Here is a 70631-nt window from a genome sequence, read left to right on the forward strand (position 1 = left end):
TGTTGCCTTTTTTTGCGGGGAACAATTGTAGTTATTTTTGCAAGGCGTGGCGAATAAATGAGGAAAATACAACAATGTGTGGTTTAATGGCATTCCAATGAAAATAAATATACATGGGACTTACTTGTTATGTTAAATGTTATGGGTAGTGATACTACACTTATTAGCTATAACTGATAATGTCCTAAGGTAGAAGAGCACTTGCACACTTTGAGGACACTATTTCAAGGGACATTGTAATGCATGTAAGCTCATTTTTAGGGGTCTTCGAATTTATCAGATCTGCATAATTGGGTTATTTAATGTAATTTCTTGACTGGTTGCCTAGATCCACTCCCTTTCAAATTCTTAACTTCAGAATGTTTTCTTCCTTTTCAGGTTTGTAGTTATTTCAAAATTTATGCATTTCTGATCTTCTGAGTTATGTAGTGCAACAACTCTTCTCAGGTGTGAATATTTCTTTCTATTCCCTTTGTTAGTGACAAAAAAACAATCCAATTTATCGTTGTCAATGCAACACAGGGCACTAAGTTATGTTGTATTGTTATGATTTTTGTGCTAACAGTAGATATTGAATTGTAGCCTTGATCAAGTCTCACTTAATCTTTTCTTTGTAAGAAGATCTCCTATATGAGTTGTGTTGCACAGTTGGCAAAACGGACTAGCAATTTGAGCAAATGAATGAGGGCTTAGCTTTTAGTCAGAGCACCTCAGCGACATCATGCATAAAGTCAGCAGACATGCAAAAGCAACATGTATAAGCTGGTGTTGTAGAAATGCCCGGCCCTCATCACTACCAGTGAATCTTGGTATCTTCCATTATATCGTGCGATGGTTGTTCGTTTGATTTCAATAAAAACTTTAATTTAAAATTTGAGCTCCTTTGGTTGATTTTTTGAAAGTTAGTATCGATTCTCTTTTTTTTCTGCAAACGGTGTGCTCTTATAGAAAGGAAATTCCCTATTCTCACCAAGAGGCATTTCATCTGTTTTGTTGATTGACGATGGTTGACTCACGGGCGCGGCAACGCGCGCATCCATGGTCTAGTATATGTTAAGAAGGCATTTTCCAGAAGGGATACAAGAGGAGCCGATCACGCGTGAGAGCGAGTAGAGAAGGCGAGTGGTTCAGCTAATAATTATAGGAGAGGAACATACCAGGGGACGTGAAGGAATAGTAGGGTATGTCTGTGACAAGGACCAATCCAACAAATGGAGGAACATATGACAAAGAAGATTGTGTATGTGTCCATCAGTTTAAGTATGTGTCCTTTTGCTGGAGCAATAGGAAGAGGAACGGTTGAGAAGAGAATCAGTCAAATCACTTAATTGGTACAGTGGAAGGGAAGTCTCGTGCAGAAGATGAGAGGATGCAAAAAAATTGAATGATATGCATAATCTTATTTTGCTGAGGTGGAAAACTTGGTTAGGTGGCTGGCTAGATCGGATGGTTAGGAATCAATAAGACAATTAGATCAGACGACTCTGAATATGTGATGATGTGGATAGCTTGCATGTGGAGATAGACAAATTAAATGACTCTCTAGTGAGGTTTTGCTTTATAGGAGATACATATTTGGTTTGTAACCAAAATTTTGGTTGCGAATAGATGTCCAGCCGTTCCACTCACAGATTCTTGCCAAATAACTGACCAAAAGTGGGCTAAGGATTTCTTGACCAAAAATTGGCAGCTAACTCTTGCTAAATATTTGGTAGGGCTAGTGTGGGCACTAACCAAACACACCCAAAGAACCGGTGCCACGACAGTAGGAACTATACCTGGGCATGGGCAGCCCGGCTCTGACCTGACCCGGCCTGGCCCGAAAACCCCGGGCCGAGCCAAAATTGCATGCCGGGCGAGGCTCGGGCCAAAATTTTGAGCCCGGCGGTTGATTTAAGTTGTAGCCGGCCGGGTCAGGCTTTTTCGGGCTTTGGGCTGGGCCTGAACCCGATTTTTATGCCCGATGGTCGGGCCAAGTTGGGCTCGGGCCTAGATTTTCTGCCTCGGGCTTTTTTGGCCTAGCCTAGCTCAACTTTTGCCCAGTTATAGTAGGAATGGCAGGAGGAGTGCTACGGGGACGATGTTGTCGGGGAGAACTGGTCGGGAAGAGGCGATGCGGTCAATGGGCGCAGAGCGGAGAATGCACTGGTTGGCAACAATGGAGGTGATGCGGAAATGACGGCGCATACGGTCAAGCTAAGTGGTGAAGTGGTCCCCAAGCTGATACAAAAATATCTTTACTAAATGGGTTAAGTGATAGCATCTATATATGATGCATCATAAGCTCTGGAAATAAATCATTGATCATAAATATAGAGTTAACAACCGAAACATTTTTTTCCCTCTCTATTGTTGGTATCTCCTCTTTTTGGAATGGGTTTCTATGGGTTGCTAAATCTGCTAGAAAGGGATAACAGTGGAAAGTGGGGAATGGTAAAAAGGTCAACTTTTGGAAGGATCATTGGTTTGGATCATGTAGTCTTGCAATCCAATACTGGGAATTTTATTATCTTGTGCCGATGTGTGGTGGGGAACAACTGAAAGTCGCCTTTAGAAGGTGTTTTGACACAAGCTTATGCTTCAAGCCTTCAATGGTATGAGATAACTCAAATAGCTCAGACTCTTGAGACTACTGAAGAGGACAATGCCCTTATTTGGAAGTGGAAATCTGATGGTACGTAAAATGTGAAATCCATGTATGTTAATATTAATTTTAAAGGGCTTCTTCTTGTATATGTTCATTCAATTTGGAGTTTGAAAGTACCACCAAAAACCCACTTCTTCCTCTGGCTTTTGTCTCATAATAGGGTCCTCACTGGAGATAACGTTGTTAAAAGACAATCAGTAGATGACTTGACATGCTTGTTATGCAATGAACCTGAAACTTCCAGTCACCACTTTTTAAGTGTGCTGTTGCCTGGTCAGAGATTTTTTTAAAAATAGAACTAGGTCTATTTCATCTACTGCCTCTTTTAGTATTTGTTGTTGATCTACAGAATAGTAATAAAACATATAAGCTGCATAATATTAGTGATGTTCGTGTTATATGGATTCTTTAGCTAATCAGAAATGACTTATGCTTCAATTGGTCTCCTTGGCCTTGTATGCAGGTGTTGTGGCGAAAAACTTTATGCACGCTCGCTCAATGGAGCATTCTTCTATAGGGAGGGAAAAAAATAAAAGCTGCTTCCAGTGGTGAAAACTCTGGATGTGAGGAAAAAGAAAAACTCATGCTCCATCACTTTTGTTATGGCCGGATCCAGGTGAACATCGAAGAAGTGGGCGAAGTCGCAGATGGAGGTGGTGTTGCAGAGTCATGTCTGAGCTCATGGTGATGACTGAAAGATCACAACACCTAAACTGGCAAAAACCTTGGAGGCAAATGATTTGGTGCTGATCTGAGATGGAGAGGGCTTTAGGGTGATGCCTAGGCCTTAGTCTGTTTTCAGTTTAGTTTCTTTGTGTGATGTTTGCCAGTGTTTTGTGGTGCTTGTTAAAATGGCAGTAGGCCAGGTGAAGGTGAGTTTATACGGAGGCTACATTCCGAGCTCTTCTGAGTACTTTGAAACTTGAATGTTTTAAGTTTGTGGTTTCAGAAATGGAACCGGGGCGAGGCCCTTTTCTTCTAAATAGCTGTTTTTCCTAGCAGGGTTAATAATTTTGTGATTCCACTGCTCTTCCCCGGAATACATGCTCCCGAACATTATCTATATCGAATTTGAATGTCACAAAGTTGTTTGTTTGCTCTCAGTTTGTAGTTGTACATCACTAAGGGCATCTCCAGCGGCACGCCGTGACCGGAAATGCGTCTGCTCCAGCGGGGCGACGCAAAGTGATCAGGCCGTCCGCGACGCAAATCTGGCCCAAATATGCATCAGGTTTGCGTCTCCGCGGACGCTCCGCGGTCGCGCCAAGTGTCCGCCGAAAAAGACGTAGGACCCACGCGTCAGTGGCAGGGAGGCCGATATTATTCCCGTCAGTGGCCATTCCCCACGCGAAATATCAAAGTAGACCGGCGCGAGCAGTCCAGAAGCGATGGACGTCCTCGCCGCCGCAGCCACCACCATGGATGCCGAGCAAACCGTCGCACCCGCCGCCCCACACTCCCCCGTAGCCACGACCATAGCCACAATGGAGGTTGCACCTCTGGCGGAAGCAAAGCGAGCCGCCCCCGGCGGCAGCCGGGAGGCAAAGCCAAAGGCGGCAAAGAAGGTGCTCTCCAAGGAGGAGAAAATCGTCGTGGCCGCGAAGCGTCGCAGCCGGCGCAGAACCTGAAGGACAAGACTGTCGCGGCCGCCAACCAGAAAGCGTGGCAGATGCAGATGAAAGCCGGCGTCGCGCAAGTAGCCCTCCATCCGAGCTTAGCGGAGGGCTACATGCTCGTCAAGAGAGAGGGGATCGCCAGCGTCGCTCCTCCAGCGTCGTCGGTGAGCTCGGTAAGTTCCCAGCTGCGTCCTGGAACTCCCGCTCCCTTGCAGGTCCACCCGGCGTCGCAGTTCGCCTCCGGCGTGCCGTCGGTGCAGTTGAACGGGGCGCCGCTGCAGTTCAACGGGGCGGCGGTTCCCGACCTCAACCGGACGCCTAGAAGCGGTGACTCGTGCCCGGGCGCGACACATAAGACGCGCCAGCTGCCGGAGGAAAGCATGCCGGTGCCCCGCATCATGTTCGACGAAATGGCACCGCCTGCCCCGACGATGGACGTCCGGTACGTGAGCTCTCTCAATGTGTGTGACTGCCGTGTATCATGCGTCCGACGTCCGGTCATCCGTAGGCCTATTGGAAGGACCGGAATAAGGCAGACATCGAGGCCATGATATTCGGCGGCGGCTTCGTTGGCGACGACCGGGCCGGGACATGCCCGCATGATGACTGGGCACCAACGCAAGATGCGGAGGACATTGCTCGCGCACGGCTGTTAACCATCCAGCCCACGCAGCCAACACCCGTGTGCGTCGATGACTTTGATGACGCGCCAACACAGCTTGTCCCCACGGATATTGCTACCAAGAAGAAGGGGGAGAGCCGTAGGACACAAGGATTCATGGACGACGAGGACAAGTGTTTGTGCGAAGCGTGGCTGGCAACGAGCCATGACTGTATTAATGGCGTCCAGCAAAAGGGCAAGGTCTATTGGGCCAAGGTCATGCAGTAGTACAACGAGACCAAGTTGCACCCTCCCTACCATATCCCAAGCCTTCGGACGGAAGAGTCCCTCAGAAAAAGATGGAACTGCATCAAACAAGAGACAAGCAAGTTATGTTCGGCCATCGAACATGCTAAGAGCCACCCCGTAAGCGGCGCTGGCGTCATTTCAGTGGTAAACACGATACAACCATCATCATTCTACTCTATTTACATAATTGGTGGCTTTGATTGCAGGTATCCCGGGCCTCGGAGAGGTTCAGTGCATAAGAAGGGCTTCCATATGGTCCATTGTTGGGACTTGCTCAAGGACGCGCAAAAGTGGAAGACAAGCTTTGCGGCCTACGATGAAGCTGTCAAGAATGGGACAACGGTTAACCTCGACGGCGAAGACGATGATCATGGCCATCAAGCCCTTCCACCTCGTCCCCGAGGCCATAAGGCTACCAAGGTCGATCTAGCCCGGGAGGCGCAGGCCATTGCGTTTACCTAGAGCATGGAGAAGATAATGGCCGAGAATCTTGCCGCCTTGGCTGCTAGGGACGAGAAGATGCGTCTGAAAAAAGAGGCCGCAACTGCCATCTACCACAACCTCGTGAAAGAGGTCATTGAGATCCAAAGGATGGACGTCGAGGCCAAAAAAGCAGACGCCGAAGCCAAATTGTGTGATGCCGAGGCGAGAAGGATGGACACCGAGGCCAAGACCCGTGCAGAAGCAAGGATCATGCTTGCCGACTTGAGCGGCGTCGACGACGACACCAAGGCCTAGTTCATGAAGAGGCGCGCCGAAATTCGCGCGCGAGACGCCTGATCGCCATCGCCATGCGTCCACCACCTTGGCCTCCTTTTAGACTTTTTTTTATTGTTATTCAGGCCTTATTGTGCCCCTTTTGGACTCCACTGGCCGTACCATGTGCAAAGTGTGATGAACTTAGGAATTTTGCGGCTGTAATTTCGTGGAAAGTTGAGGCTACAACCTCTTTTTAAAATTCTGCGCCTAAAATGCATCGCTCTGCTGGAGCCAGCTCCAAGCGCAAATGGACGTACGATCATTTTTGCGTTAACCAAACAAGATAGACGGACTCGTGGATAATTTAGACTTCCGAAATGCATTGCGCTGATGATGCCCTGAGCCAACTCGGGGAACCGATGGAACATGGAGCACGATCCGATGGAGAGAATTGTCACTATACCACTAGTTAAAACCGGGTGTTGACCATGGGCCTCTACAGAAGGCCCATAAAGCCCATGGCTTTGGCAATAACCCTTGCACATCCCCTCCAGCCGACAGCCACCACGACCCCACGAGACAACGACAGGAGGCGGCGATGTCGACAGCAACGGCGACGGCGGAGAACAAGAAGCCCCGGAGCAGCGGCGGGGCGGAGAAGAAGCAGCGTAGGAAGGAGGTACTCGTATTTCTGCCCTCCGCCCTCCCCCTTTCTCATCTTGATTCGATTCGCGGGTATCGCCCAGCCCCTTGCCACCGCCTACCGCCGATTTCATTTCTTGACTTTGTTGTATGATGTCAAGGTTTAATTGCGGCATACGAGGTTTGGAATGTGGTAGTACCAGCTTCAACACATGGCCATGAACCCATGACCCATGTGCGTTATCCTGCTGTAGCATGCTGACAGTAGTATTTGACACTACCGTATTATTTCGTAAACCAAAGTATTACAGCACCGTAGTATTATAACTTGTGGGCATGATATAGCACAGTATTTAGATAAAAATTACTATGCAGCATCTACGAAACCATGAGGTGTTTGGCCTGCAGTTTTTGGCATGGTATTGTGCTGCATTGTTTAGTGTCGTTGAGCCGCTTGCTGTGTATTCGAACTATATCAGTGACGATAGTTAGCTAGCCGTTGATTTGTATAAGGATCATCGAGTTGGATATATCATGGCCATGTGGCGTATTTGTCATGCGTGGAGATGAAATCGGCCACCAAGTACTTGAAGAGTCGTCAGGGAACGGCTGTGGACGGGTGACAGGGTGACGGCATTGTCTCAATATAAGGAGTAGCGACTAGCGAGCGAGGCAGATGGGGCGTTTTTCTTGCGTTTCTCAGTTTCAAAAAAGAGGTTGTGGGTCGTTTTTTTTAATACTGAGAAAAACTGCAGTTTTGGGAACACATCAGTATTAAAACTGCAATTTTTTGTTGCAACCAAACACCACAAAGTATTTAAAACCAGAGTATTTTTAGAAACTATGGTATTTGTGGAATACTTTAAAATAATTTGCTGTCAAACACAACCTAGATGTTTAATTTTAGTATACTGGCATACGGAGTGTTTTTTTTTGTGGGTCAGAAACACAGTTAGCACTTGGTTACTTTGGTTTCTAAGATAATAGAAATCACTCAGTAATTAAGTGGTTGAAGAGAACTGATGAGGTTTGTGGGTATATAAAGGGTGCTCATGTACATATCATGTTTTTTGACAGATACTGGAGAGGAAGAAGGCAATTGAAGAGCTTATAAGGGGAGCTGTAGCTGTGAAGGATCATCTGGCGCAGTTCCTGGCTTTTCATAAATACGAGAGAAACGGTAACCACATTCGTCTTTCTGGTCAAAATTTTCAGTACCGTGCGACTAGCTACTACTGTTGTGGTCCGATCCAGGACAACTCTATGTGTTCACTGGATTTAGCTTTAGAAATTCAACAAAAGGGAACTGAATGTACAATGGTTATTGCTTTGAGCCTAGCATTACCTTTTGTGGGAGAAGTGTATTTTTTATCACATAAGCTCAATTTCTTGATATTTAGGTATTTCGGTGTACTTGGAGTCTGCACATGGCAACCAGCTTCCATTGCCAACGAAGAATTACATCCAAAATCTTCTCAAGGTCACAAGCTTACCTGCGTCTAGTGCTCCAGGATGTTCTCATATGTATCTTTGACAACTTCCCCATGATTATTGAATGTAACACTGGTAAACAATAATTTAGGTTAATATGGAGGGACCTTATGGATCAGAATGGCCTTCGGAAGAGAAAATTAAGCGCCGGGAAATGGTTGCCCCAGAAGCACGATATATCCTTGTTCGGCAATTTGCAAATGACTGTAATGCGAAAAAATCCAGTGAGCAAGATGCAGGGGTGGAATGTACAGATGGAGCATGTACTGGAGATCACTTGCTTGGCTTTGTACACTACAGGTTTGTTGTTGAAGAGGATGTGCCCGTTGTTTATGTGTATGAGCTACAGTTGGAGTCTACTGCCCAAGGGAAGGGGTTGGGGAAGTTTCTAATGCAGTTGATTGAACTTATAGCTCGAAAGGTGATCTATTTTCTTAAGCACCTGTAATTTATCATTCTATTGTTCTGAATATTATGTTAAGATAGAGGCTGTCATGACAGTTCTTCTGGTTTATGCATGTTTCTTTTTGCCCGATTGCAATTCTTATGACATCTTGGCTTGAATTATCATAAAATTGATCCAGAATGCATATGTATATGCAGAGCCAAATGGGAGCGGTGATGCTAACAGTTCAAAAGTCCAATACGGAAGCCATGGCTTTCTACAATAAGTTGAGGTACAGTGGTAAACTTGAACTTGTGTGCCAATTACTTATTGTTTTAGTGCACAGAATGGGTGTACCTTCTGGTTATTGGTTAATTTTAGGTTTCTACTTCAGTTCTGTTGCAACATTTGAATTTAACTATTCTATCTCGCAGATATGTAATATCCAGTACCTCACCATCACGAGTTGATCTGCTGGTATTGCTTTACCCATAAACTAGCCTCGATAAGAAATTAAGAACAAGATATTTGTATGTTGACCCCTTCATTTTTTGCAGATCGGGATTGGTAAAAGCTATGAGATTTTTTGCAAGACATTTGAAGCTGAAGCTAAGCGCATATTGGAGGTGAGTAGCATGTTTGATATTGCATAGACTCACTGCTAACCTTCCAAGGCTACTGATTCTGATGGTCTGTTTGTCACTGTCTCACTGATGTTATCGGTACTCAATATGAATTGGCTATGCTGCTCCTCTTTTAACTTGCACTACAGGTTCAATTACTTAGTACTATCTAGTATATAAGCCTTTAACATATGAACGTGCAGTGTAATAGGACTCCATGATCTGCTACTAATCAAATTTGTGAGATATTCAGTAGGTGTTCTTCTACAGTTGTATGGCATATGGATCTTTTATCCCAGCTAATGAGTGTGCATCATGGCGGAATGTGCAGGAAGGCAACTAATGTCTGGTGGGAGTGCAATATTGCATGACAAGTTATGGTGGGATGTGGTGGCCCATGTAATTGTGACTTACTCGAACAGGATGTTTGGTTTCATTTCTTTGAGTGCCAAGATGTGTCAAGTTCCGTGCTCTCAGATCCACCAAAATTTGGAATATTTATTCCACTAAAACTCTGACCATATCTGTCTACCATTAGCAACGAGGGCAATGATTTGGTTAGATTTTATTTGCTGGCAAATATTTTCCGTGTTCGGTATTCTTTGCCTCAATGTTTAACTTGAGGAACCAAACTTGGCCAAGGTAGGGGGGGGGGATCAGTGTGCTCACCCTGATTTCCACGTGCTATTTGAGCAGAAACATGCTGTTTGTCTGAACCTACTGTATATGCGCACCTGTGCATGTTGCAGTCTCGGAGCTACACTAAAATTAGCACTTCAAGTGTGTGTATCGGACCCACTGGTTTTTTCAACATAGCTGAAAGAGATTATTCAGATTGACACTTCATACCAGTTCCGCGCTCACTTGACAGGCAGGTAATGCAGAGAGATAGGGGGGAGGGATGATAGTACATAGTCATCACATACAGTTCATGCGCGCTTTCTCCTCGGGGCTCTCTTCCCCTTGGTGACTGTCGCAGCTGGTGGGCTCCAGTTGATCTCCTCTTCCTCCGACTCCTCCAACTCCTCCTGCTCCTTGCCCTTCTCCGTGGCGGCAGCAAGGGCCTTCTGCTCCCGCTCGTACCTGAGCATGAGCCTCTTGCGCGGTGGCAGCTGCTCTTCCGTGATCCCCATGCCGTCATCTGCCTTGGCCCATGCCTTGCTCACGCCGTGCTCCTCGCGGAGTGCCCCGCATTCGGCGCACAAGTACTTTCTCCACTTGAAAGGGTACATGGCCTGCTTGAACTCCGCACAGACAACTTGGCCGCCCTCGCCTATGGTGGCGATCTTGCTACGACCATCCGTCGACATCCTCTCCCTATGTAACCTAGCTCCCCTCCACACTATTATTTCACCTATCTCTTGAACTCTTATCAACCCGATGATGATGATGATGATTGATCAAGGTACAAGAATTTATAGGATGCTTGAGTTATTTCTAGGATGCAAATAAATACTCTCAAACAGATAAGCATTGCCAAAGCAAGCAGAAAGTAATTTGAGAATGCATGGGGCGGCACGGCGCCACGAGAACCGTAACGCCTATGTGTGCGGGTGTCTTGCGCTAGTCTTTGGCGTCCACTCCCATTGCCAAAAGCAACACGCCCAAGGTTTCTTGCGGCGGTGGTGGTTGTTCATATATGAATCCAACAACCAAAGGCACCCGCTTCATGTAGCGCCTAACTGCTTCTGCTTTGGTAGCAGCTTTTGGCGCATTTCATGTCTTTGGCTTGCTAGAAACCTCTCTCGCCGATGTTGTTGGTTAGTCCCAGAAGTCTTAGAAAAGAAAATAATTTCACTTATGTTCCATCGATGTATCAAATGCACAACCCGGTCTTTTTTAGATGTTCGAAGCTCCCAACAAGAAAGCTTAATCAAATGAAAAAGAAGGAGCCGAATGTAAAAGCGATGGTCAATGACTAGTGGGTAAAAAAGGAAATAATCATGGACATGATTATTTAATATGTTGGAACTTGTAGCACTAGACTATAGTTGGCAGCATCATACGTGGCAACATATGAGAGTGTGAAGCATTTAGGCGTGTGCCAACCAAATACCCATGTTCGACTATGGAAAGATGTCCATGCTGTTTGGCACTGAAAACAACAACAAAGAGCTTGCTTATGGATCATGGTTTGACCTTCTCTAGGGTACTTGCAAGGATATGATGGATCAAGGGCCATGTCACTGGTCCAACCTCACTTATCTCTAGTTGTTTTTGCTAAGGAGAATTGTGACCATGTCTTGTTCTTTCATGACACACTTGTTGCAAACCATCTTTGGTTACATAGATTTCTTAATCAGTGCTTTGCAATAGGGAGATCAAGACATTGTCAATCCCCTTAAACTCATTGATTTGACAAAGATGCAATTGGTGTTACTCGGAAATGATGATGGGGAGAAATCTTTCCTTGAAAAGGTCACTCATAAAACGGAAGGTCCTTATAAGCTGGATGGAAGACCTCGAGATTGTACAAAAACCTCACAAATCTCCATCGCTTCCATGTTGATGTTTTTGAGTCTCATTGATAGGCAACTTCAAGAGTTCAGAGATAGGTTTGATGAGGTAAACCCTGAATTACGTCACTTCATGTGGTCTTCCAGTTCCGCTAATTTTTCTCCGCTTATCATATGCTCAACTTGGTTAAGCTTGCACAACTTTATCCCATGGATTTCTCATAGGGGGAGTTGATTCAACTTACTCTTTTCATTGCTGATATGATAGAGATGAGAGGTTCAAAACCCTCAAAAGTATCGCTCAACTCTCTATTATGCTTGTTGAAACAAACAAGAATATGACATATAACCATGTTTACAAGCTTATCAAATTGGTTTTGATCCTAAGTGTAGCAACTCAAGCGCAATCTAGGAACAAAATGGGAACCAACTTGAGCCGATGAGAGCTTCAACAATTGGTTCGCTACTATCGCAGATAATGGTAGCCCTGCAATGCAAAAAAAATGTTAAATCTCTAATTCTGATAATCATTTGGAGGCTCTGCAAAGCTAGGAATGATATGATCTTTATGAATATCAATCCCAATAGAGAAGACCTGGTCGTTTCTATTCTGAAAGAAGCAACGATGTGGATGCTTGCTGGGGCAAAAGCACTTCGTCGCCTACCTCTGCACTCCAGGCCACCTGATGGTGCAGCGGTCAGTGCCTTCCCATGCTAACAAACGTTAGCCTTGTATACTTCTTTCCAGCTTCTTCTCAATTTCTTGCTTTGGTTAGCCTTTAGTTTTCTTTTCTTTTTTCTGTCTTTAAAGTTAGTAGGTGAAAGTGCATGGAGCCCCCATGTGTGGTTTTGGTAATTAATGACAATCCCTACGGACTAATGTTTGCATTGAGTTATATTTGTAGGAGTTGTCCATAGGCAATTCTTGAACCATTTGTTGGCTTCAAGGTTGCAATAAGAAGAAATTGATGAAGGATATCAAGTGTCAAGTATGTCTTGAAGATGAAGATGAAGTGAGCCCTCAAGTTACTTCAAGACATCAATATGATGAAGAATGAAGAATGAAGTGTAAGTTCAAGATGAGCCAACTCGAAGAGTTCATAAGCTTGAAGCTTGCCATGGAGAAATGAAGTGCAAGTTCAACATGAGCCATCTCGAAGAGATCCTTTGCTTGAGTCTTGCCATCCATATGGTGATCATGGATATGTGAAGATGCGCCGAAGAAGAAGCTCTCCCATGGTGGATTATGGGGGAGCAATCCACATGGTGGTCATGGTTATGTGAAGATGCGCCGAAGAAGAAGCTCTCCCATGGTGGATTATGGGGGAGCAATCCACAAGACTTCGTCAAGCAAGCACAAGCAAGAAAGGCGTTCCATCTTGTTGAGGTCAAGATCGTCGTCATCGAGCTCAAGTGGAATGCACAAGTATAAGGTTTGCTCTTGATAGGGTTTCTTTCTCACCGGTCTCATAGTGTAGTTGGAGACCGGTTTATAGTTTAGTTGCCGTACTATCAAGAGGGCTCTCGAGTGAGTAACTCGATCGTATCGTTCGGAGAGAGCTCAAACCTTTGCATCCTTGCATCATCTTTCTTGGTTGTTATTTGGACCTTATCCATGTGATGTTTTAGATCTTGTGCTTATTCTCATGACAAGTTCTAGTTCATCGAAAACGGATTTTGCATAGATCACTTGTTGCGTTTTCGAGTTTGATTCATCATCTTTCTTGGTTGTTATTTGGATCTTATCCATGTGATGATTTAGAGCTTGTGCTTATTCTCATGACAAGCTCTAGTTCATCAAGAATGGTTTTTGCACGGGCAACTTGTTGCATTTTCGAGATTGGAGGTTTTACCGGTATGTCTTTTTTAGATAGGTCAAACCTTTCATCATTTGTTTCTATCCTCCCTTGTTGGACTATGATGGTTTCCTGCATGATCTTGTAGAGATTGTTCCTAGCTTCAAAACAATCCCAAGATCATCAAAATCGGAGTCCGGATGCTAAAGTTATGCCCGTTTTAGTTTTGGTGTTTCTGCAGTTTGCCAGGCCGGATTTTCCGGGCCGGATATTTCGGAAATATCCGGCCCCCTCGAAATCGGTTAAGGACCAGAAGAAAAACAGCTCTGGACAGGGGCCGGACTTTGGCCTGATTTTTACCAGGTTTTGTCCCTGAGGCCGGATTATCCGGGGGGGGGGGGGGGGGGGATTAACCAGCCCTTACTTAGGCCGGATTATCCGGCCCTGGTTTTGCCCAACGGCTCAATTTTCTTGGGGGGTATAAATACCCCCTTCTTCCTCCTTGGGCTGTGGCTTCTCTCACTCTCTCTCTCCTCCATTGTTGAACTAGAGAAGCTTGCACTATCTCTCAACCCCTCCATGATTCTTGCCCCCATTTGAGGAAAAAGAGAGAGGAGATCTAGATCTACATTTCTACCAATCAAATCCATCTCTTTGTGAGTGGAACTCTCTAGATCTTGATCTTGGTGTTCTTTGTGAATTCCTTTGTTCTTCCTCTCTTATTCCCCCAATAGCTTTTGTAGCTTTGTTGGAATTTGAGAGAGAAGGACTTGAGCATCTTTGTGGTGTTCTTGCCATTGCATTTGGTGCATCGGTTTGAGTTCTGCACGGTGATTCGTGGTGGTGAAAGCAAGAAGGTTGTTACTCTTGGGTTCTTGGAACCCTAGACGGATTCTACGCCTTTGTGGTGGTTTGTTGGGAGCCTCCAATTAAGTTGTGGATGTGTGCCCCAATCTTTGTGTAAGGCCTGGTTTCCGCCTCGAAGGAAATCCCTTAGTGGAACCGTGACCTAGGCCTTTGTGGCGAGGGTCACCGGAGATTTAGGTGAGGCGCCTTCGTGGCGTTCGGTGTGTGGTGTGAGTACCGCATCTTGGGGTGAGGCTTTTGTGGCGTTGGTGTGCATCGAGCAACCACACCTCAAGGTGAGCCTCTTGTGGCGTTCGGGAGCGCTAAGCAACCGCACCTCTCCACCGGAGATTAGCACTCGCAAGAGTGTGAACTCCGGGATAAATCATCGTCTCCTGCGTGCCTCGGTAATCTCTATACCCGAGCTCTTTACTTATGCACTTTACCTTGTGATAGCCATCGTGCTTGAAGTTATATATATCTTGCTATCACATACTTGCTTGTATTGCTTAGCATAAGTTGTTGGTGCACATAGGTGAACCATTGCTTAGAATAAGTTGTTGGTGCACATAGGTGAACAATAGTATATAGGCTTTGGGCTTGACAAAGTAAACGCTAGCTTTATTCCGCATTTGTTAAGCCCATCTCGTAAAAGTTTTAAATCGCCTATTCACCCCCCCCCCCCTCTAGGCGACATCCGTGTCCTTTCAATTGGTATCAGAGCAAGGTCTCTCATTCTTAGGCTTCACCGCCTTGAGAGTAAAGATGTCGGTTAGGGGATTAGCGCACAATAACTTGTTTATATTTGATGGCACAAATTATGATCTATGGAAAATTTATGTGCTTAATATTTTGCGGCGTATGTCCCCGGACATGGAGCGATTTCTTGACATGGGTTTCTCTTCTCCTAAGGATCCTCAAAATTTATCTCTTGAGGAGGAGAAAAACTCTTGTCTCGATGCTCTTGCTTCTCATGTGTTTTCCATTGTTGTGAGCAATGTAGTTACTTCTTCAATCATGCCTTTTGGGAGCGCTCATGAATTATGGACAAAGCTTCAAGATAAATATGATGTGTCCAATATTATTGAGGATGATTGTATTGCTTCCACTTCCGGCCGTGATGAGTTCTCATCTTCATCCACTTCACCAAAGTGTGGTAAGACACAAGGTAATGATATGGTGAGTGGTGATGAAAATTGCAATGTTGATATTGAGCTTACTATTGATGATTCTTCATCTCTATCTCATTGCAATGCTTCATCTTTGGACTTAAACACATCTAGCACTAGAAATGATTTACATGCTTGTGTTGATAGTCCTTGCATATCATGTGTAAGTTGCTTGAATAAATTTCATAATGATATGCTTGATTTGTCTTGTGGCCATGATAAAAATGATTCTATTTCCTCTAGTTGTTGTGTGTCTAACAATGTAGAGGAAACCAAAGATTCTATTGGTCAAGACAAGATCTTGAAAGGAGCCTCAAGTAACTCCTCATCTTTATCTCACGGTCCTCATATATGCCTTATGGCCAAGGGTTCCACGGTACCTCCTACCATGGAACCTAATATGTCTCGTGGTGATAAGGATGAGGATGAATATGAAGAAGAGGATTGGGTTGTCTCTCTACGCGATAAGGGTGAGAGCGTATTCAAGGTTATTTGCAAAGATAAAATTGCTAGCACTCACTTCTTTGAAATCTTGACTACCGCTATTGAGAGCCAAAAACTTATTTGGATGCATGAGAACACCATTGATAAAAAGGGTGCTCTTGAACGAGAGTATGCCAATGATGTAGCATCCTTAAAGAATGATCTTGAAGAAGAACAAGATACCGTAGCCTCTCTAGAGGAGCAACTTGAAACCCTTGAGGTGTCTCAAAATGAAATATTTGCTAAACTCACTAAAGAAAGAGACCATGCTAAAGCTAAATTAAAATTGCTTAAAAATGAAATGTCCAGAGTTGGTGTTGGTCATGATAAACTTGTTAAGGATCTAGATGATCTAGACAAGGCCCACAAGGCCTTGGAGAGCGAACACTCTATCCTCACCAAGTCATATGAGCAACTACAAGCTTCATATTTAAAAGAGCATGCTATGTTACCCTCTCTTCTTGATATGTCTTGTGATGATGCTTGTGCTACTAACTCTACTTCTTGTGAAGCATCTATCTTGAAGGAGAATATTGAGCTAAGGGCTCAACTTGATTTGCTAACTAGCAATTATGGGAAATTGGAAGAAAATCATGGAAAGCTTGCTAGCTCCCATGAGGATCTTCTAGCCTCTCATGATAGGCTAAAGTTAGCTCATGAGGCTATCATATCTAAGGCAACACCTTGTGAGCCTCATGTGGGTACTAGCACTACTACTCAAAATGTTATATTGCCATGTGATAGTCCTTGTAATTCATCCACTCATAGTATTGCTAAATCTTGTGATGAATGATGTCTACGCCCCCCTCCTTTTCCTGTAGACAGTGTTGGGCCTCCAAGAGCAGAGGTTTGTAGAACAGCAGCAAGTTTCCCTTAAGTGGATCACCCAAGGTTTATCGATCTCAGGGAGGAAGAGGTCAAAGATATCCCTCTCATGCAACCCTGCAACCACAAAGCAAGAAGTCTCTTGTGTCCCCAACACACCTAATAGGTGCACTAGTTCGGCGAAGAGATAGTGAAATACAGGTGGTGTAAATAAGTAGTAGCAACGGCACCAGAAAAGTGCTTTGCCCAGGACAGTAAATAAGCAGTAGTAACGCAGCAGTAGTAAAACAGTAAACAAGCAGCGATAGCAGTATCTAGGAACAAGGCCTAGGGATTACACTTTCACTAGTGGACACTCTCAACATTGATCACATAACAGAATAGATAAATGCATACTCTACACCCTTTTGTTGGATGATGAACACCATTGCGTAGGATTACACGAACCCTCAATGCCGGAGTTAACAAGCTCCACAATTCAATGTTCATATTTAAATAACCTTAGAGTGTAAGATAGATCAACACAACTAAACCAAGTACTAACGTAGCATGCACACTGTCACCTTCACGCTACGAAAGGAGGCATAGATCACATCAATACTATCATAGCAATAGTTAACTTCATAATCTACAAGAGATTACAATCATAGCCTACGCCAAGTACTAACACGGATGCACACACTGTCACCATTACACCGTGCAGGAGGAATAAAACTACTTTAATAACATCACTAGAGTAGCACATAGATGAATTGTGATACAAAACACATTGCAATCATAAAGAGATATAAATAAGCACTTCACTATGCCAACCATAACAGTGAATAAGTATTCTGTGAAATATAGCCTAAGAGACCCACACGGTGCACACACTGTCACCTTTACACACGTGGGACAAGGAGTCTCCGGAGATCACATAAGTAAAATTCACTTGACTAGCATAACGACATCTAGATTACAAGCATCATCATATGAATCTCAATCATGTAAAGCAGCTCATGAGATTATTGTATTGAAGTACATAGGAGAGAGATGAACCACATAGCTACCGGTACAGCCCCGAGCCTCGATGGAGAACTACTCCCTCCTCATGGGAGACAGCAGCGTTGATGGAGATGGCGGTGGTGTCGATGGAGGAGCCTTCCGGGGGCACTTCCCCGTCCCGGCGGCGTGCCGGAACAGAGACTCATGTCCCCCAGATCTTGGCTTCGCGATGGCGGCGGCTCTGGATGGTTTCTCGTACCGTGGTTTTTTCGTATCGAGGTTTTAGGTCGAGGGGGCTTAAATAGGCGAAGAGGCGGCGTCAGGAGGTCAACGAGGCGACGACACTATAGGGGGGCGCGGGCCACCCCTAGGCCGCGCCGGCCTATGGTTTGGTGGGCCTGTGCCCCCTCTCTGGCGGTTCTCGTGTGTTCTGGATGCTTCCGGGCAAAATAGGAACCTGGGCGTTGATTTCGTCCAATTCCGAGAATATCTCGTGACTAGGATTTCTGAAACCACAAACAGCACAAAACAGAATCGGCACTTCGGCATCTTGTTAATAGGTTAGTTCCAGAAAATGCACGAATATGACATAAAGTGTGCATAAAACATGTAGATATCATCAATAATGTGGCATGGAACATAAGAAATTATCGATACGTCGGAGACGTATCAATGAATTATCTTCCTTGCCTTGTTGCTCTAACAATGAAGGTTCTACTTCCTCTAGTACTTATGTTGTTACTAACCATGTAGAGGAAATCAAAGAGTTCAAGGCCCAAGTCACTTCTTTGAAGAACGACTTGGTAAAGAGTCATGAAGGGAAATGCAAAATTGACAAGATGTTGAGTGTGCAACAATCCCCCAATGACAAGAGTGGACTTGGATTCAACTCCAACAACAAGAACAAGTCCAAGAGCAACAAGATTAAGAAGGGCCAATTACAAGTCAAAGACCCGGCGAAGATTGTTTGCTTCAAGTGCAAAATTGAAGGGCATCATGTTAGATCTTGTCCTTTGAAGAAGAGGCAAAAAGGGAAGCGACCTCAAGCTCAAACTCATATTCAACCTCAAGTTGAAGAAATGCCACTTCCCAAGAAGATACAAGCCAATGCTCCCATTGTGGAGAAATCTAGTGAGAAGAAGGAGAAGAAAAGAACTTGCTACATATGCCGTGAGAAGGGCCACATCTCCTCTTTTTGCACTATTGGTACCTCATCCAACTCTATCACCGTTGATGATGTTTATTCTCTTCGTAAGGATGAGGGTGGCAATTTGTTTGCCAAATTTGTTGGTGCTCAAAGTGGTGTCAAGAAAAGAACCATTTGGGTTGCCAAGCCTATTGTGACTAACCTCTTAGGACCCAACTTAGTTGGGGACCAACAATCCAAAACTTGATCAATAGGTGCTTGTTGGAGGGCATTGGAGACTTGGCTACATCATGAAGAATTAAGGGATCTTCATCATTTATATTATATCAAACCAAGTCTTTTGATTATCTTGCTACTATCATATATCCAATGTTCCTCTTTGCGGTAACATGTTCTCAACTCATTTATATTGAAAGTTACTCGCCCCTTTGCATGTGTTAGTTTTGTTCCTAACATGTGTTTGTATATGTTGTGCTTCCTAATAGTTTTGCTTGAGAAATCAAGTCTATGCATGTTGGGTTGCACACCATGTATTTGTATTTGTGTTGGAGCCTCTTTGCATCTTGTTGTATCTTATATGGCTCTTATGAGCGATTAATGGACAATCCCATTTTGGGGGAGTGATATTCCTTTGGGAATTTCATGATCCTAAACAATGTGTGTACATGAGGAATATCACTTAGAATTGATATTGCGAGATTATCTAGTCGCTATGTGGTATGTCATCTTCATGAGAAATTCAAATTCTAATGTCCATTAATATCTCTACTTGGATCTTATTTGCTTGTGAAAAGAAATTCCTTATCACATTATGGTGGAGTAATAAGCTTTGTGCATATTACAAGCCTAGAAAATGTGAACATTTGAGGTTGTGTCACATAGAATTGATACTGTAAATTATCTCTCTCCTATGTGGCATGTTTGCTCAAACAAGCTCCAATTTGCTTAAATGGCTTCATTGCTAATATCTTTGTGGATCTTATTTGTGAAAGTTTTTCTTGGCATGGTTTTTCACAACGTGTCCCTCAATACATTTTTGGAAAACCAAGTGCTTCAAGTCATACTATTAATTGCTTTGCATGTTGGTATGAATACTATTAATTGATTTGCATGTTGGTAGGAATACTATTAATTGCCTTGCATGTTGGTATGACTAAATGAAGCTATCAAGAAACTATCTTTGCATGATGGTTAACTCTTATCTTTTACCATATGCTTTGTTCGTTGTAAATATGATCTTATGTATACTTACAAACTACCACCGGGAAATATTTCCTAATACCTCTTGTCCTAGGACAATTGGTAATCAATTATGAGGTAGATATTTATTGATCATATCTACATTGGCTCTTGTATTTATATTGCCTTATTTATTGCCATGAATTTGTTGTGCTTTGACTCCCATGTGTCTTCCTTGCATCTTATGGATCTAAGTTGTCTATTCAAACTTTCTTAGCATTGTTAGAAGATATAGGTAGCGTGATGATCCTAGTTTTGTGCATTTTTTATTCATATAAAAATTCCTAGATAATGCACCAAACTTGGGGGAGCTCTTCTATATTATTAGAATGCTTAACATCTCTTGATCTTTATCAAAAATTTGGTTTTGGGAGACATAAAATTTTCTTTTTGGTACTTTGTGCCATCATAAAAAGTTTCGAGGGTTTGGTTTATTTGTTGGAACCTTGCTCTCTTGGGAGTTGGTTATCTCATTCCTTTGTGTTTAGGTTTAATTAGCTTCTTATAATGAGATAAGTCTTTGAAGTCAATCTTGTGTTGATTTGATTCTTTGATATAATTTGGACAACCATTTTCTCTTGGTTTATTTGGTGTTTTGTCCAAATTGTATCTTCCTTTGGTTCTTGAAAGTATTGTGCATGCATATTTAATATATGTATATCTTATGGCATGTGTCACTTTCTTTGATCCAATATATAGGGTAAACTCCATCAAATCCTAATTTGGCTAAGATGTGCATGAAATTCAATTTCATATCTATATGCACATAGAATTGTGGAGTTTGTCCTATATGTTGTAGTGTGTCTAACTACTTCGGACCCAATCAGTTTGGGGACCATTTTGTACTTACCTTTGTGTTAGGTACAATAGATATGCATTGGATGCTTGTCTCACTCTTGGAAAGAAGTGGTGACTCAATGGTAACTTGAGGCAAGCTAGGATGGTCAACGAACACATATCTACTACATCCACACCAATGCTATCTTGGTAACAAGTATCTTCTCATGCATACTTTTCTTGTATCCAACCTTATGGTTGCATCTTGGCATGAATCTCTTGATTTGCAAATGTTGTGCTTCTTGCAAAAGTCTTAACGAAACATCTTTATTGCGAATGTGAGTAGTTTGAGATGAGCACATATGTTGGGAAGTATATAAAATCATGATCATGATTCACCCATCCCATCTATGCCTATTTAGCAATTTTATTGCATATCAATTCCTCAAGGCTCTCACATGTGCAATATAGATGAAAGTGCAAATTTAGTTACTTCTTTTGGTATCCCCGTTTGTGATACTTGTTGCCTTTCTCAAATGCATCCCAACTATCTTCTATCCCTTGTTGATATTTGTGATGTATTTTAGTTGTTTGTGGTTGAAGTTCATGAATTTACAATAAGATAAAATTGAGCCTTTGGCCATGCTATTAAGCAAAAATTCTTATTGGTATATTGCATGTCTTCGTCTTGGATATCATACTATTTTTCTTGCGTATCTATTTTATGTGTGCATGTTTCTTTGTGGATAAATATCTTTGTGATATTGCCTACTTAGAGAAAACTTATACACATAAGAGATGATACATCTCCTTTTTATATCTTATTTATTTATTGCGTGTTGATTGGTCATGCTAAGCAATATAATTCATTGAAGACTATGATGATGCTTTTTGCTCATCCTTGTAATAGTCTTATAATATGCTTTATCATGCCTTTCACATATCCTCTTGGTTGAGCCTTTTTATTATGGTGCCTCTTACTTGTTGCTCAACTATTTGTTTGTTGCAAGTGTTTAGCTTATTTTTCTATCTATGATCTATTACAAATGTTTGTGTTTTAAATGAGGGAGTGAGGATTCCATGTTATGCATATTTTATTCAAATGCAACATTTTATTTTATGCATGTACCTTGGGGAGCTTCCTCATTTGATTTAGAGCACTATTTTGTGGTGATCATTAGAGTTTGATTCACTTGGTATCTTTTGTTTTTGAATGATATTATGGGAGTGATGATTCCATGTTTGTGCACTTTATACTCCAATGCAAATTGTCTAGTTTTGTGCACAAATCTTGGGGAGCTTCCTCATATTATTTAGAGCAATCTTCTTGATCTTATCATAATATCTATCTTTCTTTTGGTATCCTCTTTGTGGTTCATTTGGTTGCTTGCTTCATTTGTTGAAGCTTCTTGACTTTGTTATCTTTTTGCAATCTTTGATCCTATCTATAGTGTGATTCCTTCCGAATATTCGTCATTGGATATGTGCATTTGATTCCACTCAAATTATGAGAAATGCACACACTATGGAGGAACTCTCACTATATTGGCCTTCTAAATTTTTCACCCATTTCGGCAATTGGTGCCAATGGGGGAGAAGTTTGGAGGGTTTAAGGGAATTTGGTTATGTCTTTGCTTTGTGCTTAAGCATGTGCCTTTATTGCATTGCATCTTGTTGCTTTGCATAGTTGAATATTTAGAGGAAACTCCAGTAGGCTTTGAATGCCAATATATGCAATGAAAGTCAAGATCATTCACACATGCATATATTATGGGGGAGTTTGCTCTATATATTCAACTTATCTGTTACTTAAATTCCTTATATAAACCCTCTCAAAGAGATTGTCATCAATTACCAAAATGGGGGAGATTGAAAGTGCATGGAGCCCCCATGTGTGGTTTTGGTAATTAATGACAATCCCTATGGACTAATGTTTGCATTGAGTTATATTTGTAGGAGTTGTCCATAGGCAATTCTTGAACCATTTGTTGGCTTCAAGGTTGCAATAAGAAGAAATTGATGAAGGATATCAAGTGTCAAGTATGTCTTGAAGATGAAGATGAAGTGAGCCCTCAAGTTACTTCAAGACATCAATATGATGAAGAATGAAGAATGAAGTGCAAATTCAAGATGAGCCAACTCGAAGAGTTCATAAGCTTGAAGCTTGCCATGGAGAAATGAAGTGCAAGTTCAAGATGAGCCATCTCGAAGAGATCCTTTGCTTGAGTCTTGCCATCCATATGGTGATCATGGATATGTGAAGATGCGCCGAAGAAGAAGCTCTCCCATGGTGGATTATGGGGGAGAAATCCACATGGTGGTCATGGTTATGTGAAGATGCGCCGAAGAAGAAGCTCTTCCATGGTGGATTATGGGGGAGCAATCCACAAGACTTCGTCAAGCAAGCACAAGCAAGAAAGGCGTTCCATCTTGTTGAGGTCAAGATCGTCGTCATCGAGCTCAAGTGGAATGCACAAGTATAAGGTTTGCTCTTGATAGGGTTTCTTTCTCACCGGTCTCATAGTGTAGTTGGAGACCGGTTTATAGTTTAGTTGCCGTACTATCAAGAGGGCTCTCGAGTGAGTAACTCGATCGTATCGTTCGGAGAGAGCTCAAACCTTTGCATCCTTGCATCATCTTTCTTGGTTGTTACTTGGACCTTATCCATGTGATGTTTTAGAGCTTGTGCTTATTCTCATGACAAGTTCTAGTTCATCGAAAACGGATTTCGCATAGATCACTTGTTGCGTTTTCGAGTTTGATTCATCATCTTTCTTGGTTGTTATTTGGATCTTATCCATGTGATGATTTAGAGCTTGTGCTTATTCTCATGACAAGCTCTAGTTCATCAAGAATGGTTTTTGCACGGGCAACTTGTTGCATTTTCGAGATTGGAGGTTTTACCGGTATGTCTTTTTTAGATAGGTCAAACCTTTCATAATTTGTTTCTATCCTCCCTTGTTGGACTATGATGGTTTCCTGCATGATCTTGTAGAGCTTGTTCCTAGCTTCAAAACAAGCCCAAGATCATCAAAATCGGAGTCCGGATGCTAAAGTTATGCCCGTTTTAGTTTTGGTGTTTCTGCAGTTTGCCAGGCCGGATTTTCCGGGCCGGATATTTCGGAAATATCCGGCCCCCTCGAAATCGGCTAAGGACCAGAAGAAAAGCAGCTCTGGACAGGGGCCGGACTTTGGCCGGATTTTTACCAGGTTTTGTCCCTGAGGCCGGATTATCCGGGGGGGGGGGGGGGCGGATTATCCGGCCCTTACTTAGGCCGGATTATCCGGCCCTGGTTTTGCCCAACGGCTCGATTTTCTTGGGGGGTATAAATACCCCCCTTCTTCCTCCTTGGGCTGTGGCTTCTCTCACTCTCTCTCTCCTCCATTGTTGAACTAGAGAAGCTTGCACTATCTCTCAACCCCTCCATGATTCTTGCCCCCATTTGAGGGAAAAGAGAGAGGAGATCTAGATCTACATTTCTACCAATCAAATCCATCTCTTTGTGAGTGGAACTCTCTAGATCTTGATCTTGGTGTTCTTTGTGAATTCCTTTGTTCTTCCTCTCTTATTCCCCCAATAGCTTTTGTAGCTTTGTTGGAATTTGAGAGAGAAGGACTTGAGCATCTTTGTGGTGTTCTTGCCATTGCATTTGGTGCATCGGTTTGAGTTCTCCACGGTGATTCGTGGTGGTGAAAGCAAGAAGGTTGTTACTCTTGGGTTCTTGGAACCCTAGACGGATTCTACGCCTTTGTGGTGGTTTGTTGTGAGCCTCCAATTAAGTTGTGGATGTGTGCCCCAATCTTTGTGTAAGGCCCGGTTTCCGCCTCGAAGGAAATCCGTTAGTGGAACCGTGACCTAGGCCTTTGTGGCGAGGGTCACCGGAGATTTAGGTGAGGCGCCTTCGTGGCGTTCGGTGTGTGGTGTGAGTACCGCATCTTGGGGTGAGGCCTTTGTGGCGTTGGTGTGCATCGAGCAACCACACCTCAAGGTGAGCCTCTTGTGGCGTTCGGGAGCGCTAAGCAACCGCACCTCTCCACCGGAGATTAGCACTCGCAAGAGTGTGAACTCCGGGATAAATCATCGTCTCCTGCGTGCCTCGGTTATCTCTATACCCGAGCTCTTTACTTATGCACTTTACCTTGTGATAGCCATCGTGCTTGAAGTTATATATATCTTGCTATCACATACTTGCTTGTATTGCTTAGCATAAGTTATTGGTGCACATAGGTGAACCATTGCTTAGAATAAGTTGTTGGTGCACATAGGTGAACAATAGTATATAGGCTTTGGGCTTGACAAAGTAAACGCTAGTTTTATTCCGCATTTGTTAAGCCCATCTCGTAAAAGTTTTAAATCGCCTATTCATCCCCCCCTCTAGGCGACATCCGTGTCCTTTCAGTAGGTTGGCTACGCTGGTGTACCACTCGCTTTGGCTGCGGTTTTCTTCTAATACACAAAGACACACGCTTCGGTGTGCGTTTGAGAGAAAAATGGGAACCAACTCCTGTATGGCGGATTCTTCTTACAAGTGAAGTGTGATGTTGGTATATATGTGCCTCCAAGCTACGGCATATCATATGGTCCTACTGTAATTTCCTTTATCATTTTGCTACAATGGCCAAGTTTTACTTTTATTGGCTTGAAGGCCCAGACCATCTTCAGTTTTTTACCTTTATGTTTTGTGTTTGATGAAATTTGAACACCTAAAGTTAAATTCCTGAATTCATTATGCATCAATAGGTGATAAGAATGCATGACCCAGATATGTACTGATAGAATTGGAGTAGTCACAATCAAGATCGCATGCTTTATTTGCTTCTAAATGATAAGGATTCAAGGCCAAGACTCGAGTAGGAGAAATAACCTCCTGTTGGCACTAAAAGTAGAGAAAAGTAGAAATAAAATTCATTCAAGTGGGGAGAAGGCATTCCAAGAGCCGAATGCGTCATGCAAATTAGTTGACAACCATGTCAATACCTAAGGAAAGACCCTATCTTCTTCATTCAAATGTTTTTATCTTCCAATTGACATATTGATATATTCCAAAATGGAAGTATGATAAACAATCCGAAGTTGTACACCACAGTGCTCTGCTTAGTTCGAAAAGGAAGTCTTTGTAAGAATACATAGCTCGACAACATGAAAATGCTAAGATCATGTTTTTTTTTCAATGCTACTTCTATGGACCTATATAATTTTTTGTTAAGGTTAGTCCGTAAAATAATTCTGTAAATGTAACATTGTCTTGCTTTTTTTAGGTAAATGCTAAGATCATTTTGGAAGTTGGAATGGTTGATGCCCATTTTCCCACACAATGACACAACACAAAGACCACCCTTCCAAATAGGCCCCAGTACAACTGATGTTTTCATTTCAGCAAAAACTCCTCCAGTCTCCACTCCAATCCAAGCAGAGACAGAAGGCCTGTTAATTGCAGCGAATATCGCCTTTTCTCTTCTCTTGCAGGAACCTTTTTTCCTCACAAATAATCTCAGCTTAGCAAAAGCGGTTCAGGCGAATGGAGGAGCAAATCCAACTGTCATGTGGGAGATTAGAAGACAAGCGGTCCAATTTCAGGAAAAACTACAACTACTTCATCCAAGGATCATGCACATCAACAGAACTCTCAATGTCATTGCCCATAACTGTGCTCAACAGGCAAAAACTCTACCTAGAGTCTCGCCTTTATGTTCTTGCAATAATCTTGCTCATAGATCATCTTCTTGTCCCGTTTCTGTAGCAATCAACAGATTGCCACCGTCACGAACAATGTTTGTATCGGTACAATACCTATGAGTAATGCAATTAGGATGCTCAGCACCCTACAATTGTTCAAAAAAAAAAAAAAAGGCCCTAGTACCAAGGCCAGGTTCCATATACCGTATATGTATACGCCCCCACATTTCCCAGCTGGCCCGTCCCTTCCCGACCTTTCCAGCATCAACCAGCCGCCGGATTTCCAGTAGTAGCCTCACTCTTCCCCGACTTCCACCCGCCGCCGCCAGCAGCCGCTGAAGCAACTCCGCGCGATGGCTGCGGCGGCGATTTCCGGCGGCCACCTCGTCCTCTCCGCCCCTCCCTCCACCCGGCGCCCACAGTCGCTCCCCTTCCACCCGCCCTCAGCGCGACCAATTGCCGCCCCCGGCGCCCGCCGCGGGGTCGCGGCCGCCGCAGTGTCCAGCCCTGCCGCGGTCTCCTCGCTGGGGAAAGAAGGTTAGGGTCTCTACGCCCGCATTGAACTGTCTTTCGGCTGTTTGTGGGCTGCCCAGTAACTAGGGTTCTGGTGGGGTTGTTTTCTTCTCGAAAAGATTTGAGAATCAGGGAGTAATCAGCGTGGCAGTGTACTGCGAAACTTGGTTAGTTTCTAGGGCTGCCTCCTCTGCCAATTCTGAGACTTCTGTACAGAACTCCTGGTTTGTTCATGAAATGGAGCCGGGGCCTCCCTTTTTGGGGCCCTATATTGATCTAAAAAGATAGTTACTGTAGTAGTTTCTGACACTGCCCAGGTGCCCATATATTTGCAGTGGCATTTGAAACATAATAATGGCTGAACAAAACATGGACCCAACTAGGTTGACCATCAGCTTCACCTTTTTCTGTGGCACTGGATGAAAAATGATGCTTCCTTGTAATCCTGAAAAGGCTTTCCCATGTCCTGTTTAGTTGCTTGTGAGACATCTGTACCAAACACATGGGTTTCGTTTATTAAATGGAACCAAGCCTCCTGTTATTTAGGCTCTATTGATCTAAATAGAGTTGTTAGTAGTTGCTGACAGACAGTGCCCAAATATTTGCGGCGGCTTTTGAAATATAATATTGGTTGAACAAAACTTGGACCCAACTAGGTTGACCATCAGCTTCTGGTGACCATTTTCCTTTTTCTGTGGCACTGGATGAAAAATCACCTGTAATGATAATCCATAGATCACACTAATCATATGGTGATCAAGCAAGAATTGTACTCCCTCCATCCCAAAGAGGATGTCACAGATTTGTCTAAATTTTGATGTATCTATACACTAAATCGCGTCTAGATACACCGAAGTTTTGAAAAATCTGCGACATCTTTTTTGGGACAGAAGGAGTGCTGAATTTTCTGGTTTGACATAAAGCAAAGCCTACCTTCTCCTTGCGTGTTCCCATCATCACTGTTATGTTGTGCTTACTTTAGTTTTATTCCACAGTCCTCACCAGTATCAACCACTGGGGGAGAAAGAGAGACATTTTGTTGTAAATATGTAGCTTTGTGATTCAATGTTGTTTCATCCTGCTATTTTTCCCAAAAAATATTTGAGTGATGGAAGCTAAGGTGTACATTCTAGAAGTTTTGGGCATCAAAAGAAAGTTCTATTAATGAAGATGCAAAAAAATATTTTGGTAACGTCATTAACAGTACTAATTTTCTTGCAGCCAAACAGATTCCTAAGGATTTTCTTCATATCAATGATTTTGACAAAGATACAATCATGAAGATCCTTAACCGAGCGATTGAGGTTAAGGCAAAGATAAAGTCAGGAGACAGGAGCTTCCAACCATTCAAAGGAAAGTCAATGGCAATGATATTTGCCAAGCCATCGATGAGGACCCGTGTTTCATTTGAAACAGGATTCTTCTTGCTTGGTGGGCATGCCATTTATTTGGGCCCTGATGATATCCAGATGGGCAAGCGTGAGGAGACTCGTGATGTTGCCCGGGTGCTTTCTGGATATAATGACATCATTATGGCTAGGGTTTTTGCTCACCAGGTATGATTATTAGTTGCATGATCATGGTTTATGAAATGTATACTCTACCAGTTTACTGGAAACTCTGCATATACTAAATCAAATTCCTTAATATTCAAACTGTTCGTTTCATGGTGCCTAATGATTGCAATCAAGACATAAATGTTATTTCTTGTTATTTCTTTGGTGCTGAAGCAAAGTTAGATATCTACTCTGACCATTAGCGGCGGATAAAAGAAAGATATTTCCCAAGCTGAAACCTATTAGTATGAAGCATCAACCTTGGTAACGGTAGTTGTAACTGAAATAGTAAGTTGTTTATTCTCAAAAAAAAGAAAAAAAAAGAAATAGTAAGTTGTTTCATTCTACTCCCTCTGTTCCATAATTCTTGTTGTAGTTTTAATTCACCGTGACAAGAATTATGGAGCGGAGGGAGTAATTGTCTAACAGCCAACCTGGAAATATTTGGTTGCGTGAATTTGATGATCAAACAATGTTACTGTGGCATTTACTTTCTGCCATGCTTCTTCGTTTGCTTGTTTTATATATTTCTTCAGTAGACTTGACATCTAATTGATGTTTGGGATCAGTCACTGAACTCACTTCCTCACTCTCCTGCTTTGTTGGCTTGCTTATTGCTGAGATGTTTTATCTTCCTAAGCTATTCCCATTCTGCCTTCATGCAATTGCATTTAACAATTCAACCCAACCTAGTTCCTGTATAGTTATCCGAGCATTACCTTCCTAACATCTCATATGATTTTGGCAGGATATCTTGGACTTGGCCAAATATGCATCTGTACCTGTCATAAATGGTCTCACGGACTATAACCATCCATGTCAGATAATGGCTGATGCACTTACTATGCTTGAACACATTGGTCGTATTGAAAACACCAAGGTAGATCACCCTTGAAATAAAAGTATGTGGCAATTCTGTTATACGATGACTAATTCTATCTCTGTTCCCCTAATTTACTATGTAGGTTGTCTATGTTGGAGATGGGAACAATATTGTGCACTCATGGCTTCTATTGGCTGCTGTGATTCCTTTCCACTTTGTATGTGCTTGTCCTAAGGGCTTTGAGCCAGATGCGAAAACCGTGGAGATTGCTAGGAAAGCTGGAAGTAAGATTGAAATAACTAATGATCCCAAGGAAGCAGTTAAGGGAGCAGATGTTGTGTATACAGATGTTTGGGCCAGCATGGGCCAAAAGGAGGAAGCTGAGGAAAGGAAAGAACTATTCCAAGGATTCATGGTCAGTCTACCTCTTTTTTTAAATAATTTACACCAGTTTTGATTGGTGGACTTGTCATTTCCACTGGATTATTGGTACCTGTTTATTTGTAGTCTATTTTTTTGTGCTACTAGAAACCACAGACTTGTTTCTTATGTTTGTTGTTTAGAAATTTTAAAGAATAATACTAGGAGTTGGCTCATAAAATTTCATGATGGTTTAACCATTTAGTCATTAGTCTCTGCTCATGGGATGGCCCTCAGGCTAATACGTTTGTGTCCATGCAGGTGGATGAAGCCCTGATGGAGATGGCTGGTCCGAAAGCGTTCCTTATGCATTGTTTACCTGCGGAGAGAGGGGTGGAGGTATCAGATGGTGCAATTGAGGCCCCTAACTCGATCGTATTCCCCCAGGCAGAGAACAGAATGCATGCTCAAAACGCAATCATGCTTCATGTGCTTGGTGCTTAGTTGCCCTAGTGTGTGCTAGCTTGTTAGTGTTAAATCAGCACCGAAACTGAAGATTATCACCAGACATTAGGTTCCCTTAAGAGGCGTGAAGGTAGAGATTTTGGAACATGTCACTGTATTCATACTTTGGGTTGTCCAATAACTGAAGTATGTACGTACTTCGGAGGTGGCAGTATGTGGTACTGTCTCAGGTCGGGTAATACTGAATAAATGGAGCACCCTCAAGATTCATTTCCATGCTCTTTACTTTTGTTCAGATATGCGTCTTTTATCTTTCTAAGAAGGTGTTTTTTATAGAATATAAATCAGATATGGTCATTGGTTGAGAGTACTAATCACCATTTTTGTGTACACCATGTTTGCGTACACACACACACACACGAGGAGTCAGAGTACCGATCTGCTGCACAACTTCAGCAACACAAATCTCAGTTTGCCTCGCCGAAAAGCTTCCTTCGCCTGTTGTTCCATATATTGCATATGCACAGGCTGCAGTTACAGTTGCAGCCCGTATGCAGCTTAGATGCTGTAGCTCAGGCAGTTGGTCTCCTTTCACTGCATTCCAGATCGCACGACAAATAAGATAGTGCACATGTCCATAGACTCGTAATTCTAACTTTCTTTGAACTAACATCGCTCTGGTTGCTAGGAGATTGGAGTAGCCCATGATATTGACAACGGAGGGAGCTCACAGAAAACTTATCTAGAAACCAAACCACACACTGCGACAACCAATAGCGTCAGGTGATTGCTTAGCTACTTGCAGCGTAGCAACAACAATAACATCAGGTGATTGCTTGGCTGTAAGCAACCAACTACATCAGGCTGCTTGCAGCGAGCTGATTGATGAGGTCACAGCGCACGAATTGGCAGAAGCTAATGACGGTATCTAGATTAACTCTTTTTTATTTGCTTCGAAGTTGGATTGTAGTCTTGCCAGTGTTATGGCGCAGGATATTAAATCTTTGACTGCAAACTTCACCTCAACTTGAATGAGCATATATTCTAGCCCATTCTGCAGAGCTCTTTGTTTCTTCTATTTTTAGAAACTCATGAATCGGCAAATATTCTAGCTCGTTCTGCAGAGCTCTTTGTTTCTTCTATTTTGGAAACTCTGCTCCAGACTGCATCTGGAAGACTCTATGTAATGATTTCTTATAATCAATAAAGTGCCATATATTCTCTCAGAAAAAACTCATAACATCAAATATTCCCCAGAACAAATGAAAGAAGCAGATACCAGGCACCTCCAGGCAACCACACGTACCAACAACACATGACATAAGGTATTGACATGAGTATGAGCCTTGATGTAACAGCTGATTTTCTATTAAGCAACCGTTCTGCAAAGTGACGGTTCGACAGCAAAGGTTCCAGCAAGAGGTCAAATACTTGGACCTTACATGGCATATACGGAAACAAAATGCACTGACACTTGTTCTCAGCATGAACCGAAGGTAATATATCCCTGAGCCATGGTTTTCGATCATGATGTTAACATAAATGTCTGTTTTACTATTAGTAGTCGAGTGAATGGCGTAGCATCTTCAGTTGAGCTGCTGGAGATCACTTCCTCAAGCCCTCGATGATGTATGAACCGTACAGGTCCCTGCAGTATGACATTTGAAATGGTTCAGGGAAAGAATTGGTTCTCGCAACAGTAAATCAAAAACAGCAGCAACAAAATGATTTGCAGAAGTATGAAGCAGTAAAACTCACATTGAGTACTTGATTGCATTGATGGCATCTTCTGCTGGGAGGAAATCATTCACTGCAACCTCTTTGTTTTCATTCTTCTTGTCTACCAACACAGCACATGTTCAATTGTCAGAATCCAGTTACTGCAGTTCATGGTCTGGCACACACAATTTTGTAATGGAAAGTGATACATCATAGTTTAGGAACATACAATCCTCAAAGAAGCGACGAATCTCCTGAAGGCGATGCTTGGGAAGTTCACTGATGTCTCTGAAGTGACGGTATTCAGGGTCATCAGCACAGACAGCTATGATCTTATCATCTTTCTCACCCTAGTGACACCAAATGATTAGCTAGATGTAAGAACTCAGCAGTCAGTTACAACCCACTTTTGTTATGGCAGTCTAATTCTTCCCTTTTTAGTCCGTTTGTGCAATCTCATGCATCAAAGGATCTTAATTGTTGGTAGAATAGAAGCAAATGAAGCATGAATTCGTCTGTTACTACCATGAAACAAAGCAACTTAAAAGTAATCAAGGCATGGAGAAAATTTAACCTGGTCAATCATAGGCATAAGCCCAATAGCACGTGCACGCAGGAAGCAGCCAGGAACAACTTGCTCCTATCCAAGAGAAAGAGAAGTGATGTTAGATCAGAGCAATACAATGTGCAAACATTCAAACTCTGCATCCACCACATACCTGCATCAGGACAAGGACGTCCATGGGGTCATTATCCTCGCACAGTGTGCGTGGAATGAAACCATAGTTGTGTGGGTAAACAACTGAGGAGTAAAGAACACGATCAACCTGAAACACAATTGAAAGTTGAAGCTCTCTTTTGTCAAAGCGGAAAACAAGTAGTTGTAGCATACAAGTCCTCCACATTCCTGTATGTTACTACTTACTAAGCAACCTACAGTGAGTGGAAGATTATTAAGGCATGCCCTTTACAAAATTACTAGTAATATTTTTTTAACAAAACTCCTCTATTTATACCTAGCAGTGTTAATTGATAGTGTTTAAATCTCTCTGTGTACATTCTGAGTCCAACAATTAGATTTCAGTGACACCCTTTGGATTTGACGGATAGTATAAACATGCACATAAAGCCCAAATGATTCAGTGCTAGCTGACCTTGATAAGACCAGTTCCTTTGTCTAACTCATACTTAACCTTGCTGCCTCTAGGAATCTCAATAACCTGCCAATTGAAAAAACAAGTCTGTTAACTTCAGTGTTTCACTGTACAGAACTTAATAACAGCAGCAGATAAAGACAAGCAAAATTTTCCAGAAAAGAAAATCTTGCCTTATCTAGTTAAAACAATCTTTCAATAGCATTTGGTTGGCACATTAGAATGTTAATAGGACAACTTGAGACATGCCTGAACTAGTATATCGTGTGAAAACCAAAACTGGTAGAAGGAATTTCAAACTCTACATTGTCCCAGAAAGTTTCAGTGGACCTGACCCTATCTTCTTTTATGGAATTAATACACGCATGGAAGCTTCAAAAGGAAGATTTTGAGACTTTGTAACCAGGAAGATGAATTTCAGTCCATATGCACAGTATGAGACTTAATACAACATGAAGGTAAAGCTCCAATCTGGTATCGATCAATTTGATTTGAACATAAAATATAATTTAGAACTTAACTACTGTATTAGAAAATAAACTTACACAGTTGAAAACCTCAGGAGCTCCTGGACCTGCATTTAAAAGAAAATATAATTACCGCTAAGATAAATTTAAACCAAAGCATTTTGTGAATGTTAAAATTTATAGAACATAACAGACCAATAAAGCATATAAAATCATATGTTAGCAGAACATAAAAATGTGATACTATCGTAGAACTGAGAGTGCACAATACCTATCTCCAGGTCATGCCATGGGTGGGCAGCAACGTGCTTCTGGGACATGGAAGAAAGGATACGCTCATTGAGAGCAGCAGGGGGCATCCTTGTTACCTGTCGGGTCTTTCCCTCAGCTTCTTCAGCCATAGCTATATGATTAAATAATCATCAGTGAGTTAATAGATTATCTGTACCAAGGACACTGACAAGCAAAACATGAACACTTGAACAAAGACATGTTAAGAAAAGGCTCCAACTGTAGGGCAAAAAAACATGACAGAAGTAAAAAAAAAACTCATGCAACAAACAAAGTACTCCATCCGGTTCATATGAATTGACTCAACTTTGTCTAGATACAAATGTATCTAATCAACAAACGCGTCTAGACACATCCGTATTTAGACAAAGTTGAGTCAATTAATTTGGATCGGAGGGAGAACTGAACATCAACACTATGAAAGCTGACAACGTTATCCTCCACATATTAATCTGAATACTGCTCTACTGCATGTTGGATGGTGCAAGCTATGAAATGAGCAGATAAATTTCAACCTGATGTTTGACCATCAAGAAGTAATCTCTAATGCGTGAACAATGCAAAATGAAAATGGAATAAATAAATTGATGAAAAAAAGTAGTGCAGATGCTTCTGCTTGCAACTGAATACTTTTATTGCTGCTAAATCGTAAACAATGTGACAGGCCTTCAGTACTTTGCTCCTCAGTAAACATACATGCTTTGTTCATACCAATACTATTTAGTGTATTACAGGGTGGGTCCGAGATCTTCGTCGGGGTGGCCGGCCCGTGTGGGGCGTCGCCGGCTGGGAGGAAGGAAGCCAGGGCGGCGGCCCTGGGTCCCCGTCTGCTGCGGCGGCGGGTGGTGCGGCTGGGCGCTGCGGGCCGCGGCGGCGTGGCCGTGGCGCGGCAGCAGGTGGCGGCGGGCGGGCCGACCCGGGCCCGATCTGGGCCTTGGTTGGTTGTCCGGCGAGCGGGGAGCCAGGAGGTGGTGCGGCGGGCGGTGGGCGCGGCGGCAGTTGCTGTTGCCGGCGGGGGCGGCCCTGGAGGCGCGCTGCTGCTCGGGTGGTCCGGGCGGGCGCTGTGTGGCGCGGTGGTGCTGGGGAGGGCGCGGTCTGGGCGTCGTGACGCTGCTGCGGCAGTTCGTCGCGGGCGAGGTGCTGCTGGCTGCTGCGGCAGGGTTCTGGTGGGGTGCCGGGGCGGCTGCCCCGGGCAGCGACGGAGTATTGGTGGGCGAGGTGGTCGACGGCAATGGTTTGCGGGCTGGCATATGGCTGTCCTGCCGGTGTAGGAGGCCTCGACAGGAGGGGGCTTGCTCCGGGTGAAAGCTCTGCCCGACTAGATCGGTGCCGGCGATGGCGACGCCTCGAGGCGCCGTTCACCTTCTTGAAGGCATCGTTGTGGAGCTCCTACCTCTCCTAGCTTCAAGGCTTCGTGCTCTCCGGGTGAAAACCCAAGCTCTTGCCTCGGCCGGAGCGGGCGACGGCGGCGATCTCGTCGCTTCCCTTCTTGGAGGCCTCGTCTTTGGAGCGCATGACCTTCACTCGGCGAGGGTGGCTTGTTTGTCGGGCTGTGTTGCCTTGCCGTCTGCGTTGGAGGATGCCGAGGCGGCGGCCTCGGGTAGGTGGCTGTGAGTCGGGGCGGCGGCCCCGGAAGGCGGTGCGGCAACATCTCTATGGTGCGGGGATGTGGCTTGCCACAGCTTGGGTGGCGACCCTGGCCGTGTGGGCGGCAGGGCAGTCGGCTCGGTCTGATGCGTCCTGGTGGGGACGGTCGGACGTTATGTCGGGGCGGCGGCCCCGGATGAGTTGGTGTGATGCCCGTGGTCTGCGGCCGTTTGCCCTGTGCAGCTTGGGTTGCGGGTGGACGAATCGTGCGGCGTTGCAGCTCGAGAGCGAGCGGTGGTACGTCGGGGCGGCGGCCCCGGAAGGTGGTGGCCTTGGTGGACGTGCAGGGCGCGACGGACCAGCGGTATGTCGGAGCGGCGGCTCCGAATGTTCGTCATCTTGACGGTGTTGAGGACATCGACTTTGTGTCGCGAGGGCGACAAGGTCGTTTTGGCGCAACTGAGAGGTTTGTCTTCTTCAGCTATGCTGGAGTGTCCCGTATCTGCTCCTCCCATAGTAGAGTGTCCCGTATCTGCTCCTCCCATAGTAGGCACGGCGTCTTCGCTCCGGTTTGGTTGGATGGCAAGCTAGTCTTGGCGAGTGTGTCGTCGTCCGCTTGTATCAGCTCTGTGTTCGAGTGGGTTTGCTCTTGTGGAGTGGCGAGTGTGGCCTTGGCCCCGTGGTGTCTTTGTATGGTTTTCGCATGGTTTTCTCCTAAAAACTATGCACTTTCTTCTTAATTAATGGATGAGGCAAAGCTTTTGCCTCCGTTTCAAAAAAAAAATTATCATGTTAAAGGAAAGAGGCAGGAGCTCTGGCATTCAATCAAACAGATAGTGCATCCTTTCATATCTACATACACATATGCAACACAGAAAACATGCCCCTGCATTCTCATGGTTTAGCATGAGTTGCCTAATCCTGAGCATTAGCTCTTTCCACAGTGTCAACAGTGATAACATAAACTTACATAAGCATGAAACACAACAGTACATTCAAATTTTCCCATCTGAAAAACCCTGGTATCGGTAACTATCACTAAACTCAGCATTAGTAATATCCAAGAATACAGGAATTTCTACGTTTCCTGAACATGGGTAACGTTGGGCTCCATTGCCGGTTTACCATCATATACTAGAAAACAAACTGCCCACTTCCAATACAACTAAATAATCATCAGTGAGTTAATAGATTATCTGTATCAAGGACACTGACAAGCAAAACATAAACACTTGAACAAAGACATGTTAAGAAAAGGCTCCAACCGTAGGGCGAAAAAACATGACAGAAGTAAAAAAAAAATGATGCAACAAACAAAGTACTAAACATCAACACTATGAAAGCTGACAATGTTATCCTCCACATATTAATCTGAATACTGCTCTACTGCATGTTTGATGGTGCAAGCTATGAAATGGGCAGATAAATTTCAACCTGATGTTTGACCGTCAAGAACTAATCTCTAATGCATGAACAATGCAAAATGAAAATGGAATAAATAAATTGATGAGAACAGTAGTGCAGATGCTTCTGCTTGCCACTGAATACTTTCATTGCTGCCAAATTGTAAACAATGTGACAGGCCTTCAGTACTTTGCTCTTCAGTAAACATACATGATTTGTTCATACCAATACTATTTAGTGTATTGCAGTAAATAAACCAGTGCACCTATTGATTATATACATCATTATCATGTCAAAGGAAAGAGGCAGGAGCTCTGGCATTCAATCAAACAGATAGCGCATCCTTTCATATCTACACACACATATGCAACGCAGAAAACATGCCCCTGTATTCTCATGGTTTAGCATGAGTTGCCTAATCCTGAACATTAGCTCTTTCCAGTGTCAACAATGACAATATAAACCTAACACAACAGTAGATTCAAAACTTCCTATGCGAAGAACCCTGGTATTGGTAACTATCACTAAACTCGGCATTAGTTATATCCAAGAATACGGGAAGTTTTACGTTTCCTGAACATGGGGCACGTTGGGCTCGGTTGCCTGTTTACCATCATATACTAGAAAACAAACTGTCCACTTATCCAATACAAACCATCCACCCGTCAAAAAAAAAAAATACAAACTATCCATGGCCTGAAGGACCAACTGAATGCCTACGTTTGCACCCTTTTTTCAGGTAAAACAATTCGCATATGAATTGAAATGGTCGCAAAGAGTGACAGATCTAACTCATCTAAGCAACTTCGCTGGCATTCAACACGCTGAAAAGGCAGAGAAAGTCCACTATTCAGGAGTAACTGCAAAGCCACATAAAAAGGCTACTAGTATAAAGTGCACCACCTCCCTTGTAAGTAACTTGAGAAGAACCCTAGCAAGATATGAGCAAACAATACTAGCAGCTATAGCAAGTAGCACTAATTTAACCGATAGAGTAAGAACCTACTCGGGCTAAGGCCCTTGGACTAAGAATCTAGTCAAAGCGAGCATAACCTCAGGCCATATATAAAATAAAATGGGGAGATGACGTCACGCCCTAAACAACTCGACATGAGCCGACGGAGACGAAGAACCTTCCCTCGCCTGAACAAGTATCGCAATCACAGTAATCGTGCTCTCTTCCAGAAATAGCAAACGAATCATCCGCAGGTACTAGAGGTGGAGCAGAGAGCAAATGCGGGTACCGAATAATAATAACTTTGAACCGATAGGGGAAACAATCATCTCCAGGAACAGATTCGGGGGAGTGGTGGAAACGACGGGTGCTGCTACACGTCTGGCAAACTAATCGCGTGAAATAGTTGCCCAAAAAGGAGGAGAAGAACCCATGCCTCTGCAACTGCCGAAGAAAAATCGAACTAAATCGGGAGACCCGGGCCAAAAATCGCCAAACGAAAAAGGCAACGCCTAGTTCGAGGCTGGATTCGTTCAGTAGGAGTGCTTGAATCGCGGGCGGAAGAACATTCGAGAAGACCGAAATGTTCAGGCCGGTAAAGGGGGGAAATCCCCGGTGGAGCAAAAATAAGAAGAAAAAAATGGGGTAACACAAGCCAGAAAGTAAGGACGAACTATGCCGGAATCATCTGACCGCAAAACGCACCACCATCAGCATCGGAGGAAGCACGGCGCAAAAGGATCTCGCCAAAACTACCAAACCGGAGGAACTCGTAACCGAAAAAAAAGCAGCGGAGGAAGGAACCGCAGGCGACAAAGAGCCCGGAAATGCGCTCACTCGTACAGCCCCCACCCCTGACCATCAGAACCGAGCGCGAGCAGCGAACCGCACGCCACAGCCACCGATCCGACCGACCACCCCGACGAGAGGATCAGACGAGGGAGAGGGAGGGAGAGAGATCCCTCACCGGAGGAGTTGATCTCGCGCGGCGGAGGCGAGGGAGCAGCGGCAGCGCAGCGCAGGGCCCGAGGCTGGACTGCGACGATATTCACTCTTCCTTTCTGGCGTGGCGGAGCGAGGCCAGGATATATGGGCAAAAAGCGTCGCGGGCGGGCGGACGGGCGGGGCCAGTTGCTTGGGCATCGCGGGCCGTCGGATGGGCGCGTGGACGGCCGGGATGGGGGCACGCGGGGGATAACGCTTTAGTGGAAGCAGGCAGGCGTGGGGTGGAAGCAGCGGTGGCACCGGATTCCCACCACCCACGAGAGAGCCACGAGACGAGACGAGAGAGCATATACTCGGATTCTCGGAATCTGGACCCCGGTCGACGTAGACCAAGTCCACCGTGGGCCGTGGAAGGGACACGAGCATCGGCACGGTGTCGCGGATTCTAAATTTCTAAGCCACTGTTTGGTTGCACAGAATTCAACTCTGAATTCAATTGGCAATGAAAAACAAAATGAACGATTTCAATGGAATACCATTTTTTTCGCTGAAACGTAAAAGCATTGCGTTTCGATGCATTGATAGAAAAGAAGGTTATATGTACAAGTCCCCGAGAGGACAACCACCCCACCTTACAACTCGACCCAAGAAAAGAAGGCTAATCTAGGGGAGTAGCTGGCGGACACCCCGGGCTCCCGCGTCCGACCATTGCTGTGCCTCGGCCCTAATGTCGTTGAACAGGGACGCCACCGGAGGTTGCGCGTTGTCGAAGACCGCAGCATTCCGGTGTTTCCAAATCCACCACGATGTAAGCATGATTATCGACGAAGTACCTTTGCGCAGCTGGCGAGGGGCGGTCCGCACCACCAGCGACCACCACTCCGCGAAGTCACCCTCAACCGTGGGAGGACCTGAAGTGGATCGGATGCACGAGAGGACCTCATACCAGATCGTCCTGGAGAAAGAGCACCTAGTGAGTAAGTGCGTCATGGTCTCCACCGACTGGTCGCAGAGCAGGCATCTAGGCGCATGCGGCAAGCCACGCCGTGCCAGCCTCTCGCCCGTCCAACACCTATCAAGGCAGGCCAGCCAGATAAAGAACTTCACCCTTGGCGGCGCTCAGGATTTCCAATTCAGTCTCCAAGATCCTAAGATGATGGCCCCCTGGAAGAGGGTGTCATAACAAGAACGGGATGTGTATTGGCGGTCCCTTGTCCAGCGCCAAACCATCCTATCCTGGTCCGTTGACAGCCGCATGTCCCTGAGTCTACACCATAGCTGCACGTACTGCCAGAGTGCGAGAGCGCTCGGTGCGCCAGCAATGTCAGGGACCCAAGCGCGTTCTATCAGCGCTTCGCGTACCGTACGCGCCTTCCTGCGTCGTTCAGGTACCAGCGCGTAGACCTCAGGCGCCATCTCTTTGACGGACCTGCCATCCAACCATTTGTCCTCCCAGAAGAGGGCAGACTCCCCATTGCCGACCTCCATCGAGGTGGAGGCTGCAAAGACATCCAACTCCACCTTCGAGAACTGCATATCGAGCCCGCGCCAAGGTCGCATGGGGTCTGTACGCATCCTCCAAATCCAGCGCACCCTCAAACTGACCGCGGTGCAAATCGGGGATTCCCAGGTCCCCGAGCCGCAGCGGGCGGCACAACCTGGACCAGTTGACATGGCAGCTGCCACCATTGGCGTTTGTCCAGCCAGCCCAGAGAAACCCGCGCAGGATCTTGTTAACCTGCTTCAGCGTCTTCTTATCAAGACCAAGAACCATCAGCTGGTGCAGCGGGATTGCAGCGAGTACCGCGCGGATCAGCGCCAAACGCCCCTGCCCTAGGCATCAAGGATGCCCGCCAGGTGGGGAGTTTGTCAGCTAGGCGGTCCACCAGGGGCTGGAAAGACGCAGCCGATAGCCTCCTAATGGAAAGCGGAATGCCAAGGTACTTCACCGGTAACTGCGCCAGCTGGCATTCCATGAGCTCAGCGGCGGCAGTGGCCTCCTCATCCGAACAAGCGATGGGGGACACCGTGCATTCGGCAAAGTTGGTGCGTAATCCTGATGCATGCCCAAAGAGCTCCAGAATGTCGCGGACAGCGCGCAACTCCGTCTCATCTGGGTGGCAGAAGATCACCACGTCGTCCGCATATAGCGACACCGACGTCACCAAGTCTTGTCGAGCCAAGCGTCTCAGAATACCCAACTCAATGGCCTTAGCCAGCAACCTGTTGAGCGAGTTCATCATCAAGACGAACAACGATGGCGACAAGGGGTCACCCTGTCTCAAGCCCCTCCGATGCCAGATGGGGGGTCTGGCTCGCCGTTGAGCAACACCCTGGCACTCGCTGTGGATAGCAGGATAGACACAAGCTCGCGGAACCTTGGACCAAACCCGATCTTGCGGAGGACCTCCATGAGGAACCCCCAAGATACGGAGTCAAACGCTCGAGCTATGTCTAGCTTGAGCATCACCCGCGGATCCTTCCTCCGGTGTAGGAATCTAGCAGTCTGCTGGACCAACATAAAGTTGTCATGGATGCACCGCTTGCGAATGAACGCGCATTGGTTACGATCCACCAGCGACTCCATCCTGGGGGGCAGCCGGGATGCCAATGTCTTAGCCACCAGCTTGGCAAAGATGTGAATAAGACTGATCGGCCGATAATCACCCAGCGCCGCCGCATCCGGGCGCTTAGGTAGCAGGATCATCAACGCCTGATTCAGGCCTTGAAATCCGCGCCCACACATCGTGAACAACTTGTCGAAGGCTGCCATGAAATCACCCTTGACCACCCCCCAGCACTTTTGCAGGAACTCGGCCGTGAAGCCGTCGGGCCCTGGCGCTTTGCCCGGCGGCAAGTGATACGTCTCCGACGTATCGATAATTTCTTATGTTCCATGCCACATTATTGATGTTATCTACATGTTTTATGCACACTTTATGTCATATTCGTGCATTTTCTGGAACTAACCTATTAACAAGATGCCGAAGTGCCGATTCTTGTTTTCTTGCTTTTGGTTTCGTAAATCCTAGTAACGAAATATTCTCGGAATTGGACGAAATTAACGCCCAGGGTCCTATTTTGCCACGAAGCTTCCGTAAGTCCGAAGAGGAGACGAAGAGGGGCCACGAGGGCCACACCCTAGGCGGCGCGGCCCCTTGGCCGCGCGGCCCTGTGGTGTGGGGCCCCCGTGCCGCCTCTTGACCTGCCCTTCCGCCTACAAATAGCCTCCGTCGCGAAACCCCCAGTACCGAGAGCCACGATACGGAAAACCTTCCAGAGACGCTGATACGTCCAATTTGCATCACTATTTTATATCATAATTTGCTGTTATTCATTGATATATTTCATATTGGGACACATTACTTATGTTATTTCATCTATTTTGCATGTTTCATCGTTATTGGAGGATCGAACACCGGAGCCAGGATTCTGCTGGAAAAAGCACCGTCAGAACGCAATATTTCGGAAGATCAACTCTGGAAGGAAATTATACCAAAAATCCTATTTTTCAAGATGACGAAGGAAGCCAAGGAGGAGCCGGGGAGCAGCCAGGGTGGGCCCACACCCTAGGGCGGCGCGGCCCAGGCCCTGGCCGCGCCGGCCTGTGGTGTGGAGGGCCCACGACCCCTTTCGCCTCCTTTTCTTCGCCAAACCCTTCGTCCCGAAGACCTAAGCCACAGAGGGTACCTCGCGAAGAGTTACAGCCGCCTCTGCGGGGCGGAGAACACCAGAGAGAAAAGAGCTCTCCGGCGGGCAGGAATCCGCCGGGGAAATTCCCTCCGGGAGGGGGAAATCGACGCCATCGTCACCGTCATCGAGCTGGACATCATCGCCATCACCATCATCATCATCTCCACCATCATCACCGCCGTCATCACCGCTGGACACCGTCACCGCCATAGCAATTTGGGTTTGATCTTGATTGTTTGATAGGGGAAACTCTCCCGGTATCGATTTCTACTTGTTGTTGATGCTATTGAGTGAAACCATTGAACCAAGTTTATGTTCAGATTGTTATTCATCATCATATCACCTCTGATCATGTTCCGTATGATGTCTCGTGAGTAGTTCGTTTAGTTCTTGAGGACATGGGTGAAGTCTAAATGTTAGTAGTGAACTATGGTTGAGTAATATTCAATGGTGTGATATTTAAGTTGTGGTGTTATTCTTCTAGTGGTGTCATGTGAACGTCGACTACATGACACTTCACCATTTATGGGCCTAGGGGAATGCATCTTGTATTCGTTTGCCAATTGCGGGGTTGCCGGAGTGACAGAAACCTAAACCCACGTTGGTATATCGATGCAGGAGGGATCGCAGATCTCGTAGTTTCAGGCTGTGGTTAGATTTATTTCTTAATTACTTTCTTGTAGTTGCGGATGCTTGCAAGGGGTATAATCACAAGTATGTATTAGTCCTAGGAAGGGCGGTACATTAGCATAGGTTCACCCACACAACACTTATCACAACAATGAAGATTATTTAGCCGTATGTAGCGAAAGCACTAGACTAAAATCCCGTGTGTCCTCAAGAACGTTTGGTCATTATAAGTAAACAAACCGGCTTGTCCTTTGTGCTAAAAAGGATTGGGTCACTCGCTGCAATTATTACTCTCGCACTTTACATACTCGTACATTATTCAACTGTTACATCAAACCCCCCTGAATACCTGTCTGTGAGCATTTACAGTGAATCCTTCATCGAAACTGCTTGTCAACACCTTCTGCTCCTCGTTGGGATCGACATTCTTACTTATCGAAGATACTACGATACACCCCCTATACTTGTGGGTCATCAAGACTATTTTCTGGCGCCGTTGCCGGGGAGTGAAGCGCTATTGGTAAGTGGAATTGGTAAGGAAAACCTTTATTGTTGTGCTGATTTTATTTCTGCCTGCTGCTATAAGTCATTATGGAGAGATCTTCTCTTCAATTTCTATTTGAGAAATCTACTACTACTGCAACGGTAGTGGATGAAGCGCCAGGTGAGGAAGTAATACCATATAAAATACCTATGAAAATTATTGAACGTGTTATGGATAACCGCTATGAAGGGGATGGAACTGTCCACCCCGGTGATCATTTACTGTTTTTGCATGAATTATGCGGGTTATTCAAATGTGCAGGTATTGCTATGGATGAAGTGAGGAAGAAACTATTCTCTTTGTCGCTGTCCGGTAAAGCGGCGCATTGGTATAAATTATTGGATAATGGGGATTCTCTTGAATGGAATGATATTGTGCCCCGGTTTTATTCTAAGTTCTATCCTCCAAGTGAAATTCATAAGGATCGGAATCGCATATATAATTTTTGGCCTCATGATGGAGAGAGCATCGCCCAAGCTTGGGGGAGATTGAAGTCTTTAATGCTCAAATGCCCCATTCATGAGCTTCCTGGTAATGTTATTATTGATAATTTCTATGCAAGACTTTCTTTTCAAGACAAGACCTTGCTGGATACTTCTTGTTCTGGATCATTTACACGCAACAAAGAAGAGTTTAAAAGGGACCTTCTTGATCGAATCCAAGAAAATACTGAAGGATGGGAGAACGACAAAGATCGAGAATCAGGTATAATTTATGATTATAAATGCATTGAAGCTTTTATGGATACTGATAAATTTCGTAATATGAGTGCTACATATGGTCTTGATTCTCAAGTTGCTGTAAATCTTTTTAAAGCTTTTGCCTCTCATTATGAATTGCCAAAGAAGAACTTTGATAAGTATCATGAACCATATAAAGATAAAATTGATTCATCTATTAATAAATGTGTTGTAGTTGAAAGCTGATCATGTTATTCCTGAGGTTTATATTGAAAAACTCCTTTCCCTGCTAAAATGAAGGAGTACTCTGTTATAAATAGTGCGGTTCATAAAAGTGAAAAGAAACCTGTAGAACCCGAAGAACAAATAAAAGTTGAACCTCAAGTTGCAATAGTTAAAGATCTTGTGACCGAAAATGTGGAGGATGGTCATATTATTTTCTGTGAAGATGCTTCTAATATTGTTTCACATCCTAATAAACCCAAACAAGCTAGTGTTCCTATGCTATCTGTTAGAATTGGTGATCATTGTTATTATGGATTATGTGATATTGGTGCAAGTGTTAGTGCTATTCCGTATGAGCTTTACACGGAGATTATGCACGAAATTGATTCTTGTGAACTTGAAGATATTGATGTGGTTATTCAGCTGGCTAATAGAGAAACTATTTCTCCAATTGGTATTGTTCGAGATGTGGAAGTTTTATGCGGTAAGATTAAATATCCTGCTGACTTTTTGGTACTTGGTTCTGCTGCTAGTGATTATTGTCCTATTATTTTTGGTAGACCTTTTCTAAATACTTGTGGAGCTATTATAGATTGCAAGAAAGAGAAAATTTTGACTAAATTACTGGTGAATCTTATGAGTTTAACTTCTCTAAATTTACTAAAACTCCTTATAAAGCTGATTTGCCTAGTAATGATTTTAAAATGGAGCAATGTGCATCTATTGTTCTTGTTCCTAATAATCCTTTGCAGCAACATTTGGAGGATAGCGAGAGCGAAATTTTTAGGAAAGAAAGAGATGAGCTTGAGGAAATTTTTCTTCGCCAACCTATTCTCAAGCATGATTTACCGGTGGAAGATTTGGGTACAACACCGCCACCAAAGGAAGATCCTGTTTTTGATTTAAAGCCTTTACACGATAATCTTAAATATGCTCATATTGATGATAAGAAAATATATCCTGTTATTATTAGTTCTAAGCTTTCAGAGATTGAGGAAGAAAGGTTATTGAAAATATTGAAGAAGCATCGAGGCGCTATTGGCTACACTCTTGATGATTTGAAGGGGATTTCTCCGTCTATATGCCAACATGCTATTAATATGGAAGATGATGCAAAGCTTGTTGTTGAACCTCGGCGTCGTCTAATTCCGAAGATGAAGGAAGTGGTAAGGAATGAGGTATTACGACTTCTTGAAGCTGGTATTATATATCCTATTGCTGATAGTAGATGGGTTAGTCCTGTGCATTGCGTTCCCAAGAAAGGAGGTATGATCACAGTTGTGCCTAATGATAATGATGAGCTCATTCCTCAAAGAGTAGTTGTAGGGTATAGAATGTGCATTGATTTTCGAAAAGTTAATAAAGTTACTAAAAAAGATCATTACCCTTTACCCTTTATTGATCAAATGCTAGAAAGATTATCTAAAAATACTCATTTTTGCTTTCTTGATGGTTATTCTGGGTTTTCACAAATTGTCGTTAAAGCTAAAGATCAAGAGAAAACCACTTTTACCTGTCCCTATGGAACTTATGCTTATAGACGCATGCCTTTTGGTTTATGTAATGCTCCTGCTACTTTTCAAAGATGCATGTCTGCTATTTTTCATGGTTTTTGTGAAAGTATTGTAGAGGTATTCATGGATGATTTTTCCGTCTATGGGAATTCTTTTGATAGTTGCTTGCGAAACCTTGATAAAGTTTTGCGGAGATGTGAAGAAACTAACCTTGTTCTTAATTGGGAGAAATGCCACTTTATGGTTAATGAAGGAATTGTATTGGGACATAAAATTTACGAGAGAGGTATTGAAGTTGATAGAGCTAAAGTTGAAGCAATTGAGAAGATGCCCTATCCGAGGGATGTTAAAGGTATTCGTAGTGTTCTTGGTCATGTCGGGTTTTATAGGAGATTTATTAAAGATTTCTCTAAGATTTCAAAGCCTCTTACTAATCTTCTTCAAAAAGATGTACCATTTGTTTTTGATGATGATTGTAAGGAAGCGTTTGAAACTCTTAAGAAAGCCTTAACAACTGCTCCTATAGTTGAACCCCCTGATTGGAATTTACCCTTTGAAATTATGTGTGATGCTAGTGATTTTGCTGTAGGCGCTGTCCTTGGACAGTGAGTAGATAAAAAACTGAATGTTATTCATTATGCTAGTAAAACTCTTGATGCTGCTCAAAGAAATTATGCTACAACTGAAAAGGAATTATTAGCTGTAGTCTTTGCTTGCGATAAATTTAGATCTTATATTGTTGATTCAAAAGTTACTATTCATACTGATCATGCTGCAATTAGATACCTTATGACAAAGAAAGATGCTAAGCCGAGGCTTATTAGATGGGTACTTCGTTGCAAGAATTTGACTTACATATTGTAGATAGGAAAGGTGCTTGATAATCCTGTCGATAATTTGTCTAGATTGGAAAATATTGCTTATGATCCTGTTCTGTTAATGATAGTTTTCCAAATGAACAATTGGCTGTAATAAAGGTGAGCTCGCGAGACAGTCCTTGGTATGCTGATTATGCTAACTTTATTGTTTCCAAGTACTTGCCTCCAACCTTTTCAGCTCAAAGAAAGGAGGAAATTCTTTTATGACTTGAGGTATTATTTCGGGATGACCCACACTTATATAAAGAAGGAGTGGATGGTATTATGCGAAGATGTGTCCCTGAATATGAACAACAGGAGATATTGAGTAAATGTCATGGTAGTGCTTATGGAGGACATCACGCCGGAGAAAGAACCGCGCAAAAGGTCCTACAATCAGGCTTTTATTGGCCAACTCTCTTCAAGGATGCGAGAAAGTTTATTTTATCTTGTGATGAATGCCAAAGGGTTGGTAATATCTCCGGAACGCAATGAAATTCCTATGAATTATACTCTTGTTATTGAACCGTTTGATTGTTGGGGATTTGACTTCATGGGACCTTTTCCGTCTTCGAAGGTAACACTCATATACTCGTTCTTTGTTGATTATGTTACTAAATGGGTGGAAGCTATACCTACAAAAAGTGCTGATGGTGAGACCTCTTTAAGAATGCTTTTAGATATTATTTTTCCTAGATTCGGAGTACCTAGATATATTATGACCGATGGAGGTTCTCATTTTATTCATGGAGGTTTTAGAAAAACTCTTGCTAGGTATGGTATTAATCATAGAATTGCTTCTGCTTATCATCCTCAAACTAGTGGTCAAGTAGAGTTATCAAATAGAGAGATTAAATCTATTTTGGGAAAGACCGTTAATAAAACTAGAAAGAATTGGGCTAGTAAATTGAAGGATGCACTTTGGGCTTATAGAACTGCTTATAAAAATCCCATGGGAATGTCACCTTATAAAATGGTTTATGGGAAAGCTTGTCATTTACCTCTAGAACTAGAGCACAAAGCTTATTGGTGTTAGAGAATTAAATAAAGATCCTAAACTTGCCGGTGATAAGAGGTTGTTGCAATTGAGTTCTCTAGATGAATGGAGGAATGAAGCTTATGAAAATGCTAAGCTCTTTAAAGAGAAAGTTAAAAAATGGCATGATAGGAGGATTATCAAAAGAGAATTTAATATTGGGGATAAAGTCCTATTGTATCGGTCTCGTCTCGGATTCTTTGCGTGGAAATTACTCTCGAAATGGGAAGGACCATATGTTGTCGAGGAGGTGTATCGTTCAGAGCAATCAAAATTAGCTCTCTCCAAGGCAATGCTACGCAAGTGGTGAATGGACAAAGACTCAAGCATTATATCTCGGGTGATTCTTATAATGTTGATGTTGATATTATTCAAGTGGAAACACCGGAGGCCTACATCAAAGGGCAAATTGACAGTCCGCGAACTCGATTTTGAATAGGTAACGATCGGTAATGAAAAGTACGCAATTTACTTTCCGAACAATATTTTCGCTGTTTTTGGAAAATAAGAGAAATTACGAGTTCGAAACGGAGTGGAAAGGACGCACGAGGGTGCCACCATAGGGCGGCGCGGCTGACTGGGCCGCGCCGGCCAATGGTTTGGCCGCCTCGTCGCCCCTTTCCGACTACGGTTCGATCTGGTGCTTTCCTTTTGTCGAGAAAATTTTTGCTATATAATCCCCCGGACCCTGGAGGTCCGTATATCGTTTTCTCGACGTGTTTTGTTTCGAGCTGTTTCTCGCCGGGATCTGTTTTCGGTTTAGAAGCACCATGGTCTCCAAGAACAAGGACGTCAAGGAAGAAGATGAAGAAGAGGTGGAGGAAGACTCGCGCGCACGCCCGCGTGCTACCATCGCAAGCATCAAGGTGGTGGACAACCCTTTTAGTGCAAACAAGAGCGCAAGAATTCGCCGGAGGAGCGGTCCCACGTCATTACCTAGCTCCGAAAACATCTCCATCGTGCACTCATCACCCCTTCCACAATCTAATTTTCAATAATCAAATTGAAGGGACTCCCAAGGCAGCATTGCCTAGCCGGTGGGATATAGATCGTTCTAACACTGCAGAGAGAAGGAGCCTGAGGTCAAGAGTGGGGAAATAACTCCAAGAGCTGGGACTCGCCATCAGCAGACTCTTTAACCGCGTCGAGCACAACTCGAGAGATGATTCGCAACCTCATATACAGGATTGACGAGCTTCAGGAGCTTATTGAGAAGCTTGTCAGAATTCATCACCATCATCGCCGCGGGAGTAATTCATCATCGGTATTGGCATCCCCTTGGTTTGTTCCAAGCTTGGGGAGTGCCGCGGTATCACATTATCACTACCTTTTACTTTTATTGTCAAGTAGTGTCATATCATGAGTAGGGAAGTTATCATATAAGATGGGTTGCGTTTGGAAGTATTTCTCCTTTGGTTGGTTGTCTATGTATCCCTTGGTGTGAGTTATCGTTATGGAATATTAATGAGAAGTCTTATCATTTACATATTGCACATCTTATTTTAGTTTGCAATCTCTACTATATGATTCACCTTGTTGTTAGTATTGGTATCACTTTGGGAGCATTGAATAAATCTATTTGGTTTTGGCAAACTTAGCATTGGTCAATAGCAACAACACTTTGAAGTTTAAATAGAAAAGAGAAATACATGTAGTTGTTTCATTGTCTTTCTTGTTAGCTCATAGCTTATTATTCTGAAGTTAAAATTGTTTGTGTTTGCAAGGAAGATGCATGATTGTTTCTATCATATGTATATTTGTTTGTTTCCTTCGACTCTTATGCTTGCTAATTAACCTTGCTAGCCAAAGACCTGTACTGAGAGGGAATACTTCTCGTGCATCCAAACCTTAACCCAAACCTATGTCATTTGTGTCCACCATACCTACCTACTACATGGTATTTTCTGCCATTCCAAGTAAATACTTCATGTGCTACCTTTAAACAATTCAAAACTTAGTATCTCTTATTTGTGTCAATGTTTCATAGCTCATGAGGAAGTATGTGGTGTTTTATCTTTCAATCTTGTTGGGCAACTTCCACCAATGGACTAGTGGCTTCATCCGCTTATCCAATAATTGTGCACAAAGAGCGGGCACTGGGATTCCCAGTCCCAAATTGATTAAACTAAATAGACACTCCTCCATGGTATGTGATTGATGGACGGCACCCGAAGGATTCGGTTAGCCATGGCTTGTGTAAGCAAAGGTTGGGGGGAGTGTCATCATCATAATAAAACTAAAGTAAAAAGGCACTCCTTCATGGTATGAGATTGTTGGCAGGCACCCGAGGATTCGGTTAGCCATGGTTTGTGAAAGAAAGGTTGGAAGGAGTGCCACACAAAATGAAAATAATATGGGAGCCGCTCTTAGGAGGTTGTCTGGCAAGGGGTTAGAGTACCCGCTACCGGTCGTTGACAACAACAAACACCTCTCAAAATGTTACTTTTATTACCTCTATATGATTGCAAAACTGAAGAAGCTCTAGCACATGATTTAATCCCTGCTTCCCTCTGCGAAGGGCCTGTCTTTTACTTTATGTTGAGTCAGTAAACCTATTTCCCTCCATCTCAAGCAAGCATTTGAGTAGTTGTGATCAAACCATTATATTGTGATTTGCTACATCATGTCTTTTATTCTTCCTTGTTTAGTACAAGTTTTATCTGAATGAATATAGCTTTGCAAGTTATCAATGATTATGAGAAGACCATTACGATTGAGTATGCAAGTTGTGCCTTATAAACTTTAACATGAGAGCGCTGCTCAGTGAGATAAATATAATCTGTTAATTGTTCTCTGACCAAGAACGAAGTTTGCCATCACCAATCATGATTTCTCATGCACCTTTACTTGTGATTACCTTATACTTGTTTCAATATGAGTTATAAGAGGTTGTTTACTATAATGTCCTGTGTGAATGAATATGATGCTTCTTGTCCGTATTTTATTTATCGACTCTTCACTCCATAAACATGTGGTCATGTCTATCGAGTTCGTTTCGCTTTTGGGGACAAGCGAAGTCTAAGCTTGGGGGAGTTGATACGTCCAATTTGCATCACTATTTTATATCATAATTTGTCGTTATTCATTGATATATTTCATATTGGGACACATTACTTATGTTATTTCATCTATTTTGCATGTTTCATCGTTATTGGAGGATCGAACACGGAGCCGGATTCTCATTGGAAAAAGCACCGTCGAACGCAATATTTCGGAAGATCAACTCTGGAAGGAAATTATACCAAAAATCCTATTTTTCAAGATGACGAAGGAAGCCAGAAGGAGGAGCCAGGAGCAGCCAGGGTGGGCCCACACCCTAGGGCGGCGCGGCGCGGCCCCGCCGGCCTGTGGTGTGGAGGGCCCACGACCCCTTTCGCCTCCTTTTCTTCGCCAAACCCTTCGTCCCGAAGACCTAAGCCACAGAGGGTACCTCGCGAAGAGTTACTGACCGCCTCTGCGGGCGGAGAACACCAGAGAGAAAAGAGCTCTCCGGCGGGCAGGAATCCGCCGGGGAAATTCCCTCCGGGAGGGGGAAATCGACGCCATCGTCACCGTCATCGAGCTGGACATCATCGCCATCACCATCATCATCATCTCCACCATCATCACCGCCGTCATCACCGCTGGACACCGTCACCGCCATAGCAATTTGGGTTTGATCTTGATTGTTTGATAGGGGAAACTCTCCCGGTATCGATTTCTACTTGTTGTTGATGCTATTGAGTGAAACCATTGAACCAAGTTTATGTTCAGATTGTTATTCATCATCATATCACCTCTGATCATGTTCCATATGATGTCTCGTGAGTAGTTCGTTTAGTTCTTGAGGACATGGGTGAAGTCTAAATGTTAGTAGTGAACTATGGTTGAGTAATATTCAATGGTGTGATATTTAAGTTGTGGTGTTATTCTTCTAGTGGTGTCATGTGAACGTCGACTACATGACACTTCACCATTTATGGGCCTAGGGGAATGCATCTTGTATTCGTTTGCCAATTGCGGGGTTGCCGGAGTGACAGAAACCTAAACCCCCGTTGGTATATCGATGCAGGAGGGATCGCAGGATCTCAGAGTTTAAGGCTGTGGTTAGATTTATTTCTTAATTACTTTCTTGTAGTTGCGGATGCTTGCAAGGGGTATAATCACAAGTATGTATTAGTCCTAGGAAGGGCGGTACATTAGCATAGGTTCACCCACACAACACTTATCACAACAATGAAGATTATTTAGCCGTATGTAGCGAAAGCACTAGACTAAAATCCCGTGTGTCCTCAAGAACGTTTGGTCATTATAAGTAAACAAACCGGCTTGTCCTTTGTGCTAAAAAGGATTGGGCCACTCGCTGCAATTATTACTCTCGCACTTTACATACTCGTACATTATTCAACTGTTACATCAAACCCCCCTGAATACCTGTCTGTGAGCATTTACAGTGAATCCTTCATCGAAACTGCTTGTCAACACCTTCTACTCCTCGTTGGGATCGACATTCTTACTTATCGAAGATACTACGATACACCCCCTATACTTGTGGGTCATCAGACGCCGCCGCCGCCGATCCCATCTCGGGGGATCCAGGAGATCGCCTCCGGCACCCTGCCGGAGAGGGGATTCATCTCCCGGAGGACTCTACGCCGCCATGGTCGCCTCCGGTGTGATGTGTGAGTAGTCTACCCCTGGACTATGGGTCCATAGCAGTAGCTAGATGGTTGTCTTCTCCCCATTGTGCTATCATTGTCGGATCTTGTGAGCTGCCTAACATGATCAAGATCATCTATCTGTAATTCTATATGTTGCGTTTGTTGGGATCCGATGAATAGAGAATACTTGTTATGTTGATTATCAAAGTTATATCTATGTGTTGTTTATGATCTTGCATGCTCTCCGTTACTAGTAGATGCTCTGGCCAAGTAGATGCTTGTAACTCCAAGAGGGAGTATTTATGCTCGATAGTGGGTTCATGCCTGCATTGACACAGGACGTGATGAAAGTTCTAAGGTTGTGTTGTGTTGTTGCCACTAGGGATAAAACATTGATGCTATGTCTAAGGATGTAGTTGTTGATTACATTACGCACCATACTTAATGCAATTGTCTGTTGCTTTGCAACTTAATACTGGAGGGGGTTCGGATGATAACCTGAAGGTGGACTTTTTAGGCATAGATGCAGTTGGATGGCGGTCTATGTACTTTGTCGTAATGCCCAATTAAATCTCACTATACTCATCATGATATGTATGTGCATGGTCATGCCCTCTTTATTTGTCAATTGCCCAACTGTAATTTGTTCACCCAACATGCTGTTTATCTTATGGGAGAGACACCTCTAGTGAACTGTGGACCCCGGTCCAATTCTCTTTACTGAAATACAATCTCATCGCAATACTTGTTCTCTTGTTTTACGCAAACAATCATCTTCCACACAATACGGTTAATCCTTTGTTACAGCAAGCCGGTGAGATTGACAACCTCACTGTTTCGTTGGGGCAAAGTACTTTGGTTGTGTTGTGCAGGTTCCATGTTGGCGCCGGAATCTCTGGTGTTGCGCCGCACTACATCCCGCCGCCATCAACCTTCAACGTGCTTCTTGGCTCCTACTGGTTCGATAACCTTGGTTTCATACTGAGGGAAACTTGCCGCTGTACGCATCACACCTTCCTCTTGGGGTTCCCAACGGACGCGTGTTGAACGCGTATCAAGCAGCTTTTAAGCGCCGTTGCCGGGAGATCAAGACACGCTGCAAGGAGAGTCTCCACTTCTCAATCTCTTTACTTTGTTTTTGTCTTGCTTAGTTTTATTTACTACTTTGTTTGCTGCACTAAATCAAAATACAAAAAAATTAGTTGCTAGTTTTACTTTATTTGCTATCTTGTTCGCTATATCAAAAACACAAAAAAATTAGTTACTTGCATTTACTTTACTTGATTCATCATGTTTCCTTTTAATTTTACCACAAAAGACATACCGGTAGGACGTGGGTCTATAGTTGGGAGAAATAATATAGAAGAATTTTTCAATCATGTTAGTACCATTGAAAATTTTGAAGATAGACACTTGGTAGACCTTGCGCCTACTTATGAAATTGCTGCTGCGCATTTAGTTCGCCTGTTGGAAACTAAATTTGTTAATCTTAATCCTATAATCCAACACATGTTTCTCACACTTGGTGATATGGAAGAAGGGGAAAAGAAAGGTTTTGTTTTAGAAACCCTTCTTAGAGAATTTGGTGGTCTAGCAAGAGAAGCTAGAAAGGTCTTTGCTAAATTTAATATGCTTAGTTCGCATACTAATTTTGTTAGTCTCCTTGAAAAGATGGACATGGATAGAATAAGATACACTAATAATATTGATGATGGTGGGGAGATCAAAGCACCAATACCATGTAAACTCTTAGCTATGAATGATGCACTAGAAAATAACTATGCTTGGCTTGTTCCTGAAAATTTGTTTGATGAGAGTAGCACGCCTAAGACTAATGAAAAGGGAGATGCTAAAACTTATGTATCTAATATACTATGCCTGGTTGAGAAAAATCCACACCCCGCTGTAGAAGTACCACCCTTCGATAATACTTGATACACACTTTCTGCGCCTAGCTGAAAGGCGTTAAAGAAAAACGCTTATGGGAGACAACCCATGTTTTTACCTACAGTACTTTGTTTTTATTTTGTGTCTTGGAAGTTGTTTACTACTGTAGCAACCTCTCCTTATCTTAGTTTTGAGTTTTGTTGTGCCAAGTAAAGTCTTTGATAGAAAAGTAAGTACTAGATTTGGATTACTGCGCAGTTCCAGATTTCTTTGCTGTCACGAATCTGGGTCTACCTCCCTGTAGGTAGCTCAGAAAATTAAGCCAATTTACGTGCATGATCCTCAGATATGTACGCAACTTTCATTCAATTTGGGCATTTTCATTTGAGCAAGTCTGGTGCCATTTTAAAATTCGTCAATACGAACTGTTCTGTTTTGACAGATTCTGCCTTTTATTTCGCATTGCCTCTTTTGCTATGTTGGATGAATTTCTTTGATACATTAATGTCCAGTAGCTTTATGCAATGTCCAGAAGTGTTAAGAATGATTGTGTCACCTCTGAATATGTTAATTTTTATTGTGCACTAACCCTCTAATGAGTTGTTTCGAGTTTGGTGTGGAGGAAGTTTTCAAGGATCAAGAGAGGAGTATGATGCAACATGATCAAGGAGAGTGAAAGCTCTAAGCTTGGGGATGCCCCGGTGGTTCACCCCTGCATATATCAAGAAGACTCAAGCATCTAAGCTTGGGGATGCCCAAGGCATCCCCTTCTTCATCGACAACATTATCAGGTTCCTCCCCTGAAACTATATTTTTATTCCATCACATCTTATGTGCTTTGCTTGGAGCGTCGATTTGTTTTTGTTTTTTGTTTTGTTTGAATAAAATGGATCCTAGCATTCACTTTATGGGAGAGAGACACGCTCCGCTGTAGCATATGGACAAGTATGTCCTTGGTTTCTACTCATAGTATTCATGGCGAAGTTTCTTCTTCGTTAAATTGTTATATGGTTGGAATTGGAAAAAGATACATGTAGTAATTGCTATTAATGTCTTGGGTAATGTGATACTTGGCAATTGTTGTGCTCATGATTAAGCTCTTGCATCATATGCTTTGCACCCATTAATGAAGAAATACATAGAGCATGCTAAAATTTGGTTTGCATATTTGGTTTCTCTAAGGTCTAGATAATTTGTAGTATTGAGTTTGAACAACAAGGAAGACGGTGTAGAGTCTTATAATATTTTCAATATGTCTTTTATGTGAGTTTTGCTGCACCGGTTCATCCTTGTGTTTGTTTCAAATAAGCCTTGCTAGCCTAAACCTTGTATCGAGAGGGAATACTTCTCATGCATCCAAAATACTTGAGCCAACCACTATGCCATTTGTGTCCACCATACCTACCTACTACATGGTATTTTTCCGCCATTCCAAAGTAAATTGCTTCAGTGCTACCTTTAAAATTCCATCATCACCTTTGCAATATATAGCTCATGGGACAAATAGCTTAAAAACTATTGTGGTATTGAATATGTAATTATGCACTTTATCTCTTATTAAGTTGCTTGTTGTGCGATAACCATGTTCACTGGGGACGCCATCAACTACTCTTTGTTGAATTTCATGTGAGTTGCTATGCATGTCCGTCTTGTCTGAAGTAAGAGAGATCTACCACCTTATGGTTAAGCATGCATATTTTTAGAGAAGAACATTGGGCCGCTAACTAAAGCCATGATCCATGGTGGAAGTTTCAGTTTTGGACATATATCCTCAATCTCAAATGAGAAAATTATTAATTGTTGTTACATGCTTATGCATAAAAGAGGAGTCCATTATCTGTTGTCTATGTTGTCCCGGTATGGATGTCTAAGTTGAAGAATAATCAATAGCGAGAAATCCAATGCGAGCTTTCTCCTTAGACCTTTGTACAGGCGGCATAGAGGTACCCCTTTGTGACACTTGGTAAAAACATGTGCATTGTGATGATCCGGTAGTCCAAGCTAATTAGGACAAGGTGCGGGCACTATTAGTACACTATGCATGAGGCTTGCAACTTATAAGATATAATTTACATGATACATATGCTTTATTACTACCGTTGACAAAATTGTTTCATGTTTTCAAAATCAAAGCTCTAGCACAAATATAGCAATCGATGCTTTTCCTCTATGGAGGACCATTCTTTTACTTTCAATGTTGAGTCAGTTCACCTATTTCTCTCCACCTCAAGAAGCAAACACTTGTGTGAACTGTGCATTGATTCCTACATACTTGCTTATTGCACTTATTATATTACTCTATGTTGACAATATCCATGAGATATACACGTTATGAGTTGAAAGCAACCGCTGAAACTTAATCTTCCTTTGTGTTGCTTCAATGCCTTTACTTTGAATTATTGCTTTATGAGTTAACTCTTATGCAAGACTTATTGATGCTTGTCTTGAAGTGCTATTCATGAAAAGTCTTTGCTTTATGATTCACTTGTTTACTCATGTCATATACATTGTTTTGATCGCTGCATTCACTACATATGCTTTACAAATAGTATGATCAAGGTTATGATGGCATGTCACTCCGGAAATTATACGTGTTATCGTTTTACCTTTCTGGGACGAGCAGAACTAAGCTTGGGGATGCTGATACGTCTCCGACGTATCGATAATTTCTTATGTTCCATGCCACATTATTGATGTTATCTACATGTTTTATGCACACTTTATGTCATATTCGTGCATTTTCTGGAACTAACCTATTAACAAGATGCCGAAGTGCCGATTCTTTGTTTCTGCTGTTTTTGGTTTCAGAAATCCTAGTAACGAAATATTCTCGGAATTGGACGAAATCAACGCCCGGGGTCCTATTTTGCCACGAAGCTTCCGAAGTCCGAAGAGGAGACGAAGAGGGGCCACGAGGGGCCACACCCTAGGGCAGCGGCCCCCCTTGGCCGCGCGCCCCTGTGGTGGGGGGCCCCCGTGCCGCCTCTGGCCCGGCCCTGCCGCCTCCAAAGAGCCTCCGTCGCGAAACCCCCCCTACCGAGAGCCACGATACGGAAAACCTTCCAGAGACGCCGCCGCCGCCGATCCCATCTCGGGGGATCCGGAGATCGCCTCCGGCACCCTGCCGGAGAGGGGATTCATCTCCCGGAGGACTCTACGCCGCCATGGTCGCCTCCGGTGTGATGTGTGAGTAGTCTACCCCCTGGACTATGGGTCCATAGCAGTAGCTAGATGGTTGTCTTCTCCCCATTGTGCTATCATTGTCGGATCTTGTGAGCTGCCTAACATGATCAAGATCATCTATCTGTAATTCTATATGTTGCGTTTGTTGGGATCCGATGAATAGAGAATACTTGTTATGTTGATTATCAAAGTTATATCTATGTGTTGTTTATGATCTTGCATGCTCTCCGTTACTAGTAGATGCTCTGGCCAAGTAGATGCTTGTAACTCCAAGAGGGAGTATTTATGCTCGATAGTGGGTTCATGCTGCATTGACACACAGGACGATGTGAGAAAGTTCTAAGGTTGTGTTGTGTTGTTGCCACTAGGGATAAAACATTGATGCTATGTCTAAGGATGTAGTTGTTGATTACATTACGCACCATACTTAATGCAATTGTACATTTGCTTTGCAACTTAATACCTGGAGGGGTTCGGATGATAACTTTGAAGGTGGACTTTTTAGGCATAGATGCAGTTGGATGGCGGTCTATGTACTTTATCGTAATGCCCAATTAAATCTCACTATACTCATCATGATATGTATGTGCATGGTCATGCCCTCTTTATTTGTCAATTGCCCAACTGTAATTTGTTCACCCAACATGCTGTTTATCTTATGGGAGAGACACCTCTAGTGAACTGTGGACCCCGGTCCAATTCTCTTTACTGAAATACAATCTACTGCAATACTTGTTCTACTGTTTTCTGCAAACAATCATCTTCCACACAATACGGTTAATCCTTTGTTACAGCAAGCCGGTGAGATTGACAACCTCACTGTTTCGTTGGGGCAAAGTACTTTGGTTGTGTTGTGCAGGTTCCACGTTGGCGCCGGAATCCCTGGTGTTGCGCCGCACTACATCCCGCCGCCATCAACCTTCAACGTGCTTCTTGGCTCCTACTGGTTCGATAACCTTGGTTTCATACTGAGGGAAACTTGCCGCTGTACGCATCATACCTTCCTCTTGGGGTTCCCAACGGACGCGTGTTGAACGCGTATCAGCAAGCGCCTAACCACATCCCAGATCTCCTCCTCAGTGAACGCTAACTCAAGCTCGGAGAGGTCCTCTGAGTGGGTGCCCAGAAAATCCAAGTCCAACGAGTGTAGACGGTCCACCGATGTGCCAAGCAGGCCCTCAAAGTGTGTAAAGGTCGCTTCAGCCATGGCCGCATGGTCAGAGACAACCGCGCCATCCACCTGCATGGCCCTCAATGGAATACCATAAAACCTATTTGGATGCGCATGGTATTCGTTTGCAGAATCAAACGACCAATGGAATTCTAAAGCCTGTTTGGATGCGCATTGTGTGGAATTGAATGTTTTTTAAACTTTGAACAATATAAACATTTGTAATATGAATGAAATATACACATATATATTAGAATGATATTTATTTTTTACATAATAACATATCAAAAGACCCGAGCGTCGACGGGTGGCCCGGCGGCGGGTGGCGGCGGGCGGTGGCAGGTGGCGGGTGGCCCAGCGGTGGTGGGTGGCGGCGGGCGATGGCGGTGGGCGGAGGCGGGCGGCGGCGAGCGGTGGTGGGTGGCGGCGGCGGCAACGGTGGGCGGCGGGTGGCCCAACGGTGGCGGGCGATGGTGGGTGGCGACGGCGGCGGCGGTGGGCGGCGGCGATGAGCGGTGGTGGGTGGCGGCGGGTGGCGGATGGCCCAGCGGCGGCGGACGGTGGCGGTGGGCGGCGGCGGGTGGCCGAGCCAATTCCGAGCCAATTCAGAGGTTGGCGGGGCAGAAAATTACACTAGCAGGGCTGGACCTCGGAATTGGCCTCCGAATTCCACGGCCCAATTCCAAGCGCAACCAAACAGCCGAATTGGCCTTTTTGAACCTCAATTCCAATTCCGAGCCTCAATTCCGTGCAACCAAACACTGCCTAATAGAATTATTCTACAGTATCGCCCATGGACCGTGGTCCGCAGGACTCTCAGAACTGAATTTAGCTGCGACCCATTTCAAAAACACAAATTATGTGCGTTTTATTCTATTTCGATTAAGTCGTCGATACAAAAATTAGTGATTTTTAGCATGTGTCCGTTTGGATCGGAGTTTGCCAAGCAGCCCAACACATTCCTTTTAAATAAAAGTTTTTATCGATACAAATAACTTACATAGTGATGAAATTAAATAAAACAGATTAGACATCAAACTCTAGCTAACTAGGACATCCGCTGCCATGACCGCCTACTCCTCCTAGTTGTCTACCAGGCCGACAAAGACCGGAGACACCCAAGCCAATGGCCGGCCAGTACAGAGCCAGCTGTGGCGCCGACACCAACGATGTTGGTGCGGGATGAGGTGGTGGCGGCAGCGTAGGCGCAGGAGGAGGAGGAGGTGGCGGCACATGCCTAGGTACGCCTAGGCGTGATTGGAGGAGTCATCGGCCTCCCTTGAACCAGCGCACACTCCTTTAGTTGGATGGTGAGGTCGTCCCACTAGGCGAGTTGGTCATGTTTGCGCGTGGAAGACAAGGCGGCGCCAATAACGCGGCGCGGAAAGTTGCAGCACCGTCGGCCACTACTATGGCGCGCAGAAGGCGAAGCGGGCACAGTCACTAGCAGGCGGGGCCGCCGGAGAATACCGTGGACAAGTGCGCTCGCCATGCCGTGTCCACGCTGACGCATTTCGAGCCTAAATTTTGGCCGCGAGTAAGCCAACACTAGTTAGTTCGTATCTAGTCGTTGGTCTGAGGTTTTTCCTATTTCTTGTCCGCACGGACACAAAAGGGCATTTTATGCCCGTTTGTGTCAAGCGGTTGGAGATGCCCTTATGAGGCGGTAGTAATTCACGAAGATTGATTTATTTTCTGCGAAAAATCTAGCGATTTATTAATAATCATCGATAGCATAGCAGTACAAATAGACCTAAAAGTAATAAAAAATTACAAGTAGGTCTTTGTACCAAGGCGCCCCACTGTCCTCGCCCCTTTATCACCGGAGCGGCAACCGTCAACCGTCGTCAAAGATGACAACAGTAGATCAAAAGAGACTGACCTGAAACTACACCAATGAATACGAAAACCGACCAAATCCCAGGAGATCCACCGCGCACACGACTCCACATGTCCTCTGCCGATGCAAGACACGCCACCGGAGCGAGGATAGGGTGTCGAGAACCTTATTCTGACTTCAGAAGGTAGCCGCCACCTCATCATCCCGAAAAAGACACTGAAACAATCAAACAAAGAACGAAAACCTCACGCTAGTAAGAGGCACTGGTCCGCCACACCTCCAAGGATCCAAGGCCACTGGAGGCAGAGCTGACCGGCGGCGTCACCTGTGAGAGGACGGAACCCTAGATGGGTTTTGATGGACGTCTCCCGATCGACTCCTTCTGAGTCCCGTACGGTACCGGTTGGAATTTTTTTTTCTTTTTTTTTTTCTTCTTCTTGAGATCAGTTTTGATTCGATTGTTTGGATAGCACTGAAAGTTGAAAACACTATAATTACGTCTAGGTTCCATTGTGAGTTTACTTTAGTTCAACGTTTTGATTGGTTAGCCGCATCTGGCTATGAGTCAAATCGTACAGGTTTGCCGATTTTAGCGGTGTTTAGTGCCGTATTTTTGTTGATGTTTGCATTTCCTTCTCCATAGTTTATTTGCAGAACTACTAAAGTGGAACTCCGTTTTCATTTAGGTAGTTGCTTACACTGAGATTGCAACATTTCTGCGGTACATGTCCATCAAGGTGAAAGGACGCAGCCACTGTTCCCCATTTCGGGATGATGTGCTATGTAGGCGCCGACCCCGGTACGTGTCAAAAGAGCAGGCGCTGTGCTGACTACTTATAACTTTGCCGCTCACAAACACACAAGCAAACAAGACAGCACGTAGAAAGAACAAAGTTCCTTTTTTTTTTTTGAGAAACAAGAACAAAGTTCCTGCACCCACAAGACTACAAGAGCAGTCTGACGCCAAGCGAGGCAGGCCCTTTAGGTGGGCCAGATAAGTGGCCCACGGAGGGACAATGGCTCTTGTTTCGTATGGACTCAGAATGTAATTTGGGGAGATGGTAATTATGTACTCTGTCTGGACAATATGGCCTCTGGCTAATATGGTTGGCACCGTGGCACGGCTGAAGGGGGAACAATGGTTAGCAGCATTTGTATAGTCCACTATTAGTTAAAATCTACGGGTTGGCAGTTTTAGCAATGTTTACTGCTTTTTTGTTGTTGTTGTTGCAACGGATTTATGTCTCATTTCTTTGTCAAGAGTTTATTTGGAGGACTACTGAAAATGGAACTTGATTTTTTCATTTTGGTACTAGTTAGTTACACAAACATTGCGACGTTTCTGCTTTACACGCCCATCAAGGTGAAAGGATGCAGCCATCGTTCCCCATTTCGAGTGATGTGCTAGGTGCCGAACCCTAGTAAAAAGAGGCGCTCTGCTGCCCAATTTTGCCGCTGGCAAACACACAAACACAGAATAAATCTGAATGTTTTGTGTTCCTTGTTGTATCCAGGAGGATGTATTATCTGAGTGTTGTGTTAATGAGTGAATGAGCCTTTGAACTTCTAAACAGAAGAACAATCATCAGCACTACGTGACAAGTTCCCTACAAGTTCATCTAGACCCACCGAAGCTCTCTTCATCCAAGCCAAAAACAAAGGATAGGAGAAAAACAATGGAGTATATTCACTGAACAACCATGTTTTTTACGAGAGCATACTGAACGACCATGTTTGGCAAACGAAGTGGCACGTGGGCAAAAATTATCATAAGAAATTGCACATAACCACAAAACACAATCTCTCTGACCGTATGTTCGAAGGTTAGAATGAGATGTTCCCAGCGCCTGTGAAAGAGCTTATTTCATGTACTTTTAAAATCCAGTAACAATGTACAAATGCATCATCCCGTTGGTCGAGTCCAACGGCCAAATGCACAAAAGCGTCTGTAACACAGACTAACTGCACAACACACTCATTTCACCCCTGCTTTGTTCAGCAGACTTATTCTCTGTACATTTCTGTTGCCCCAATCCAAAAGACGAAAACCAGCTCCATGATCAAAAAAGCAACTGCCAGCTGCAGCTGAAATGCTTGCGGGTATGGGAGTCATGAAACACCTGGCAGGCTCTTCCGGTGGATGCTCATGAACTTGGCAATAAATTCTGCACAAGAGAAGGCAACAATTAACTTTTGGGGTTATCTGTAGTCTATAGATCCAATGGACAATCGACTCGCCGAAATACAACGGCAGGCCATGGTTTTGGGCTGTTTTAGATTAGAAGATAACATCTGACGAAGACGATGCAGATGGTGGGGGCAAAGGAGTGGCAAAATACCTTCCAGTTTCAGCAGTGCACTTGCACCAGCCGGCAACCTCTTGTCCTGAAATCATTATTTCCGTACATGGTTATCATGGCTCACTGGGGAAGTGCATGCAAACCAGAAATATGGTAGATCAAACTCACATAGTAGCCATGCCAATAATAAACTTCCCTCTTTATGGTAGCATGAATTCCCTTCAGGAACAGCTCTACCATTTTCTGCAGGGTAAAAAATCAAAGAATGGAGTTTAATTGTACGGTTATGTCCTTAAGGTTAAATCTGTATCTCATCAATATTTCCATTTTTTTTGCATAAATTACCTGGAGAATAAGTTTAGGGGGTACGAATTCAACCAAGAGCTTTTGGAGCTTGCCTCGTACCAAAAACAACCTACATGATGTGTTTATCTGTTATACAAATAGAGCTGTGAATGTAATCACATAGGTCAATATCATTTTTCCTGTGTTAGGCAGCATTGATTCACTCAATGAGATCAAAAGCTGCTGCAATTTATAAAGTGAACAACTGGAGGTCAAAAAAGTATAGAGATCACAGTTTCACAATAAATGAGAAGTCGGTAAGGACAATGAAAAACATTCATGTCTTCTGGCTCCAAATGCCTGACCTTTTTGGAGAAGGGTCATCTAAAATATCTGCTGCAAGTTCCTGAAGAACATTCTCCCATCCTAGTGGTATAGCTTGTCCATCAATGAAGGGGTAACTGGTAAATGGAAGGGAGATAAAAATATATAGCAGATATTAGAACCATAATGCATATAAATCCAAAGGAAACGAGAACATTTCATAACAAGTACTGAGACAATACTTGTTGCTTTTGCATGCCTCCAGAGCCAATATCGCCTCCCTCATGTTCTGCCTAGATTGAGTTGCAATGGTAGCAGCAAAACTTGCATGAAGATCAAAATTCTCTCTTTTTGATATGTAAGTAAGAATCTCCACAATCTGGATTTTTTTATTTGTCAGTCGGTGGTTGTAACTAATGAATTTGAGTATAATGTACAAAAGAAAAGGAAGTTTGTCCCTTTTCATGTTATGAACTTGTCCTGCTAATGTTGAGCTGAAAGTACAATTTTAGTTGTTCTCGGAAGAAAGAAAAATACAAATACAGTGTTAATGATGTTGAATGCCATATTCGTGCTTTTGAATTTGGAACTAAGCTAGTCGATACTTGTCCTATAATCGCTGGAAGTCTGTGAAATTACACGTATACATCACATACTTGTTCTGCAATCTGCATACTCATTCAAACCCCAATGAAAATGAAAACAATAAAATAAAATTGGAAGATAGCTCACCTCACGTGCATTGGGCATATCAATGCTAATAATCTTGGAACGGCTGATAATGGAATCAAGAAGATTGGGCTCATCTTTGCAAGTCATTATTATCTTGCATGCATCAGAGGAGGAGTCAATTATCCATTTTATCAAACGTTGATTATTCTCACTAACTTTGTCAACATCATAGAGAACAATTACTGGAATCAACAAAAAAAAAATCATGTTAGGGAGATCCCAACAGAAACAGGATTTCAAAAAACAACAAATCAAAGGATGTAAGTATACCTTTGAAGTTCTTTCTCGGAGCTATCGCCGCGGTTTTATGCTTATTTGGTATTTCATTCGCCAGAGCTGTCAAAGCATATCTAGCATTCTTGGATTGATACCTCATATCGAGTTCGACATGGTGATCACTTGATGATAACGGGACAAGGATGGGCACAGATGCAGACCCCTGCCAAACACAGGGAAACAAGTGCTGGCTTAAAATTCCTATAACATAAGTGGTGTTTTTTTAAATATTTATAATGATGAAAACATTTTTCCCATCAACCAATGGATGTAACATATTATTAAGTTAATAAAAAGCAAGTGCAAAATGGTATGCAATGAGTACGTGTTTAGACAAATTCATGTTTCTACCCGGCTCCAACTCAAAAGTTGTTGTGACAGAAATGATGGTTCGAAATTTTATTTTTCTAACTACAGCGAAGAAAACAAATAACTAACCCTCCACAGTAGTAGTGTTATATAAGGTTACCGTTTTACCAATAAGTTATCTGTGAAGCAATTAGATTTTGGCCGAATAGTTGCAGTGGTCCTGGTAAATTATTTACTATCCTTCTGCTAAAATGATGAGCTAGCAACCCACAAGGAACTAAGGCCCAGTTCTTTTAGAGCTTCTAGATGGCTTAGGGGTGAGGAACAGCCTAAGCCCAAAAGAACTGGATTTTAAGCCGTAGTGGGGGGCAGCCGGCTTTGGCCATTTGTGTGTAGTGGGGAAAAGCTGGGGTACCCCAGCTTCCCGCAGCTTCCCGCACTCCAGCGAAACGTTTTCCCCTCATGCCCCCGTAGTAGGTAGACTCCAATCGTACTTCTTCTGGCGATAGAAAAAGGAACGCGGCCTGCAGCCGACGCCCCGACCGCCGCCGCCCGCCCGCCACCCCGGCCGCCGCCAGCCGCCCGCTCGCCTCCCGTCCACCGTCGCCTGCCGCCCCATCTCAGGCCGCGTCCCCCGCCGCCTGCTGCACCATCGAGCGGAGCTCGAGCTCGGCAGCCCCATGCCTTTCCTTGCCCTGCATCCATTCCATGCCAGCCAGATCGAGCAGAGCTACCGGCCCTGCCGTGGAGCACCTCGTCCTCCCGTGATGCTAAGGCCGGGACCTGCCGCGCGTGTGCATCTCCGACCTGATTGCAGCCACGAACTGAATCATTGTTGATTCTGTGATTCAGTTTGTTGTTGTCCAGCTACACGAGATCTATTATCCATCCAAGAGTATTTTAGAATTTTCGCCATACCACTCACGGAATAAGCTGAGAAGGCACCAGCCGAAAAGAACTGGACAGAGTTTTGCGTGGAGCTTTTTTTCACGGCCGTTTATTTTGGCAGCTCAAGGTGGAGCAGTTTCTGCACAAGCTGAAGCTAAAAAGAACTGGGCCTAAGTAAAGCTACCTCTTTTTCCTTAACCAAAAACAGAAACTGTTTCCGTTGCTTTTTACCGAGTAGTATGATTACTTTATGCAAACTACAGGTTGCAATCCGCATGAATGCTGCATCAAAATGAATTCAAGTTGAGGGATATTAAGGCATTAAGGCAATCACAAATGGGAATAGCTTACCGGGCCAGTGCAACTCTTCAAATCGTGAGATACCTGGAAAAGCAACAAGAAGTACTTAATGCGATATGTAATGGGTAGTAACATGGCTTTCAATTTTCACTGCACAAGTTTGTACATTTAGAGACGAATCGCCGAAGATCTCTGTGAGTATGGCTCTGCACAACGACCTCTTTCCTGATCCCGGAGGCCCTTTGAGAATAATATGAGGGCAAAAATCAGGGGAAACCTGCCACAACAGAAAACCAGCATTCAGAAGACTAGAGAACTAAGTTTGAGCTACTGGAACAATCATGTATAGAACAGCATAGCCATGCAACTGCCAAGAAGATCCATACAGATTAGCATTTTACAACTAATTTAACTGCAAGGTTGAATGGAGTAACATTTATTGAAGTCTTGATGAAATTTTTGCAAGGTACTTTGTTTGAGAAGTTAACCAAGATAATTCTTGTTTAATTACAAGGTTGCGGCAAGAATAAGAAATCTATGATCAATAAAACTCGTGTAGTCAGGAAAGAGGTCGAAGGTGTTACCAATTGTTTAAGCTGTTGAATTTGCTCCCTGTGACAAGTAAATCCACTCAAAGTTCGTGGACGGTATTTATCCGCCCAGAAAAGTCTTATCTTCTCTACGACGATTGCCTTTTGAATGAAAGTTGATTCGGATTCATCAACTGCTTTGCTGTTCGGTGATCTTGGTTTACGGCATAACTTTCCAGTCATACAGGGAAGCCAAGCATCATTTTGCGCCTTCTGCATGTTGGAGGTGAATTTCATGACACCTCCAACTAGTTTCCCAGTGAAATCACTGAACTTTCCACTGTCCCCACTAAATCTGTCAGCATGGCTACTCAAAGTGGTGGTGCGGCTAATTTGGGAATGCCGACCAGTAGCATAGCTGGTGTTTGTAGTTTTTCGTGAAAGACCAGTCCGGACTGAAACAAACTGTGACGTCCTGACCAAATTACTGCTATTTGACTGAGTAACAGCACCGTCATTATCAGCATCAACATGTGAATCAGAGGTAAATGATTCGTCGATATTATTATGCTTTACGGATGTTTTCTCAAGAGGAGCCCTACAATCACGGGAAAAGAAGATGTCACTTGTAGACTCTGTGCTTGTACATATATACTCATTTTTCCTAGAATTCGGCGAATTGCCATTGGTGATCAATTTATTGATCTCTTGTGAATAGTTTTCTGTATGTGAATCTGCTTTCATAAAATCAGTTGAGTCTCTTTCTGCCTGTTTTGAGACAGGGGTGCCATGGAAAGCAGGAACTCTAGAAGGATGTTCCTTCTCTTGTGCTCGTAGTTTCGGTGTAGAAATTGACCGACGGGAAATCTTCTCCTTGATTGATGAACGGCTAAATCTATCCATAGAAGACCGAACTTTGGGGGGCGTTCGGTTGCTCTTCTTGCGTGATTCACTTTTTCCACCAGCGTATGGGGAAGTTTGGTGCCTTTGTTCTGTGAGCCTGGGAGGAGTACGGTTGTTTCTCATATTTGAAGTTTTCTCATCAGGATGCTCTTTTCCACGGTTTGGGGATGTGTTTTGCCTTCTAGCACCAACTTGGGGATTCCGACCAGGATCTTTAGTGAACCGAGTCCTCTGTGATTTCAATATTGCATCATTCCAAGGGCTTTCATGCCACTCAGTTTCTGTGTCTGAAGGTTCATAGCCACTTCTATGCTGTGTGGAAGCATCGTTGCGAGACTGCCGATTGTGCATTGGGTTGCTCTGTGCTGCTAGCATGCTTGATCACTCAAATTTAAGTTTCTGTGGTCAAGAAAAATTGCATTATTGTGATAAACAAAATAAATCACTAGAACATTTGTTGAGTTACTGAGAAGGACCAAGATTAATTATGGCCTAGCCTGAAGTTCAAACAAATCGAAATTAACTTCTGGCTCATCTTCTATTGCATGAGAATATAGCAATTATGCAACTAAAACAATGATTAGTCATTCTGCTAAATAACTTCGCTTGGCAGCAATCTAGCACAACTTGTACAAGACAACATTAGAATGATAACCAAAAATGTTTTGCAGGTGCAAAGCAAACTCTCTACCATTGTTCCATTCAGATTCAGTAGACCACAGCCAGTTCATTAGTATGACTATATGGACTCCACGTGTTGTTGGTTGTAGTTTTATTGAGGCAATGCCTGCAGTTTCTATTCGGTTGTTGGTTGTTTGCTATGTTGTTTTACAGACTCCAATTTCATAATGAAATAAAAATTCCACATGTTTATTCTCCCATTTGCTTTTTCATGTCATCCATGAACTATTGCACTACTAAATTGCAACAATTGATTTTATTTATACGAAAGATCAAAGAAACTGTATGAGGTCAGAGAAAATCGCATTAGTTGCAATTTTCAAGCAAATTAAATGTGTAGCACGAATTATGAAATAATTAACTAAACGGATCCAAGATAAATCGGTAAAATTATTACCTGAAGGACCTAGAGCAGTATGGTCTTCTTGCAACATCAACAGTTAGAGGCTCAAAGGGAGGAGAAGAGTAAGAGTTATAAAGAGACATATAAGTGGAAAGGGCAATAAATACATATTTTGCTTGGCTGTCTTGTCATTCTTGTCCTCTTCTTCCAGTCCAACAAGGAGAGAAGAAACCAAAGCAGAAAAGAGAAAGCAGCCACACTTCTCCATTTCCAAGGCTGCGAGTTCTAAGAACAATCATCTATTCCTAGGAACACTAAAAATATACCTAAAGGGAGCCAAGATTTGTAGGACCCAACCACTATATAATATTGTATTATGACTCAGATAATGCTGATTATGATCCCTACTGGCTACTGAAATAACTATATTGCTGGATACACAATACATGTATACAGCACAGCAAAATAATACTCCGTACGTCGGATTCAAAGAACATTACCACAGGACAAAAGTTGTTGCTTTGCAAGCTTAGCTACAAGGATCAGAAACAAATGGGCTAAGAGCCAGTTAATTAACAGATAGGACAGAAAAAACAAACATGCGACAAGCTTCATAAATTTACTGAGCACGCAAAACTCGATACATAAACATCAGTACTCAGTACTCACTTTTTTAAGAAAACAGAGAAGAATGAGACCACTTAATTAAATTTGAATTAACCGAGCACAAGTAACTGAAACTTATTCATTGAAACGCCATTTGAAACGAATGATGTTATTTATGAGCAACATACAGATCAATCCAACATTCTAAACTAGTGTATCCAAATATTCATTCACTGTGATATACTTTACACTAGGATACAGTTGAGTTCCTTCAGTTCTCGAGTCAATTTCAAAATGTGTGTGGTCACCCTTAACAAAAGCTGAATAGATAAATATCAAATCCATTTTCAAGGGAAACGGTGCATCTGCAGATGAAAAATAGATAATGAGATACATGACAAATGCAATATGAGAACCAGAAAAGGCTTATTAACATTTTGTTTCCTATTTCATCAACTCCATTCTATTCACAAAGTACTTCTAGCATAGAAGCATAGTTCCACTTACTGGTGCATATGTATTTGCAACTTCATGTGACGGTTCGGAATAACACAAGGTTGTCGCAGATTTATCTAAATTTGGATGTATGTAGACACTATTCAGTGTATAGATACATCCGAATTCAGACAAATCTCCAACATCCTTTTCAGGACAGAGGGAGTATAAGAATCTCATATCGGGAAAGAATCGATTAGATCAAAAGTTGTAACCATGGTTCTGTTTTCTAATCTAACTAAAAGAACGAAGCTGTATCCTTCCATTTACAGCCCATGATATCAAGAAAGTGCACCAGAACCTTCCTCAAAGTTGGATTTGATTACACCTGGTACTAGGCTGGTGGTTACTAAAACAGGAAATGACAACCTAATATGGGACAAACAACCCTAGTCCCTGGCAGCAGCGCACATACAAAAGAAACTGAAACAATTGTACTAATAAATCATCAAAACCATTAATCCAGAGCACTTTTAACTTACCATGGATGTTTTTAAGCAGTTGCTCTTCTGTTATATGTATCTTCTTTAGGTGTTTGTTGATTTTTGTCTCCCAGAGGCCAACCAATTCATTCAGTGAGTAGACATTTCCCGGAGGTCTCAGATACATAGACTTATTCATTGTTCTCGGGTCGTCTATGGTACACACTGTAAATTTAGCTACATCACTCTCTTCAACAAAGATACCTGCAGAGACAAGTTTCTTCCTTGAGGGAAAAAACAAGAAAATGGGAGAATTTTTTCACTTTTTAGGTACCAAACAGCAGACTAAAGAGAAGTAATATTACCAGACCTTTAGTATTTCCTCCACCAAATATCATAACTTCATCTCTTGGAGGAGCATGTAGACCCGGCTGCACCAGTGAAGGAAGCAAATAGCGCATGAGGAAGTTGCAGTACACGTATGTGTGAGGAATATCTTCACTCTCAATTAAACGACGGATTTCAGCTTTCTTCTCATAGAAACCATGGTCCATGTCACAAATTTGTATCTTTGTGTGATCAACTCCAAATTCTGCCGGGATAAATCTCTGCATGAATTCACCGCAAGGTCAGAAGCTATGCTTCACATTTTGTTTCGTAATACAACATGTGATCACTCAAATGCT

At 43.5% G+C, this 70631-nt stretch overlaps 6 protein-coding genes across 6 annotated transcripts in view; 2 read left to right on the forward strand and 4 right to left on the reverse strand.

Annotated features, from left to right (window-relative positions):
- The first annotated feature begins 6396 nt into the window (after positions 1-6396).
- LOC127306509 (uncharacterized) lies at positions 6397-9581 on the forward strand. The gene is made up of 8 exons (XM_051337152.2): positions 6397-6551; positions 7592-7694; positions 7915-7994; positions 8097-8426; positions 8609-8682; positions 8825-8867; positions 8948-9016; positions 9345-9581. The coding sequence occupies exons 1-8, from the start codon at positions 6471-6473 to the stop codon at positions 9354-9356; spliced, it is 792 nt and encodes a 263-aa protein (XP_051193112.1). The 5' UTR covers positions 6397-6470; the 3' UTR covers positions 9357-9581.
- A 309-nt stretch (positions 9582-9890) lies between these two features.
- On the reverse strand, positions 9891-10323 carry LOC127306511 (uncharacterized). Its single transcript, XM_051337153.2, has one exon. It carries the CDS (start codon positions 10321-10323, stop codon positions 9943-9945), a length of 381 nt encoding a protein of 126 aa, XP_051193113.1. The 3' UTR covers positions 9891-9942.
- Positions 10324-26645: 16322 nt separating this feature from the next.
- LOC127306507 (ornithine carbamoyltransferase, chloroplastic) lies at positions 26646-30399 on the forward strand. The gene is made up of 5 exons (XM_051337150.2): positions 26646-26949; positions 28147-28481; positions 29230-29361; positions 29447-29719; positions 29986-30399. The coding sequence occupies exons 1-5, from the start codon at positions 26766-26768 to the stop codon at positions 30166-30168; spliced, it is 1107 nt and encodes a 368-aa protein (XP_051193110.1). The 5' UTR covers positions 26646-26765; the 3' UTR covers positions 30169-30399.
- Positions 30400-31469: 1070 nt separating this feature from the next.
- On the reverse strand, positions 31470-38782 carry LOC127306508 (soluble inorganic pyrophosphatase). Its single transcript, XM_051337151.2, has 9 exons — positions 38674-38782; positions 33741-33872; positions 33548-33576; positions 33003-33068; positions 32568-32675; positions 32423-32488; positions 32078-32198; positions 31888-31969; positions 31470-31777 (listed from the first exon to the last, which is right to left on the reverse strand). The coding sequence occupies exons 2-9, from the start codon at positions 33868-33870 to the stop codon at positions 31735-31737; spliced, it is 645 nt and encodes a 214-aa protein (XP_051193111.1). The 5' UTR covers positions 33871-33872; positions 38674-38782; the 3' UTR covers positions 31470-31734.
- Positions 38783-62381: 23599 nt separating this feature from the next.
- LOC127306505 (uncharacterized) lies at positions 62382-68961 on the reverse strand. Its single transcript, XM_051337148.2, has 12 exons — positions 68477-68961; positions 66550-67797; positions 66132-66242; positions 66017-66049; positions 64463-64631; positions 64193-64374; positions 63703-63839; positions 63502-63597; positions 63197-63266; positions 63020-63094; positions 62891-62936; positions 62382-62716 (listed from the first exon to the last, which is right to left on the reverse strand). Exons 2-12 carry the CDS (start codon positions 67771-67773, stop codon positions 62661-62663), a joined length of 2199 nt encoding a protein of 732 aa, XP_051193108.1. The 5' UTR covers positions 67774-67797; positions 68477-68961; the 3' UTR covers positions 62382-62660.
- A 192-nt stretch (positions 68962-69153) lies between these two features.
- Positions 69154-70631, reverse strand: part of LOC127306506 (probable pinoresinol-lariciresinol reductase 3) — a 5251-nt gene continuing 3773 nt past the window's right edge. Inside the window, exons 3-5 of the mRNA XM_051337149.1 lie at positions 70316-70553; positions 70006-70209; positions 69154-69393 (exon numbers count right to left, since the gene is read on the reverse strand). Coding sequence (XP_051193109.1) covers positions 69233-69393; positions 70006-70209; positions 70316-70553 — 603 coding nt within the window. The 3' untranslated portion in view covers positions 69154-69232. The remainder of the gene's footprint in view (positions 69394-70005; positions 70210-70315; positions 70554-70631) is intronic.

Source organism: Lolium perenne, chromosome 6, assembly GCF_019359855.2.
Source record: "Lolium perenne isolate Kyuss_39 chromosome 6, Kyuss_2.0, whole genome shotgun sequence".
In the NCBI taxonomy this organism is placed as follows: Eukaryota; Viridiplantae; Streptophyta; class Magnoliopsida; order Poales; family Poaceae; genus Lolium; species Lolium perenne.

Excerpts from the sequence above, each read along its gene's own strand:
- LOC127306509 (XM_051337152.2), top strand. The coding sequence starts at position 6,471 with ATGTCGACAGCAACGGCGACGGCGGAGAACAAGAAGCCCCGGAGCAGC. Across the intron at positions 6,552-7,591 it reads AGAAGCAGCGTAGGAAGGAG|ATACTGGAGAGGAAGAAGGC; the intron begins GTACTCGTATTT and ends GTTTTTTGACAG. Across the intron at positions 7,695-7,914 it reads TCATAAATACGAGAGAAACG|GTATTTCGGTGTACTTGGAG; the intron begins GTAACCACATTC and ends CTTGATATTTAG.
- LOC127306511 (XM_051337153.2), bottom strand. The coding sequence starts at position 10,323 with ATGTCGACGGATGGTCGTAGCAAGATCGCCACCATAGGCGAGGGCGGC.
- LOC127306507 (XM_051337150.2), top strand. The coding sequence starts at position 26,766 with ATGGCTGCGGCGGCGATTTCCGGCGGCCACCTCGTCCTCTCCGCCCCT. Across the intron at positions 29,362-29,446 it reads GTCGTATTGAAAACACCAAG|GTTGTCTATGTTGGAGATGG; the intron begins GTAGATCACCCT and ends TTTACTATGTAG. Across the intron at positions 29,720-29,985 it reads AACTATTCCAAGGATTCATG|GTGGATGAAGCCCTGATGGA; the intron begins GTCAGTCTACCT and ends GTGTCCATGCAG.
- LOC127306508 (XM_051337151.2), bottom strand. The coding sequence starts at position 33,870 with ATGGCTGAAGAAGCTGAGGGAAAGACCCGACAGGTAACAAGGATGCCC. Across the intron at positions 32,676-33,002 it reads AAGGAACTGGTCTTATCAAG|GTTGATCGTGTTCTTTACTC; the intron begins GTCAGCTAGCAC and ends ATTGTGTTTCAG. Across the intron at positions 32,199-32,422 it reads TTATGCCTATGATTGACCAG|GGTGAGAAAGATGATAAGAT; the intron begins GTTAAATTTTCT and ends TGGTGTCACTAG.
- LOC127306505 (XM_051337148.2), bottom strand. The coding sequence starts at position 67,773 with ATGCTAGCAGCACAGAGCAACCCAATGCACAATCGGCAGTCTCGCAAC. Across the intron at positions 63,840-64,192 it reads ATATGCCCAATGCACGTGAG|ATTGTGGAGATTCTTACTTA; the intron begins GTGAGCTATCTT and ends AAAAAAATCCAG. Across the intron at positions 63,095-63,196 it reads CCCCTAAACTTATTCTCCAG|AAAATGGTAGAGCTGTTCCT; the intron begins GTAATTTATGCA and ends TTTACCCTGCAG.